Genomic DNA, 72,089 nt, shown 5'->3' with positions numbered 1-72,089 from the left:
ACTTTTGGCAGTATAGTGTATATTCCAAGGGCATGCTGCTTTCTGAAAATTTCTGGAGGACTAGAATAGAGAAAGGGGGTTGATTTACTAAAACTGGAGAGTGTAAAATCTGGTGCAGCTGTGCAGGGTATCCAGTTAGCTTCTAACTTCGGCTTGTCCAATTAAGCTTTGATAAGAAAACCTGGAAGCTGATTGGCTACCATGCAGAGCTGCACCAGATTTTTCATTTGTCAGTATATCAACTCCACAGTAATTATTTATAAAAAAAACCCGAAAAAAAATGTTTTTAAGCTGTGAATATGTAGGCACATTTTTTTACAAATGTGCTTTATGAAGGTGGAGAATAATATGTAATAAAAATCCAACTGTCCAGTACATCAGGAAATGGACAGTTGACTTTTTTTTATTTAACTTGATACACCAGGGGATGTTGGTGTTTTGTTCAGTTGCTGGGGGGTTGGCATTGGGAGAACTCGAGCGCTGATGCTACTGAATTGTAAACGTTTTCTATCAGATGATGCAGTTCATATTTGGCCCACAAGGCGGCATCAACATACATATCAAGACAAAGATAACTTCATAACATTTTTTAATGGCATCCAGTGAAAATCTGCTGTATCCTGTAGACCCCATTCACATCTGAGCGTTTTGTAGCTGAACAAGTAAAATCCCACTCACTTCACTGGCCCCTCTTCACATCCGAGCGTTTTGTAGCTGAACAAGTAAACTCCCACTCACTTCACTGGCCCCTCTTCACATCCGAGCGTTTTGTAGCTGAAGAAGTAAATTCCCACTCATTTCATTGGCCTCTGTTCCCTATTACGGATCTGATACTAAATCTTCAAAAATGTTACATGATTGAAAAAAATAGGATGTATTTTATAAATGAAATCCAAGGTGCCTTCACAATCATTTTGGTAATTGGGAGGATCAGAAAGAAGTAACCATACTAATGTTCCTCACTTATCATGAGAAAGGCTGCTTGCGCATGTGAGAAAAGGAGGTGGTCTGCCACATATCCAAGAAAGGGAATTCCCATTTTCATCTCTGCCTAGTTTACATTGGCAGTTGCCTAGTCTGGAAGGACATATTCACCATTTGTTCAACAGCTCCATCACTGCTCATACCAAAGGCATAGTAGCCAAAGTCAGTTGCAGGGCTACCCTGGAGCAGAACCTGTGACTCTCAGTTAATTACATATAATGAAAGCACAAATATTACACATTGCATTTTATTATGCCTTTATTTTCCTTGCATCCGTATAGTAGTTATCTCCAACAAAAAAGAGATGTAAAACAAGCATGATTAAAAAGAAGATTTTTGCTCTGCAATTAATCAAAAGTAAATATCAGAGACACTTCTGGGAATAAATCTTCAAAGTCCAGGACTGTAAGTCCAGGGGAACATAGCAGCTCAGTGGGAGTGATTCCCCCATCCACCTTGAATGTGTGGATGATGTAATTGGCACTTTTTTTTTCTTTCAACATGCTTGTTGAACAAAAAAAAATATGTAATGTATGGCCTGCCTACGTCAGGAACAATTACAAAAGATAAGGAATGATTAAGCTCAATGACATCTTATATTGCATGGTATGACAGAAGCAATACCCCCCTCGCTTTAATTTTGGGCTGCATGTACAGTCAGGTCCATAAATATTGGGACATTGACACAATTCTAACATTTTTGGCTCTATACACCACCACAATGGATTTGAAATGAAACGAACAAGATGTGCTTTAACTGCAGACTGTCAGCTTTAATTTGAGGGTATTTACATCCAAATCAGGTGAACGGTGTAGGAATTACAACAGTTTGCATATGTGCCTCCCACTTGTTAAGGGACCAAAAGTAATGGGACAATTGGCTTCTCAGCTGTTCCATGGCCAGGTGTGTGTTATTCCCTCATTATCCCAATTACAATGAGCAGATAAAAGGTCCAGAGTTAATTTCAAGTGTGCTATTTGCATTTGGAATCTGTTGCTGTCAACTCTCAAGATGAGATCCAAAGAGCTGTCACTATCAGTGAAGCAAGCCATCATTAGGCTGAAAAAACAAAACAAACCCATCAGAGAGATAGCAAAAACATTAGGCGTGGCCAAAACAACTGTTTGGAACATTCTTAAAAAGAAGGAACGCACCGGTGAGCTCAGCAACACCAAAAGACCCGGAAGACCACGGAAAACAACTGTGGTGGATGACCGAAGAATTCTTTCCCTGGTGAAGAAAACACCCTTCACAACAGTTGGCCAGATCAAGAACACTCTCCAGGAGGTAGGTGTATGTGTGTCAAAGTCAACAATCAAGAGAAGACTTCACCAGAGTGAATACAGAAGGTTCACCACAAGATGTAAACCATTGGTGAGCCTCAAAAACAGGAAGGCCAGATTAGAGTTTGCCAAACGACATCTAAAAAAGCCTTCACAGTTCTGGAACAACATCCTATGGACAGATGAGACCAAGATCAACTTGTACCAGAGTGATGGGAAGAGAAGAGTATGGAGAAGGAAAGGAACTGCTCATGATCCTAAGCATACCACCTCATCAGTGAAGCATGGTGGTGGTAGTGTCATGGCGTGGGCATGTATGGCTGCCAATGGAACTGCTTCTCTTGTATTTATTGATGATGTGACTGCTGACAGAAGCAGCAGGATGAATTGTGAAGTGTTTCGGGAATATTATCTGCTCATATTCAGCCAAATGCTTCAGAACTCATTGGACGCCGCTTCACAGTGCAGATGGACAATGACCCAAAGCAGACTGCAAAAGCAACCAAAGGGTTTTTTAAGGGAAAGAAGTGGAATGTTATGCAATGGCCAAGTCAGTCACCTGACCTGAATCTGATTGAGCATGCATTTCACTTGCTGAAGACAAAACTGAAGGGAAAATGCCCCAAGAACAAGCAGGAACTGAAGACAGTTGCAGTAGAGGCCTGGCAGAGCATCACCAGGGATGAAACCCAGCGTCTGGTGATGTCTATGCGTTCCAGACTTCAGGCTGTAATTGACTGCAAAGGATTTGCAACCAAGTATTAAAAAGTGAAAGTTTGATTTATGATTATTATTCTGTCCCATTACTTTTGGTTCCTTAATAAGTGAGAGGCACATATGCAAACTGTTGTAATTCCTACACCGTTCACCTGATTTGGATGCAAATACCCTCAAATTAAAGCTGACAGTCTGCAGTTAAAGCACATCTTGTTCGTTTCATTTCAAATCCATTGTGGTGGTGTATAGAGCCAAAAATGTTAGAATTGTGTCGATGTTCCAATATTTATGGACCTGACTGTATATGTGAGAAAAATATAATGTGAAATATTGGTATTATGTGTATTAAAGCAAATAACCAAAATGTTTCTGTTGTTTGTTTTTATTTTAGATAGAGTTTTTTAAGTCCACGGTCAAACCAGTGCGAATTGTCAAGCAATTTGATAGTTTCAAATCGCATGAAAAGTCGCACCCTGTTTTCTGCAATGGAAGAGGTCAAATCAGTTCAATCAATTTTGATAGTAGTTCATGCACTACTTTTTGAAAGTTCAGGTGCGACTTGCATAGACATCTGTGCATGAAGTCACACAGATGTCTTCCATCTGTAAGGTTTTACTTACTTTTGTAAGGTTTTATTGTTGTTTGTTTCTCTGCTGGGGTGATTCGCCTTTTATATTTGTCTTGGATATCAAAGTCATGGGGACAAAAAAATATGGAACATACGTTTATTACAGTGTTCACTGGAACAGAACATGAGGGAAGATCTATCAGTATAAGAGCAGAATTCCCAATTCCTGTTGTGTTTGTTGGACGGGGAGTAGAGGAAAATCTCCCCAACAGACAGAGACAGCAAAAAAAAATGTTGTGTTTTAACTATGCCCTAATATCGGTTCTTCAACCATCGTATATAGTAATATGATGGACACAAGGTGGTTCTCTCGTTCTGGGAGGACGTCATATGACGTCCTCCCATTCTAACCGCGCATGCGCGGCTCAGGGAGCGATCAGCACGGCGATCGGTGGTGCCCAGTGTCCCTCGGACACAGTGGATCACCGATCCACAGAAAGAGCTGAAGATGTAGGCTCAGTCATGTGATCAGCTGTGTCCAATCACAGCTGATCACATGTAAACAGGGAAATGCCGGTTATCGGCATTTCTCTCCTCACAAGCTGTCACACTGACAGCTCGCGAGGAGAGCAGGTAATCAGCATTCCGCGGAGGGGCCATGTACACTGATCATCAGAGCACTGATGATCAGTGTGCCCTGATGATCTGTGTAGCCCCAGCAGTGCCACCTGTCAGTGTCCATCAGTGCCCATCAGTGCCACATGCCAGTGCCCATCAGTGCCACATCAATGCCACATATCACTGCCTACCAGTGCACATCAATGCCACATATCAGTGCCCATCTGAGCAGCCTTTCAGTGTCACCCATCAGTGCCAGTCAGTGCCACCTATCAATGCCAATCAGTGCCACCTATCAGTGCTGCCAATCAGTGCCACCTAACAGTGCCGCCTATCAGTGCCATATATGAGTGTTGCCTTTCAGTGCCCATCGGTGATGCCTGTCAATGCCCATCAGTGCCACCTACCAGTGCCTCCTCATCAGTGTCCATCAGTGCCACCTATCAGTGTCCATCAGTGCAGCCTATCAGTGCCCATCACTGCAGCCTCATTAGCGCACATCATTGAAGGAGAAAAATCACTTATTTACAAAATTTTATAACAAAAACTAAGAAAAAACTTTTTTTTCTTTCAACATTTTCAGTGGTTTTTGGTTTGTTTAAGAAAAAATAAAAAACCCAGAGTTGATTAAATACCACCAAAAGAAAGCTCTATCTGTCACAAAAAAAATTATAAAAATTTCATATGGGTACAGTGTTGCATGACCGCGCAATTGTCATTCAAAGTGCGACAGTGCTGAAAGCTGGAAATTGTCCTGGGCAGGAAGGGGGTATAAGTGCCCTGTAGGCAAGTGGTTAAACCTTTCACCTCTCAAAATGATCTTAAAATGACTCTAGCAATAAAATGCAGATATTTCCATTTTTAAAGTTTGACACTCTGCTATACCATTGAGAGCTGCTCTTTCTGCTCATGCATTCACAACCAGGGCTTTTTTCAGCTGGAACGCAGGGGAACGCACCTCCAGCACTGAATGTACGTAATGGCAAGGGGTGCTGGGGTGTGCTAGAGAGTCTATTGCTGCTGGCTAAAGGTGGGTCTATTGTTGCTGGAAGGAGATTTATTGTTGCTGGGGGCACTTATATTTCTTGGGGGTTAATTGTTGCTGGTAGGAATCTACTTTTGAGGAAGGAGTCTATTGTTGCTGGCTGCTGGGTTGGATCTATTGTTGCCACGGTTTTTTTTGCGAAGGGGTCTGTTGTAGCTGGGGGGTTGTTTTGGGGGGATCTATTGTTACTGGGGGATTTATTGCTGCTGGCTGCAAGAGATCCATTTTACTGCATTTCTTGTTATTAACAAATTCCAAAAAAATGACTTATCACAAAATTATACTTGGTTCTGTATTCTCTAAAAGGGGCAGTACTGGGAGTTGGGTAGGGGGTGAAACCAAGGAACGGTGCTCCAAGGTGGGGAAGGGATGAAGACAAAGGGTGACTTAGAAGGGGGGAGTATCTACATCTAATCTCTGAGAAAAAAAAGCCTTGTTCACAACAAAACCTCCCTTTTGGCCCACCACTATGATGGGTAGCCTAACTTACCAATAGGAAGGTGGATGAGGCAGGAGGGAAAAAGGTAGCCCTTAATGCTGCAGGGAAGGGTTGCCCTTTCATTTGACAGCTGAATGTAGTATGTACTAGTACTGCTTTGTACCAGCATTTTGTTGCTATGGGCATTTTAGACAGTTTATAAAAATGACATGTTCTTTACTACATAACTGCTCTACTGAAATAACTCATGGATAGATACTGTCAAGCCAGCTCAGGCAAATTCCAACTTTGCTACTCACAATAACTATAAAATACATTTTCCGTTCGTCATTGTGTACGTAATTTAACTAAATGTAGATTACTTGAACTGTGGACTAGACCTGATTATTAGTGCAATTCAGACCATGAACTTTCCAGCATGCATATGTTTTAGTCACCAGTTTACTTCCTATGGATACATTTCTTGGTATCATACAGGTCCTTGTATATCTAAATCAACCAGCTACTTCAGGTGTTGCTTGGTGTTGAGCAGGGCTACCATTAGAAACTGCGGAGCTCCATACACCCTGACTGACAAAACAAGTAATTATGTGTGTGAGGGTCTATAAGGGCACCAACAATTAACAAACAATAACGTAATAAAGAGTTTGTTAATTTTAATTGTAATAACAATTAAAGAATAAGTTCACCTTTGGAACATGTTACATGTTCCACCCATTTTTAGGGTGGAACATGTAACGTGTTCCCATAGCCACCCCTTCCCTCTGACAGATAGTACAGGGAGACTTCTCCCCGTACTATCTGTCAGATTTAAAAACAGCGTGGCCATGCAGGGCTCCACCCACACTGCCGCGTCATTCATTCACAGAGTTCTGTGAATGAGTGCCTACAAGTCCTGGAAACCTTAGCGGCTGTCAGCTTCTAGTTTTCAATGAACTACCATGGCACTGTGGAGCGCTGTGGTAGTTCATTGAAGCTTCCTGTACAGCTAGCAGATATTCTGACAGGTCTGCAGGAGACCTGCATGGCATCAGTGATCTACTTATCGCTGCTGCAATGCTTTCCAGGCTTCTTTGGACCTGCAAAAAATTGTGCATTTATTATTTTTGTCCAAAAGGTGAATTTATCCTTTAAAAAAGAAAACCTATTGTCAATAATTCTTATACACTCCTGACAGGCCCGGACTGGCCATAGGGCACAGCAGGCATTTGCCTGGAGGGCCGAGGCCGCCTGGATAGGAGGGGCAGCTGGGTGGCACATAGAGGAACCGGACCATGCATTTCTCAGTTCCTCTATGTACCACCTGGCTGCCCAACCTATCCATCTCCTGCACGCCCTGGGTTCCTGTATGCTCTCCCCGTGGCAGCACCCCCCTCATCTCCTGCAGCGCTGCTGCCAGGTTCCCCCCTCCCTGCAGCTGCTGCGGGGGATCTGTCAGCATATTCCATCCCCAGTGCTGACAGTTTCCCGCCCACCACAGACAGGAGAGGAGAGAGAAAGCTGGTTCTGCCCCTCCTCCTTCTTCTACCCTCTCCTCCTGTGTCTGCCCTGACCACACTCCCAGGCTGTCTTGCGTCTTCTCTCCCCCTTTCTTCTTTCTTTCTCTACTTTCTTTCTTTCTCCTGTTTCTTACCTTTCTCCTTTCTCTCTCTCTCTCGTTTCTCTCCTCTCTTTCTTTCTTTCTCTCTTTCCCTGCTTCCTTCTTTCCCTGCTTCCTTCTTTCCCGCTTTCCTTTTTTCCCTCCTTCCTTATTTCCCTCTTTCACTCCTTCATTCTTTCCCTCCTTCAATCTTCTCCTCCTTCTTTCCCTGTTTCCTTTGTTCCCTCCTTCCTTCCTTCTTTCCCTTTTTCTTTCCCTCCTTCCTTCATTCCCTCCTTCCTTCTTTCCCTCCCTCTTTCTTTCCCTCCTTCCTTCTTTCCCTCTTTCCCTCCCTACTTCTTTTCCTCCTTCTTTCCCTCTTTCTTTCCCTCCTGCTTTCTTTCTCTATTTACTTCCTCCCTTCGTTCCCTCCTTCCTTCTTTCCCTCCCTCTTGTAGGATATTGTAATTTGATATATATATATATATATATATATGTGTGTATATATATATATATATATGTGTATATACTGTATGACTCAGGGCTTTAAATTTCAAGTCCTGAGCTACTAGCCAGTGTAGCAATCGTGAACACAGAGATGGACGCGGTTCAACCATTTTGCTCCAACCTCCATCTTGGCAAAGGATCGTCCATCTTGTACAAATATATCTTTCCTCATCCTCCTCCCTCTCTGCTCATCCACCTTGACAAATACGGCCTGAGTGATGAGAAGGGTCACAGGCGGCCAAAGCATAGCAGGCAGCTCCGAGCTATAAAACCCCCCAAGGGAGCTGGGGCCGCGCTGTCTAAGAAACTGTGCAATCTGGCACATTGTAAAAGTATAAGCCGAGTCCCTCACTGAACTTCAAAAGACCCTCCAAGGGCCCATAAAAACAGACTTACTTTTAAAAACTCACTTTTCATATAAGTTGATATCTTCAGGTAGGACATAACTACTTAAACATGGAGCCTATATTCAGAAGGCTCAGTTTGAAGCCATTCTCCTGGTATGTGACACCCCTTAGCTGGCATACCTAGAAAAGCAGAAAAGTATATCTCTTGAACCATTCAAGTGCATGTTTCATATCTATCCGTTCCGCAGATGCGTCTGCATATTAATCTGCCCACGGGTGGAATGTCAAATGTACCTAGGAAAAGTTATGAGCCAAAATATAAGCGAAGAGAGATTCTGGTTGTACTTAGGTCTCCTCCCAACACCCCCTCCCCAAAAAGAGATGATTGGTTATTACTCCAAACAGACACCCTGCTGGGATTTGCTAGAAAAAGGGCTGTTAAGCTTGGTGTGTGTGAGAGAGAAAGCAGAGTCTCCCTGTAACATGGAAACTGAGGGAAAGACCAGAAATCCTTTTTGGCTCATGAGACTTGAAGCTGCTTAACCCAAGGCTTTTTGGCAAGTACTTATCTACCTAAACTTCTTTCTGTTACCTTCTTGCTGTGTTATTGCTCTCTGTATATTTATATATATATTGGTTACATCTTTTTTCTGTAAATATTTTTTATTGCACCCTTTTGACCTTTTAGTAATAAATCTTTTCTTGCTGAAAGTGTTGAACTGTTTCTATAGCTCTTTAATGCAACTTACGAATTCCTGCCGCTGAAGAGTGCTACTATGTGTGTTTAACCCTCTGTATAACCTGTCTGCGGCGACAGTGGTATACAGACGATTAATCCAATCATCCTAGTGTTATTGCAGATATTGCCGAGTTTCCTCTCTGTACAAAAAGGAGGTGGTGGCAGTGTGAAGGGTTAATTGCGTAATTAACCTGACCCAGTAACAATTGCGCTCAGGCTGCCAGTACATCGATTTGTGGTCCAGTGAGCTGGAAAATCGTTGTGCAGGGTGCAGCTGGGCGTGGCATTGTTACGCATGTGACATCGTGGTTTTAGATTGGCTAGTCCTTCGGTCACGAGTTTGGTGAGAAGGTCTGGGGTCCGACGTTAAAATCGTTAGAGTTACTCGCCACCAACAAACACACACAAACAGAGACACCTGTACACACACACACAGACATGTACATGCAACACAGACATGTACATGCAACACAGAGACGTGTGGACTAACATAGGGAACACCAGGCTTCAGGAGTAATGAAAATACCATTTATTGTGAGACACAGTAACAACGCACAGTGCAAACAACAACTCAATACAAACCCCACACCCAATACAAACACAAACAGCAACAAGAGTAGTCAGGCCAGCCGGGTTCATACACGGGAGATCAACCATGGGAAGCAGGGAAAGCCGGAACACAGAGCAGGTAGCAGGTAACAAGGGCACAAGGAAAACATCAAGGCACTGATTGCAGGCCTGGTTGCTGTTTAAATACACCTCCTGCAATCAGCCTCAGGTGATAGCTTGATTGCAGGAGGTGAGATCCTGGCTGCTGAACGGCACTCTCTGGTAGGAGCTGGTACTGCAGCCCACAGAGCAAGTGAGCCACAGCACCACCAGTGGTGAGCCCTTTCCTGACACCTTCTTTCTCTCCCTCCTTCCTTCTCTCCCTCCTTCCTTTCTCCTTCTTTCCTCCTTCCTTCTTTCTTTCCTTCCTTCTTTCCCTCTTTCTTTCCCTCCTTTCTTTCTCTCCTCTCTTTCGCTTCTTCTTTCTTTCTTTCTCTCTCTCTCTTTCTTTCCTTCTCTCTTTCCTTCTTTCTTTTCTTCTTCTTTCTATTCTACATAAAATGTAAAAAAAATTAAACAAAATTTGTAAAAAATTAAACAAAAATTAAAAAACCTACTGACACTAGTGGCGGAACTATCAGGGTCACAAAGGTCACTCTTGTCACCGGGTCCTGGTGTTCCACCACTGGGGTCTGAGGAAAGGGTCCCCGGGTCTAGGGCTGCTCAGTACAAAATGCCCAGGCCTTTTTTGTGTCCCAGTCCGGGCCTGACTCCTGAACATTAGTAAACTGATCTAAATATTTAATTTTGATCATCAACATTTCATTGCCATTTCCCAACATTCCTTGAGTATTCTCTTCCCGAGGGGCACGGATTGAATGATGTCAGTGAGAAGTACAGCACTATGACATTGGGAAAAGCCACAGCACTGTGAAGGAAAGACAAAATGTGCTGTTGGGGAGAGGTGGGGGTGTTAATCTGAACCTGTTGTAGCTGGCCAGCTAAGACCAGTCCTAGGTTGTTAATATGGTTCACATATATGTGTATACCAAACCTGCCAATAACCTCAGCACAGTATATATGTGCATATGTTAAAGCCAAAAGCAGAATCATTGCTGTGATTTATGTCTTTGATTGTTATATGACATTTATATATTCATTGTGTTAGCAGAAGCAGAAAAGGAAAATATGCCTTTAAGAGTTAGTATAAGGTGAGCCAATCACAGACAGCCTCACACTGAACAGAGCCTTAACCAATCCCAGCCAGTTTCACATTTGTGCCTGTGTAAAACTCCCTGCTAGGATTTTCTAGAGACACATGCTCAGCAGACAGAAGAGGAAAAAGACAAGGTTCCAATCAGAAAAGCTCCATGGAAGTAGAGAAGGCCAAATAGGTATTTAATGCACTTGTGTGTTCCTCTATTGTTTAACAGTGCAGGTAGATCTGTGTGTAAAAACTGTTGTATGTGTTTACTTGTAGTTCCACCGAACTTACGAATCAAGTCACTGTAGAGTAATCTAACGAATTTATAAATCCAAGTGAATTTATCAATCTATCAAAATATACAGAACGAATTTATCAAATCTATTGAATCTATCGAGATAAGCTATCCAATCAACCCAATGTAATACGAATTAAACCATTGTAATATGAAAGAAATAAGCCATTGTAAGCAGTTATATGAAGAAGATTGAAGTTATTAAAGAAGTTAACTAAAGTATTCGGTGTGCTCTTTAAACCTACTGCATCCATAGAGCGGCATTGGAGGAATTACAGAGTAAAGTCAGTCTAATCAAACAAAGAAACAGCAATTGCATAATTTTTCTAATGCCACAGCGCACTAGGCACCAAAGGGTGCTGCGCCTGCCACACCTGTCATTTTGCACTACATGGACTTTGCTTTGCAGAAAAAAATTAAACAGCATATCACATTCATCAGGGTGATCAGGGACACTGTAACTGGTGTAGCGGTGATCAAAGACAGCGGGGTTTATTTACTACAGCTGGAGAGTGCAAAATCAGGCTCACCAATCAGAAACCAATCAGCTTCTATCCTCAGCTTGTTCAATTAAGCTTTGGCAATAAAAGCTGGAAACTGATTGGTTTCTATGCAGTCATCCTGATTTTGCACTCTCCAGCTTTAGTAAATGAGCCCCACTGTGATTGGTGTGGCAGCGATCAGAGACATGGTGACTGGTATGGGGATCAGGGACACTGTAACTGGTGTGGCTGTGACCAGGGACAATGTGGCTTGCGTGCCTGTGACCAGAGACAATATGGCTGGCGTGGCTGTGACCAGGGACAATATGGCTGGCGTGGCTGTGACCAGGGACAATATGGCTGGCGTGGCTGTGATCAGGGACAATATGGCTGGTGTGACGGTGATTAGGGACAATATGACTGGTGTGGCAGTGATCAATGACATTCTGAGTGGCGGTGATCAGGGGCACTTTCTGGTGTGGCGATGATTATGGATAATGACTGGCAGCACTGGTCCAGTGACACTGTACTGCTGTGGTTGTGATCAGGCGTAATAGCTGGTGTCATTGACATACAACGATATCAGAGCAGCTAGCCACGATCATCACAGCAGTACATTTCACCATAGTAACAATGCAGTTGATCTGGTGATAGTGTGTAAAAATATATATATATTTTACAATTTTTTATTTATATACTCTCACCAGAGCAGAGCACTGCAGTATTACCATAGTGACACTGTACTACTGCGGGTGATTGGAATTTTTTTTGCAGTTTGCTTGCCTATCACAGCTGATCACATGTAAACAGACTTGGCAATTATTGGCAGTCCTTTCCTCCCACACTGTGTCTGTGTCAGGAAAGGAGAGCCGATGACCAGCAAGGCTGTCAACACATGGTTTACACTGATCATCAGTGCACTGATGATCAGTGTAGGCCAATCAGTGGAGCCTCATCACTGCCCATCAGTGCAGCTTATCAATGCCCATCAGTGTCACCTCCTCAGTGCTGCCTCACCAGTCCCCATGAGTGCAGCCTATCAGCGCCCATCAGTGCTGCCTATCAGTACCCATCAGTACAGCTTACCAGTGCCCATCAGTGCAGCCTCATAAGCTCACATCAGTGAAGAAGGAAAATTACTTATTTGCAAAATTTTACAACAGAAGACATTTTTTTTTCAAGATTTTCTTTTTTTTCATTTAGCAAAAATAAAAAAAAACAGTGGTGATTAAATATCACAGAAGTTCTTTCTTAAAAGAAAAAGGATACATTAATATGGGTACAGTGTTGCATGACCGTGCAATAGTCATTGAAAGTGCGACAGTGCTGAAAGATGAAAATTGACCTGGGCAGGAAGGGGGTGAAAGTACCTGGAGTTGAAGTGGTTAATGAAAGCTGGAGATTTAAAAAAAATATTACAGATGACTTTTCATATTGTCACGGTAACTATTAGATGAGAAGTGATTGGTGTTCCATACACCTAGTGGAATTATTGTAAAAGTAAGGCATGAATAAACCATCCATTGAGCGCAGCAGCTCTTGTGACTTCAGGATCGCATCCCTGCGGTATATGGTATTCTTTTATAACAGCACACACAGAGCATTACACCTACACCTCTATACGCATGCCCAATACTCCGTTTGCATTCCTCCTCAGTGCGCATGCGCTTGTACACTGCCTCTATGGCGCTTGTTAATGACGTGTGAAAGAAGATGGCGGCGCTCAGGTTGGAAGCGGCATGTCGGCTTGTATGGGGTCAAAGAGTACGAGGAGTGTGGAAGCTGACTGAAGCGAAGGAGAGACATGTGAGAATAGTATTTACATATGGTTCTAGAAATAGAAATGGTGTGAATTGCAGCTCGCTGGGGTAGATGATGGTTCCCTGTCTGCAGACACATTCTATGTACGGAGGTCACATAGATCAGCTGCTTGTCATGTTATCAATAGTACCTCAAGTTTACCAGCATGAGCTCAGGTTATAAAAGAGGATTTACCTGAATTGAGCAGAATCATTGTATTCCTGGCCCCCATTGTATCTCCTTGTATATGGAGATGGCTTTATAATGGTACCAAGAAATATGGAGGCAGGCTGCCATTCCTGGGGACGTACTAAACTGTATATTGGGATATACAACTGTGTGTATATATATAACTGTATATTAGGTGTCAGTATATTTGGACACATATAAATGGTACTGATTTTGTTGTTGCTCAAAATATGTTTTTCTTTTTTGCAGTGCTTGATACTATGTTGCAAGGAGTAGTGGCTAATGTTTAACTCTTCACTTACTGATACATGTGCAGCTGTATAATGGCATCATATTAAATGGAAGCATTACTCAATATATTAATAGGAACAGATTTACTGATTTCATACAGTACACGTATGTGTAAAGCACTACATTATTGAACTGTTTTATTGGGAACTTGGAAAATGATGTTCAAAAAATGAAGATTAAAAATTATGAACGCCAAGGAAGCAATTGTTGCATTTCTGATAACAATGTGGTTATTATTGATCTGCATGGGGTATTATGGATGGAATATAATGGTTACACATCCCATCCAAAATACATTTCACCTTTTTAGATAAAAATGTGTAAAATTACCTTTATAGTTGGGGATGTTGGGGGGAATACCATGCTTGCACTTAACCTGTTTAAGCAAATACATATAATTATTTTGCTACATGGGCATTATGGGTGCATAACGATCATATTTGATCTATTTCTGAAAATAATATGGGTATAGTTATTTTTCTACATGGGGATTATGAGTGGAATATCATGGTTAAACATGCCTAGGAACTTGTTGTTTCTGATAAGAATGTGAAAATATCTATTTTTCTGCATGGGGATTATGGGTGTATTATTGTGGATACACATGCCAAAAACCATATTTGACCTATTTCTAAAAAGATTATAGACATCAATATTTTTCTAAATGGGGATTATGGGTGGAATATCATGGTTAAACTTGTCTAAGAACACATTTGACCAGTTTCTGAAAAGAAAATGAGAATAGTTTTTTTTCTACGTGGGGATTATGGGTGGATGATTGCAGATATCCATGCTAAGGACCTTCTTTGACCTGTTTCTCCTAAGAATATGAGTCTAGTTATTTTTCTGTATGGGAATTATGGGTGCAATATCATGGTTAAACATGCCTAGGAACATATTTGACTTGTTTCGGATAAGAATGTGCAAATATCTATTTTTCTTTACGGGAATTATGGGTGGAATATTGTTTTTTAACATCAAAAAGTGAACATTTGTGAGCTGCTATGTAAGTGAAAAACCTGTTTAAGTGCTAATTATGAATTGCCTGCACGTAACACATAGTCATGCTAGTGTGCTAAATCAATATATACCACAATGTGCCGCGCTTCACTTAAAATTATACATTCAATTGCTATTACTTTTGTTGTATATCACAATAAAATCAAACAATTATATGAACTATGAAAAAATGGAGAAAAATGAGTAAAAATTAATAATAAACCAGTGTCAATTTCCAATAGCAGTGTCCATATAATTAACAAAAAAGTCCATATATGAAATTTCTTGAAACTTGCATAGTTCACTTTAAAATACAGTAACCCGTGCTTCTAAAATAAAATATTTTGTGCGGAAAACTTGCATGGACGTACTCCCCCACTGGTTGTGCTCTCACCTCAGGTATATGACCAAACCGTTAAGTAAGGTCATATAACGCTAGTGTCCTTTTAAATGGGCCAGATTATGGATGAGATGATATCCTGCTGTTTGGGGTCCTTCTGTATACTCTGTATATAAAACCACTTTGTTCACAAAATGTGTCCTCCAGATCTTTTCTTAAGGTGAAAAACCTAAAATTGCCAGCTGGTGTCAGTATGGTACCATCGAGCGTCGTGACCTCAAAGGATAATACACTATGATTTGATGCATTCCTCTATATTAACCACCGTGGTAGGGAAGATTATCGTTTGAGTGGAGAATGTTTCAAACACCTTGTTGAATCTATGCCATGAAGAATTAAGGCAGTTCTGAAGGCAAAACGGGTTCAAACTCGGTACTAGCAAGGTGGCCCTAATAAGGTGGCCGGTGAGTGTACACACACACGCGTGCGCTATATATACAGTATCTCACAGAAATGAATACACCCCTCACATTTTTGTAAATATTTTATATCTTTTCATGTGACAACACTGAAGAAATGACACTTTGCTACAATGTAAAGTAGTGAGTGTACAGCTTGTATAACAGCGTAAATTTGCTGTCCCCTCAAAATAACTCAACACACAGCCATTAATGTCTAAACCGCTGGCAACAAAAGTGAGTACATCCCTAAGGCTACGTTCACACTAGCCTTGTGTGCAGGCGGCAGAGAGGCATTTGGGAAGCGTTTTTACCGCTTCCCAAACGCCTCTGCCAACTCTGCACATTACAGCACATGGTGCTGTTCTAACGGGAGCGTTTGCGTCGCGTTGCGTCGCGGCAAAACGGACGCCTCTGGACGAGTCAGGAGGCTTTGAAGCCTCCTATTCTCGTCTATGGTGCTGCTCCGCAAACGCCCGGCCGGCGTTTGCGGTGCGGTTGCGGGGCGTTTGCGGGGCGTTTGCGGAGCGGTAACACCACTCAAACTGCATTATAGGCGTTTGTGGGGCGTTATTAACGCTCGGCAAACGCCTAGCAACCGCCGCTAAACCGCGCATGCGGCGTTTGCGGAGCGTTAAAAACGCTCCGCAAACGCCGGACCAACGCTTGCCAAACGCTATAGGGGCGTTTGGCAAGCGTTGGCAAAACAGCCTAGTGTGAACGAGCCCTAAGTGAAAATGTCCAAATTGGGCCCAATTAGCCATTTTCTCTCCCCGGTATTATGTGACTCGTTAGTTTTACAAGGTCTCAGGTGTGAAAGGGGAGCAGGTGTGTTCAATTTGGTGTTATTGCTTTCTCTCATACTGGTCACTGGAAGTTCCACATGACACCTCATGGCAAAGAACTCTCTGAGGATCTGAAAAAAAGAATTGTTGCTCTACATAAAGATGGCCTAGGCTATAAGAAGATTGCCAAGACCCTGAAACTGAGCTGCAGCACGGTGGCCAAGACCATACAGCGGTTTAACAGGACAGGTTCCACTCGCAACAGGCCTCGCCATGGTCGACCAAAGAAGTTGAGCGCACTCACTCAGCATCATATCCAGAGGTTGTCTTTGGGGAATAGACGTATGAGTGCTGGCAGCATTGCTGCAGAGGTTGAAGGGGAGGGGGGCAGCCTGTCAGTGCTCAGACCATATGCCACACACTGCATCGAATTGGTCTGCATGGCTGTCATTCCAGAAGGAAGCTTCTTCTTAAGATGATGTACAAGAAAGCCCGCAAACAGTTTGCTGAAGACAAGCAGACTAAAGACATGAATTACTGGAACCATGTCTTGTGGTCTGATGAGACCAAGATAAACTGATTTGGTTCAGATGGTGTCAAGCGTGTGTGGCGGCAACCAGGTGAGGATTACAAAGACAAGTGTATCTTGCCTACAGTCAAGCATGGTGGTGGGAGTGTCATGGTCTGGGGCTGCATGAGTGCTGCAGGCACTGGGGAGCTACAGTTCATTGAGTTCATTGAATCATGAATACCAACATGTACTGTGACATACTGAAGCAGAGCATGATCCCCTCCCTTCGGAGACTGGGCCGCAGGGCAGTATTCCAACATAACGACCCCAAACACTCCTCCAAGATGACCACTGCCTTGCTAAAGAAGCTGAGGGTAAAGGTGATGGACTGGCCAAGCATGTCTCCAGATCTAAACCCTATTGAGCATCTGTGGGGAATCCTCAAACGGAAGGTGGAAGAATGCAAGGTCTCTAACATCCACCAGCTCCATGATGTCGTAGTGGAGGACTGGAAGAGGACTCCAGTGGCAACTTGTGAAACTCTGGTGAACTCCATGCCCAAGAGGGTTAAGGCAGTGCTGGAAAATAATGGTGGCCACACAAAATATTGACACTTTGGGCCCAATTTGATCATTTTCACTTAGGGGTGTACTCACTTTTGTTGCCAGTGGTTTAGACATTAATGGCTGTGTGTTGAGTTATTTTGAGGGGACAGCAAATTTACACTGTTATACAAGCTGTACACTCACTACTTTTACATTGTAGCAAAGTGTCATTTCTTTAGTGTTGTCACATGAAAAGATATAATAAAATATTTACAACAATTTGAGGGGTATACTGACTTGTGTGAGATACTGTAGGTTAATCACATATAGTTGAACTACTCAAATTCCTTTCTTTCATGTTTTTTTTTCATGGTTTCTGTGAAATTGTGTGAATGCATCAATGCAGTGCATGTTATCTCTGCAGAGCTTGGATTCATTGAATGAGTTTACCAAAAATATAAATATTGCAGAATATACAGCCTCATGCTACATAACTAAGCTCCATTTCATGCTGAATAAACAAAATGTATCTTAAATAGAAAACTATCTTTAGATAGACTTTTACTCCAAAAGCATTTTGCTAAAATACATTTGATTAAAAAAAAAACCAAAACGATTTAAATAAATAAATTTGATTGAAATAAAAAAAATTACATTTTTAATTTTGTATTTATTTATTTCACATCGATTTTTATCCACCCTTATAGGCTTAGGGCTCGTTCACACTTGACTGTTTTATCAACGCTTGCCAACGCCCCTATAGCGTTTGGCAAGCATTGGTCCGGCGTTTGTGGAGCGGTTTTTTAACGCTCCGCAAACGTCGAATGCGCAGTTTAGTGGCAGTTGCTAGGCATTTGCCGAGCGTTAAAAACACCCCACAAACGCCTAGAATGAAGTTTGAATGGTGTTACCGCTCCGCAAACTCTGGCCGGGCATTTGCGGAGCGACACCATAGACTAGAATAGGAGGCTTCAACGCCTCCTGACTCGACCATAGGTGTCCGTTTGGCCGCGACGCTAACGCTCCCGTTAGAACAGCAGCATGTGCTGCAATGTGCGGAATTGTCTGAAGCGGTAAAAACGCTTCCCAAACACCTCTCTGCCGCCTGCACACTACGCTAGTGTGAACGTATCCTAACAGAGATTAAAGGAATTCTAAAAGTTCATTTTCTCAAATGCTATACTTACCTGCTGTGTGCAGAGGTTTTGAGCAGCCTGGATCCTCCTGTTCTCGGGTCCCCCGCAGGCTCTCCTGGCTCCTTCTGTCTGTTGGGTGCCCTTACAGCAAGCATTCTTGCTATGGGGGCACCCGCTGCTCCATGGCCCGCCCCTTCTCTCTCTTCATTGGTTGACTGGCTTTTACAGCAGCGGGAGGCGGAAGGCTTCCACTTGCTTACTCAACCATTGAGGAGACTGAGACCTTGGACAGCCTAGGCTTTTGTTCACATCGCTGAATCATGATGAGGCTTAGGTAAGTATTGAGGAGGCTGAGGGGGCTGCTGCACACAGGTTTTTCACATTCATGCAGAGAATGCATGAAGATAAAAAACCTTGAGCCTTTACAACCACTTTAACAAAGAGTGGTGCACACCAAACAAAAGCTCCAGTGTCCATGTGCCTGATGAATTAGTACTTCCTTGGACAAATAAATAAGGGCTCATTCAAACAGGTGGCCAGGGGTTGGTAAAAGCAGGTGGTTGAGCTGCAGCTTTATTCCTCATTTACACCTATGCGAGGGCTGTGTTTACCTACACAGGGATGTACAGGTGTTTTCCAAAGAAGTGCAGGGACTTCTACGCTGCGTGTCCTGGGGCACGGAAGTCCATTCAAATGAATAGGCTCTCGTGCCTGTGCAAAATGCAGCCCGCAGGAACACGGAGATGTGAACCTAGCCTGAATGCGCACTGTCTGTGTTCGGGGGCCATACACCCACGCAGATGTCTAATTGGGAGCAGCGGCTGTGTCATTATTATTATTATTATACAGTATTTATAAAGCACCAACAGTTCGCTCAGCGCTGTACATTACAAAGGGGGACAGAAAATGCGACAGTACAGTAACAATACAATGCAAAAAACGTCCCTGCTCTTTCGAGGTTACAGTCTAGGAGGGAGGGGATAGTGGTACAGGAGGAGATAGCTGTGGGGGATGGAGTGGTAGGAAGAGTGGAGGAGGTCGGCAAATTAGTAGGGGGTGGGGTAGGCTTCCCTGAAGAGGTGGGTTTTCAGGGTGCGCCGAGAGGAGAATAGGTGATAGTCTGATGGGTTGGGGCAGGGAGTTCCATAGGATGGGTGACACCCTGGAGAAATACTGGAGGCGGGTATGGGAGGAGGAGACCAGGGAACTAGATAGGAGGTCTTGTGAGGAGCAGAGTGTGCGTGTTGGGTGGTATTTGGATATTAGGTCGGTGATGTAATTTGGGGCAGTATGGTGGACAGCTTTGTACGTCAGTGTTAGGATTTTGAATTTGATCCATTGCGCAATCGGAAGCCAGTGGAGGGATTGGCAGAGGTGGGGGTGGCGGAAACAAAGCGGTTGGTAAGGTGAATGAGTCTGGCTGCCGTATTCAGGACGACTGAAGCAGGGATAGCCTGTGGCGAGGCAGTCCAGTGAGGAGGGAGTTGCAGTAGTCGAGTCGTGATATGATGAGGGAGTGGATGGGCTGTTTAGTGGTTTCTGGGGTTAGGAACGTGCGGATTTTGGCGATGTTGCGGAGGTGGAGTCTGCATGAGTTTGTTAATGATTGGACTTGGGGCTGGAAGGATAGGTTGGAGTCCAGAATGACACCAAGTACTCTGGCCTGCAGGGCGGGTCTGATAGTGGCATTGTTGGACGTGATGGAGAAGTCAATCGGGGGTGGTGTGCGGGCTAGGGGGAAGACTAGGAGCTCGGTTTTGGAGAGGTTCAGTTTAAGGAAGTGGAGCGACATCCAGTCTGTCGTTCAGTAGGTTTGTGATTCGGGCGGAGACTGAAGGGGTGAGGTGGGGGGTTGAGAGATAGATTTGTGTGTTGTCAGCGTAGAGGTGGTAGTTGAAGCCGTGAGAGTGTATGAGTTGGCCAAGGGAGGAGGTGTAGATGGAGAAGAGAAGGGGCCCGAGGACGGAGCCTTGAGGGACCCCAACAGAGAGGGGGAGTGAGGGGGTGGTGGTAGCGTTATAGGTAACGCTGAAAGAGCGTTGTGACAGGTAGGATGAGAGCCAGGAGAGAGCGGAATCTCTGAGGCCGAAGGAGTGTAGTTTTTTGAGGAGGAGGGGGTGGTCGACTGTGTCGAAGGCCGCAGAGAGGTCAAGGAGTAGGAGCACTGAATAGTGGCCATTAGCTTTGGCGGTTAGAAGGTCGTTGGAGAGTTTAAATAAGGCAGTTTCGATGGAGTGTAGGCGATCGAGGAGGTTATTGTCGTTGAGGTGAGAGCTTAGGCAAGTGTAGACTGTTATTTGAAAAACTGTTTAATAAAAATTATTGGAAGTCAAAATGGGGTCATTTTGTGGGAAGTTTAATTGCTTCAAGGCCTACAAAAGTGTAATAGGTAGTCAAGATGCTAGGTGTGTAACTTTATGTCCCTAGAACACCTGGTGGTGCTCCTTGCATGTTGGGACTCTCTATGTGGTCAGGCTGTGGAAAAGTCTCACACATTTGGTATCATATTCAAGAGGAGTAGCAGAAAGTATTTTGGGGTGTAGTTGCAAGTATGCCTGTGCTGTGTGTGAGAAATAACGTGTTAATATGACAATTTTGTGGGGGGAAAAAATATCTTTTCCAAAATATTGTAGGGAAAAAAATTACAACTTCAAAAAACTCACCATGCCTTTTACTAAATACTTTGGAATGTCTACTTTCCAACAAGGGGTCATTTTATTATTATTATACAGGATTTATATAGCGCCAACAGTTTTCTCAGCACTTTACAATATGTAATTTGGGGGTATTTGTACTGTCCTGGCTTTTTAGGGCCTCAAGAAGTTAGATAGGCCATTGATACATCAGGTGTCATAAATTTTCAATGATTTGGTACCATAGCTTGTAGACTCTATAGCTTTCGCACAGACCAAATAATATGATTTGTGTTATTTTTATGTTTCAATAATTTTTATTGAAAGTTCAAAAAAAAAAAAATGTTCACAGAAACATTTGCTTCAGTATAAATTGTATGCATACAATACAACTTTATTAGAATATTACCCCACCTTTTGGCTGGGGTTAGAACTAGAGTTGCGGCATAAGCATCAGAGGTATGCTTGGGGTGGACTGAACCATGAGGAGGAGTAGTAAGGGGGATTAAACAGGGGGGGTAGTTGGGGGAGGGGGGGGGGATAAGTTGTGAAAGGATGGGCAAGGAGTACCAGTCTGACGTAGATAGATTGTACGATTGTTTGTAAAGTATCGGTTTTTACGGAGCAATTAGGATTTTGTAACCAGTTAGACCATAAAGAGTTAAACTTATGTTGGGTGGAGTTATAAGTGGCCAGTCTTTTCCATTTCACATTGGAAGTTAAGATCTGATATTAGCGATTGAAGGGAAGGGGCTGCGGTGGTATTCCAGAGTCGGGTTATATTTAGTTTAGCTGCAAAAAGGATGTTTACCATGATGGTACAGGAGGTATATGGGAATTTCTGAATACCGATGTATAAGAGTGCAAGTGCCGGATTTTGGGTTATCATTATTTTGGAAATTTCGGCTATTAGTTGGAATACATTATTCCAAAAGGATTTAATAGATTTGCAAGACCATAGTATGTGAAGAGTGGCGCCTACGTCCCCGCACTGTCTCCAACAGGAAGGGGAATGTTTTGGGTAGAAAATGGCAAGTCTGGCAGGGGTTAGGTACCACTGATGAAGTATTTTCAAGTAGGATTCCCAATGTGAGCTGCAGTGAGAGGATTTGTAAGTGTAGGTAAATGCCGTAGTCCATGTGTGGGTTGGGATGGTTTCTGCTAGGATTTTTTCACAATTGGATAAGGAGGTAGATTTTAAGGAAAATTGTAGGTCCGTTAAATATTAAAGGTAGAGATGTCTTTACTTGGGTACTGCGGTTTGGAGAAGGTGTAGGCCATATCCAGGATCATTATGGTATGGAGTATGTTGTGCGTTTGAATGCAGTGGATGATTCGTAAGTAGGTGAAGTATTCAGTGGCAGGGAGGTTTAATTTGGTTTGAAGATATTGAAATGAATGTAGGATGTTATTTTTGTAAAGATCTGCTATGTGATGTATGTTTCGTTTTTCCCACTGGGTTAAATCTAGGGAGGGTGTAATGGAATGTAATATGTTGAGTGGGGTATTGAGTTGTTTGGAGTCTGTGTAATCTGTGGATAAAAGATCTTTCGAGGCTTGAAGAGTGGCTTGGATACATGGGTGCTTGAAGTGATATGTCGTTTGTGAGAATATTGTGGTTAAGAGTAGATGTTGCGATTTAAGTGGAAGGAAGGGTGAGGTTTCCATTGTAGACCAGGATTTTTCTCTGGTTGGGTGCCCCCAAGAATATATTTGGTCCAGGAGAGTGGCGTTATCGTAAGATTTGAGATGTGGAAGGCTAGCGCCTCCTTTGGAGGGTGGTCTGATTAAAAGATTGGTGGTACATCAAGGTTTTTTGGAATTCCATAGGAATCTGGTAAAGTTTGGAGAAGAAAGTATTGGGGACCGGTATAGGGTGTGTGCGCGAAAAATATAAAGAATTTTTGGTAGGATGAGCATTTTTAATGTCGCTACTCTGCCTATTTTAGATAGTTCTGAGGTACGAAGGTTGGCAATTTCTTGGGGTATAGTTTCAAGTAATTTTTTGTGGTTTGAATTAAATAGTTGGTCTGTTGTGGCAGATAGTTTGATTCCTAGATATGGGATGGTATTTTTTTCCTAGGTGAAGGGGAATTGTTTAGCAAGGGTTAGTTGAGTGAAATATGGTGTGTGGAGATTTAAAATTGAGGATTTGGGCTCATTTACTTTATAATAGGAGACGATTGTGTATTGCTGGAGATGGGTACATATTGTTTGGAGGGATTTGACTGGGTTGGAAATCATCAATATGATGTCGTCTGCGAATCGGCTAATTTTGTGGTCAGTGTTAAGGTGTCGTATGCCAGTGAACATCGGGTTGTCTCGAAGTTTAGATGCTAGGGGCTCAATGAGTAATGCGAATATGACAGGAGATAGAGGGCAGCCTTGTCCGGTGCCATTGGTAATTTCAAAGGGATCTGATTGTGTTCCGTCTGTTAATACTCTGGCTGAGGGGAGTGAGTATAGTGCGAAAATGGCTGTTAGGATCCAATCTGTGATGCCAAATTTCTGTAAGGTCATTTGCAAAAATAGCCAGTGTATGCGGTCGAATGCTTTTTCAGCGTCCAACAATAAAAGCAATGAGGGTTGTTTGGTGTGTTCTAAGTGATTGATGAGGGATATGAGTCTTCTAGTAGCATCAGGTGTTTGGTGGCCTGGTATGAATCCTACTTGGTCTTGGTGTATCAAAGTGGGAAGATAGGGGAGTAGTCTGCGCGCTATAATTTTTGCATAGAGCTTGACGTCTGTGTTAAGTAGGGGAATTGGTCTATAATTTTGGACATACTGCGGATCTTTGCCAGGTTTTGGTATTGTGGTTATTGTTGATTGTAGCATGTCTGTGGGGAATGTGCCATTGGTGGCCGCGTGGTTAAAGAGTTTGGTCAGATATGGTGAAAGGTTAGGGGCAAATTGTTTGTAGTACTCATTTATATAGCCATCGTTTCCTGGTGACTTGTTAAGGGGAAGTGTTTTAATAGTGGATTCTATTTCAGTTGGAGTGATCGATTTTGTGTTATTTTTACCGAAGAAATGTAGCAGTATAAATTTTGGTCAAAATTTATGAAGAAAAATTACTTATTTGCAAAATTTTATAACAAACTAAGAAAAGCGCATTTTGTTTGTCAAAATTTTCGGTCTTTTTTCATTTATAGTGCAAAAAATAAAAAAAACCCAGAGGTGATTAAATACCACCAAAAGAAAGCTCTATTTGTGTAAAAACAAAAATGATGAAAATTTTATATGGTACAGTGTTGCATGACTGAGTAATTGTCATTCAAAGCGTGAGAGCACTGAAAGCTGAAAATTGGCCTGGGAAGGAAGGGGATATAAGTGCCCAATAGGCAAGTGATTAAATATTATAAAACAGATATCTATGCAAATTGCACCAAAGTAGTGCATGTACTACTTCTGAAATCAGTGCGGCTCCAACGAAGTTAGAACTGCACCAATATGACTGCTGTAATTGTGGACAATAGGGTGCGACTTGGCATGTGATTTGCAAGTCACAGGGCTTGCAAATCGCATGATAAGTCACACCCAGTGCGACCGGGTCTAAAGGAAGAAAGAGAGAGTAGAGTTGTTAACCCTGCAGGCTCTGCTGGTCCTGGCAGTAAGCAGTCATGTGAGCTGTCTGCTGACAGTATGCCAGGTCCAATCTGGCAGGGATCTATGGCAGTTTTCTATTAAAACTTCTGAAATCCATTTGACAAGTAGGAGCAGAAATCAGTTTCTGTTTTTCATTTTTATAGTAGAATCAGGCATAGGTGGTGAGACATGGAGGTCTATATGCCAATTAATGTGGCACATAACACAAATTTAGTTTAGGAATAGTACTGTATATTCATAAAATAGCCTGAAATTCTGCAGTTATGTGAATTATAAACATGCAGGATCCTTGTTAATTTCCCCCATAGGCATTAAATCTTATGGTGTTGAGTAAAAATGATTGAAGCTGTTAAATCAGGTTGACAGCCAGCATTGGCAGCCTATACATTCCCTTGATATAGGATCTTAGGGGTGACCTCTAAAGACAATGATGTAAGTTGAAATGTCAGGGAATTTTAATGTGGATGTCTTTAGGGCAACAGCATTTGTTGTGCTAGATGTATGAATAAATATTGTCAGTGTGTTTGGGACATTTTAATATCCAATTTGTCTTAAAGGTCTTCATTAAGCACTTCCGAAATAAATGATGACATATACTGTATTGGAAAAATATACATTCAACCTAATTTTTGTTTTCTTTTAGTATCACAGATGTCTAGGTTCATTCCATTTCCACAGGGCTTTTGCCCCAGGGACGCGCCAGTTTCTGGCCTTAAATGTTCGCTGCCAGAGTACAGTGACTGCAGTTGCCAATCAGGTGAGCTTTTTATGGTGTCCATAGTGAAAAATATATCATCCAGGTGTTCTGAGAAATTTGTGAAAAAGTTATATCATCTAGGTCAGCCTTTTTCAAACAGGGTGCCTTCAGGCTTCTTCAGAGATGCCTTGGCAAAATGCATAAATATTGCCCAAAAAGCCAGTCAGCAGGTGTATCAAGCCTACCTTTTTAGTACACGAAGCCACAGGTTTTCATTGTGCACCTTAACGACCTTCTAGCTGCTGGCATCCTAACAATCAATGACCTCATCAGTTGATAAGGAGGATGTTTAATGCCTGCACAGCATCCTTATTTGCACCTCCCCTGCCCCTCTCTGTTACAACTGGGGTCATATTAGCCAAGTGAAGAAGAGAAACACTGGAATACTAAGTCAGTACTAGTGTGCAAAGGTATATTTGCTTTGGAAGAATAAATCATCATAGCGTTGGATGTACTATGAGTGTTGATATTGCTGCATTATGTAAAGCTATCAGAATAGTTTTTTACATTGTAGAAAGGCATGCCTCGAGATTGTGCAGAATTTTAAAGGGTACCTTGACTGAAAAAAGGTTGAGAAACACTGACCTAGGTATATGAGCAGCTGTTATTTATGCTCACAGTGAAACAAGTGTCTTCCAGCAAAACTTTGTGCATGGTTGCTGAGATTATGTGAAGGTATGTTAGAGTCGCTGTCGCCTTGCCAGTGCAAGCTGCAGAGCCCTGTACACTTTAATAACAGGTTGACAGTGGCTGCAGCTATTCGTGGCTGTTCACAAAGTCAGCAATTACCTGCAGTGGTTGCTGCTGGGCGCACAAAGAGTGAATCCTGCCACTGTCGTTAGCATCAAGGCTAGTCGCCCGTACAAATGAAAGCTAAACCTACAGATGTTTACACTTGATGTTTAGAATACTTATTTTATTCTGTGTTGTTATAAAGTATTCAACCTGTTGCCTGTTAATACTTTGCCCATGCCCATTGCTACTTTGTTGTTCTAGGTTCCAAGTGCTCCACCTTTCCCAGAGGCACCATTATCACTTTCCGCTTCTATCCCTGAGGATGTGCTGCCTCCCCCGGTCTCAGAATTTGCCCCCACAGTTGTAGAGACAATTGGTCAGGTTGAACAGAGTTTGACTGAATTAGGACTTGGAGGTTACAGTCCAGTTGGCCTTGTACAAAACTTCCTAGCATTTTTACATATGGATATTGGTGTCCCCTGGTGGGGAGCTATTGTGACAGGTAAGACCTTTATTATATTCCCCTAACAGTTACATGGGAATGGTTTCTTTTATATTTTTAAAATATTTATCTCCTACAGGAACAATACTTGCACGAATTATGATTTTTCCACTAATAGTCAAAGGCCAGAAAGAAGCTGCCAAACTTAATAATCATATGCCCCATATGAACAAATTGACAACTCGGATGAATGAAGCCAAGCATTCGGGGAATAAATTTGAAAGTAAGTTTGTACCATTTGCTGTTGATGATCCTGTATTCTTGCTAAAAAATATAAACATCAGCTTGTGGCAGAAATTTTAATTTTTGGATCTTATTTGCTGTCATCTGTCACTGTGCATTTATGTTTTGGTGGAACATTATTCAGGGTGTAACATGTTACTGTTATATCCCCTATGGCAGTGGTTCTCAACCTTCCTAATGTCGCGACCCTTTTATACAGTTCCTCATGTTGTGGTGACCCCCCAACCATAAAATTATTTACCCAGTAATTATAATTCATGATGTGTCGTTCTACCTCCAATACTGCTGCTTTCAACACAGTAGCTGCTTTCAACACAGTAGCTGCTTTCAACACAGTAGCTGCTTTCAACACAGTGGCTGCTTTCTACACAGTGGCTGCTTTCTACACAGTGGCTGCTTTCTACACAGTGGCTGCTTTCTACACAGTGGCTGCTTTCTACAGAGCGGCTGCTTTCTACAGAGCGGCTGTTTCTACACAGCAGCTGCTCTTTACACATCGGAAATATGTGTTTTCCGATGGTCTTAGGCGACCCCTGTGAAAGGGTCATTCGACCCCCAAAGGGGTCACGACCCACAGGTTGAGAACCACTGCCCTATGGGATGTAACATTTTTAAGACCGGTTCTCTTTAATGAGACACTAGGGGTATTTTAGATCACTATTCGAAGACGTTTTACATATATCTTCTGGGTTCATTCTAGCTAGGGAAGATCAGCGAACGGATGCTTGCTGGTCTCACTCCCCTCAAACAGTGACACCTGCCGTGCGGGTCTCAGGCATTCATGTGGGACAGCAGAGCACCAGAAGCATGGCAGTGGGGGGGTGAGGAACACTCCTGGAGTCACGGAAAGCAGCCATTAGAAAGCCAACAGCAAGCTTGTGGAGTGTACAGCTGCCAGAAATGTATGTAAACAAAAAAAGAACCCTGCTGCCACCTCCATATTACATACGGCAGTAGAAGAAAAAGGGTTACAGTTAACAATTTAAAAAAAAAAAAAAGGGAAAAACACACATGAATTCAGTTACTGTCCAATATAAAAAACAGCTGCACTAATGGTAGTAAATCTATTTTTGCTAATAATGGTCCCATATGACTTTTATTTTTTATTTTGGCCAGGCTCACACAAAGATGGACACTGAAAACCTGTGTTTTAATAGATATTACACTTTCAGTGAGCTGTTTCCCTTGTGCTGTTGTGTTCTCCTTTCACAGCAATCTTTCTCCTCTGATAGCTTTTTGCCCAGCTGCTCCATTCATAAAAGCTGATACTTCAGCTTTTGTAAATGAAACAGGATCTATGAATGGAGGACAGGCAGACAATGTGGTAGGTTTGCCCCCTCCATTCATAGAAGCCGCAGGTTTCATTCATAGAAGCCGTAATAATGCCCTAAAATATATAGTCTCCTTAACCAACAGAGTTTGAAAGAATTCTTCTTGCTTTCTGTTGCAACCAACATCTCTAAGTTTAGTATGTAAAAATATATTACTAATAATGACAAAATTAAGTTTTAGTAAAGGTTAAAAAAAAAAAAAATTAAGTTACACCCAAACCAAAAACATTTGAGCCCTCCCCACCCCTACGTGCACGCACACATAAATATAAACACACACAAAAATGTTGATTGCTATACACTTACATATTGCTATGCATATGTGAGAGCAATCATTTTAGGTCCACTATTCGTGGTTAACTCTAAACTGATTATCTGTAGAGCTCTTTAAAGCATCACCTATGATAAACCTAGTACCAAATTTCATTGTCATTTCCTGGCTATGCATAAATTTAAATCTTGGCATGTTAGGTATCTATTTAGTTGGTGCTGCCTCATCTTTTATAGTTTACCAAAAACATGGGTAATTGCTTTTTTGTGGTCTAAAATTAGCTTTAACCACTTGCCCTCCTGAGGATTTACCCCCCCTTAATGACCGAGCCTCTTTTTGCTACTTGGCGCTGCACTAATTCAACTGATAATTCCGCGGTCATGCAATGCTGCACCCAAACAAAATTTACGTCCTTTTTTTTCACACAAATGGTGCTTTCTTTTGGTGGTATTTGATCACCTGTGCACTTTTTATATTTTGCGCTATAAACAAAAAAACAAACATTTTGAATAAATATATTTTTTACTTTCAGCTATAAAAAATATATAGTAAGCTCAAAGTTAGTTATAAATTTAGGCCAAAATGTATTCTGCTACATGTTTGTGGTAGAAAAAAAACCCCAATAAGTGTATATTGATTGCTTTGTGTGAAAATTATAGCGTCTACAAACTATGGTATAGATATTAGATATTACAGTTTACGCCATTTTTTTCCTATATAGCACTGCACTAGTTTAACTGACAATTGCGCGGTCATGCAATACGGTACATAAATGAAATTTGTCCATTTTTTCTCACAAATAGAGCTTTAATTTGGTGGTATTTTATCACCTGTGCGCTTTTTTTTTTTTTTTTTTTTCCAAAAAAACGTTTTATTGAAGTATGAAAGGTAAACAAATGATAGACAGATACGGATCGCAGTCCGTGCAAAATTTCTTGTACGTTCTCCCGTAACGCAGACGGGATCAAGACAATATATTAATTTGTAGAACATCAGAGGACGGAGTTCCACAGTAAGGCAAAAGTGATAGACGTAACCATAGTAATACTGACAGCAGCAAGTACTTTAGATAATTATGTTATACACTAGGCTCTATGTAAGGAGAGTACACATAAGCGGATTCTGAAGTGATCGACAAAAGTATCCTCACAAGGCATCTATGACATATATTTCCATCTCTAAAAAATGTGGGCTACTGTTGTAGAATATTGTTACATCTGTATAGCTATGAGTGTTCCGTACCGAATGAGAATAATAGCTAATTAGATTATGAGAAAAGCGGGTGTAAATGTGAGAAGGAAAAGAAAAGAAAGAGAGGAGCGTGGGGATGGAGGAAGAATATGAGATGAGATATCAAAATGAGGTGGGAGGAGACCCACATGACAAATAGAAGGGGGGAATGGGGAGAGAGAGAGGGAGAGAAGAGGGAGAAAAGAAAAAAAAAAAAAAAAAAAAAAAAACAGGGGGGGGGGGGGGGGGTGGGGGGAAGTGGTTGGATGATGAGGTTCATATTTAAATAAGCATAACCAAACCAGTTACATCTATGAGTAACAGTTTGGCTGTATCTAATTCCATCTTTTTAATTAGCGATATAATTCAGTGAATGACCGTTAATGGAGTTATTGCCGAGGTGAAAGTTCTAGAGGCCTTCTGTGTCTCCAAGTCTTTCTCGTTCAATCCTTCAGCAAGCCAAGGTAAGTATCAGTAGATTGGAAATGGGTCCAACAAGCCCAAGTCTTCCTGAATCGCTCGGGGTGATCTTTTGCCACTGAGATCAGTTCCTCCATTTCAGCAATCCTCTGGATCCTAAGAATCCACTCTCGTACGGTGGGAATATAGGCTGATCGCCAATGAACAGGGATACACTGCTTTGCCGCATTTAACATGTGTAATGCAAGGGACTTACGGTAAATCCTCACCGGAAGGGAGGAGTGATGGAGTAGACATTGTGCTGGTGTAAAGTCTAGGGTGTAAGTGGTTACTTGTCTAATGATGTCCAAAACTTTTCTCCAGAAGGGCTGTAGCAGCGGGCATTCCCACCATATATGGAGAAGAGTACCTTTTGCCTGGGAGCATCGCCAGCATAAATCTGGCACTTTAGGATCAAATTTATGAATCACAGATGGAACTCTGTACCATCTGGAAAAAACTTTGTAGTTGCTTTCTTGTGTAGAAACACATATGGAACCTTTATGCATGTGATCGTAAATGTGGTTCCATTCCTCAGGTGAGATGGAAATATCTAGATCATGCTGCCAGGCTGCACAGGCCTTCAGTGAGTGAGATGTATTGGAACTTTCCAATAGGGAATATAATTTGGATATTACATGCCTCTGTGGGAGATCTGTAAAGCAGAGTTTTTCGAAAGCTGTAAGTGGTCTTGAATAATCCTTTAGATGTGGGGAGTTACGTAGAAAATGGTGGATTTGTCTATACATCCAAGGCGTTAAGGTAAGGGCTGGCCACGCCTTTGTAATGTCTTCTCTAGATCGGAGCTTAGAATCTTTGAGAAATTGACGTACTGTTAGGTTATCTTCCCGTTTATACCCAGCGAGAAAGGTCGTAGACATCCCTGGAATAAAGTCCGGGTTCAATTTGATCGGAGTGAAAGGGCTCGGAGAGGAAGAAAGTACTTTTTCCTGAAATACTTGCGCGCTACATCGTAAAGTGGGACCTATAAGTGGGTGCATCCGAAATTCAGAAGGGACATGGGCGGTTTTCAGCCATGGGGAGGTGGAAAGTGGTATCTTTGAAAAATCAGCCTCCAAACCGACCCAGATCTTACGAATGTGATTCGTGGTCCAGTCTACTAATCTGGCTAGGTGGCAAGACCTGTAGTAACGAGAAATATCCGGTAATCCAATCCCTCCATTCTTCTTGGGCATAGTGAGTTGGGTGAAGCTGATTCTTGGGCGTTTATTATACCAAAGAAAAGAGGAGCAGAGCGTTTTATATGATTGAAAGAATGAATTTGGTAATTGAATGGGTATTGTTTGTAGTAAATATAATATTCTGGGGAGCACGTTCATCTTAAGTATGGCTGCTCTACCAAACCAAGAGAACCAAGGTTTATTCCACGTCTGAAGGTCTTTGGAAATGTTACGCAAGAGGGGTAGAAAATTTGTTGCATATAGTTCGGTAAGATGGGAGGGTAGTTGGATACCTAAATAAGTGATAGTTTCTCGTTGCCAGGTAAAGGGAAAATTCGATGTCGCTTGTTTAACCACCTCCGGTTTTAATGATACATTAAGCGCTTGGGATTTAGAAAAGTTAATTTTGAAGTTAGCCAAATACTGAAATAATTTGAAATCCTGTAACAAATTAGGTATCGTGATATGAGGATCTCTCAGGAAAAGCAGTATGTCGTCAGCAAAGGCTGCCACTTTATGCGTTTTGCCATTGATCACAATCCCTTTAATGTTGGCATTATCTTTAATGCAATTCAATAAGGGTTCCAGTGTAAGAATGAATAAGAGAGGTGACAGTGGGCATCCCTGTCTGGTCCCGTTGCTGATCAGAAAAGAGTCTGATAGGTGTCCGTTCACTCGCACTCGCGCTGTGGGGGCTTTATATAGAGACATAATATAGGTCAAAAAGCGCAAAGGCAGTCCAATGCCAATCAAAACTGCCTCTAGGTAATCCCAAGCTAGTCTGTCAAATGCCTTCTCGGCATCTAAAGAGAGAAAGAATCCGGACTGTTGATTTTGGGTTAACCAATGATGTATATTTATGGCCCTTATTGTGTTATCTCTGGCTTCTCTTCCCGGAACAAAACCCACCTGATCCGGAGATACGATGGAGTCTATAACATGTAGCAGACGATTAGCCAGAATCTTGGCAAAGATCTTCAGGTCAACATTCAATAGGGAAATAGGTCGGTAGTTCGCTGGGGACGTGTGATCCTTATTCTCTTTGGGTATAACTGTAATGTGAGCCTCGGAAAGATTGCGCATGGACTGCCCCGGAGTGTTTAATGAATTGAAAGCCTGGAGAAATGGGAGTGCTAATACGTCAAGAAAAGATTTGTAATAAGAATTAATAAAACCGTCAGGTCCTGGACTTTTACCAGGTTTCAACTGCGTAATAGCTTGTTGTAGTTCCGCTAACGTCAGAGCACTCTCTAATTCTTTTGCTTGCGATCTAGAGATCGGTTTAGGAAGATATTGTGTGAGGAATGACTGTATAATGACCTCACGTGGCCTAGTATCCGCTGCTGGTTTGGACGGTAGGGATAAATTATATAAATTAAAGTAGTACTCCTCAAATTCCGCCGCAATATCCGACGGTGTTTTCAGTATGCGTCTATTTTTGGAATGGAGCTGATATACGTGCCGAGCAGCCTTTTTGGATTGTAAAGCCCGAGCAAGAAATTTGCCACTCTTATTTCCATGTTCGTAGAAAAGTTTTTGTTGAAGAATAAAATTACGTTTAGATTTCTTTTCCACTACCTCGCTGAGTTGTTTACGTGCTTGCTCCAGCTCATTAAAAGATCTTATTGCCATAGATCGTTTATGGGAGCACTCAAGTGTGCGGACTTTGTGCAATAATGCGTTGAATGATGCTTGCGCCATACGTTTTCGCTCAGACGAGATAGATATTAGAATTCCACGTATCACACATTTGTGCGCCTCCCACCGTACGAGAGGGGATGTGTCTGAGGATGCATTTTCTTGAAAGTAGTTCGTCAAAGAACTACGGATCTGAGGAATAACTGATGCGTCCGTTAGGAGAAATGGGTCCAGTCTCCATATTTTGGAAGTACTTGGTGTATCCAGGAATTGCAAAGTGATCATAATCGGGTGATGGTCTGAAAGGATCTTTGGTTCGATCGAGGCTGACTTCAAGGCGTATAAATCTTGTTGCGAAAGAAAGAAATAATCAATTCTGGAATGGCGTTTGTGAGGCGCAGAGTAAAAGGTGTAATCTTTGTCCGAAGGGTGCAAAGTACGCCAAGCATCATGTAGGAGAAGGTCTTTCAATTCAATTTTAATTTGCTTAAGTGCTTGGAACGGGGTGGATGAGACCCCCGAAGATGTATCTTCCAATGGGTTCAATGCTACATTAAAGTCGCCGCCTAGAATCACAATACCCGATTGAAATGTAGCAAGTAACTTAGCTATGTTACGAAAAAATCCTACTTGTGCTGTATTGGGACTATAAATGTTGACCAAGGTAAGTGGTTTATTAAAGAGGGTGCCTTTAAGAAAAAGGAATCTTCCCTCAGGATCCTCGAGCGATTCAGAAAGTTCAAACGGAAGAGTCTTGGAAAGTAAAATGGATACCCCCTTGGCTTTCACCTCCGCATTAACCGAATGGTATGCCGTGGGATAATGAACATTGGAGAATCTAGGGACTTGGTCTGCTCGGAAATGAGTTTCTTGGATAAAGAGCACATCAGCACGAAGGCTTTTCATGTAGGTAAGAAGTTGCGAGCGTTTTTCAGGTACGTTTAGGCCCCTCGCGTTAAGAGAGGCCACGGAAAGTGTGCGAATTGACCGATTCGATGTGTGGTTGTTCGTCATTGTGTAATCTACCCAAAAGGGTTGCTTAAGGGCAATATGTGTACCAGAAGAGTATCACGCGGGTAGGGAAAGAAGAGAAAGAAAAAAAAAAAAAAAAAAAGGGGGGGGGGAGGGGTAGAGGGGGGGGGGCAGAGGGGGGCAGGGGTGATGAAAAGGGGAGTAAAGAATAGTATAAAGACTGGAAAGAGACTAATATGAAGTAACAGAAAAGTTAAAATAGAGACGGAATCATACAGGAAAGATTCAAGAGATTTGAAGCAGAAGAAGGGGAGTGTTAGGTGTATGCCCCATAAACCCAAAAGTATGTATGAGGCTATTTCCCTTCCACTTCCTTTAAAGATTATATTCCAGAGGTAGAATAGACCAGCTACTCTATCTCATAGTACAGCTCCCAAGAATTGGTTATTTGCAAAATGTTATCTGGGAGTCTGAAATTAGAGTCGGAGGGTATTCAAACCCAGAGACGGCCGATTTTGATAAAATACAGAATAATCTGAAAGAGGCCTAACTCTCCTGAGTAAAAGGTGTAGAGGGGAAGTAATCTAACATGAGGTGTCCTTGACACATAAACGTAGGTGGGAAAGGCTCATTGAAGACGAGAGATAAATAATGTGTAGCAGGGGGTGGATAAAGGCTAGAGTATTATATGCCAAAGCATATTGAGCAAAATGGTGTATGCATCCACTTGGACCATATCGAAGCTCAAGAACAGTGAAGTGTAACTATAGGAGTGGTATTGAATGTGTACCAGAGAGAGAAAAAAAAAAAAAAAAAAAACCATAAGTTATGAGTGTACTACCTGTGAATTTGGACAGATACTGAGAAAGTACAAATCACTTGCGCATAGCTTAAATTAACTGTAAAGATGTTATGTTATCACAGGTAAAACATAATGCAATCTATAATCTGTCTTTTCCGTGAAGATGTTGTAAACCAAGCCAAAAAAAACAATCAAGTCAACTAACGAGAGATTTCCATAAGCCATCTCAATTGCGAATAAAGATATCTACTTCACATGAAACATTACATGACAGTAGCAACAATATCACTTATGAGTAAACTTGCGTGTAGGCTTCAGAGCAAACCTCTATTTAAACCGTATGCTAGAGACAATAGAAATATGAGACCCAATCCGGGGATGTAATATATCGCTGAACACCCCGTTGCTTACCGAACAGATACAGGATGGTGGGGGGGATGTGTCCAAAAATCCGTGGCCCAAAATGATCCCTTTACTGATCAGAGCAGCGAAATTTTTGGGGCCAAACTAGACCTGACCACGGAATAGACTGTTAACGTAAATATCAAATATGACGGTCCCAACTCCCATAGCTGAGATACCACCCTAATCATATCTAAGTAGAAGGTATGTAATAAGCCAGGGCCCAAAATGCATATTGAGGCATTTCCAATTGCTATGCAGTACGCAAACCATTTAAGGAGAGCGATGGGGACGTGCGAGAATACTATTAAAATATTGTTTACAATGATCAAACTAAAAGATAAGGGTCAGAGAAATTTATGTATAACGGTACATGAAGGTGGTCCGGAGTCCCAGGAATCCAGATCACAGCATCATGTCTTAGTATACAGTAGGAGCGAAATACGCTTCTCCGTGCAATATTAAGCCATATGGGCTGCTATCCTTTGTCAATACAGTAACTATATGTGTAGAGGCTAGGCCCAAGGCAAATCAGTTTATAGAGAGATAGACATGACAGAGAACTCTCAAAGACCATAATATTAAGATGCAAATAGTAGGAACAGAAAGACTCTCCAACCACCTGTAACATGCTCTCAATATAGTGGGATCCAGAGAGGCAGGCCGCAGCCCAAACAAGGGCTTAGCCCGCGTCTCTGGATCCCAACCGCGTTTTCGCTCCTATATCCGACAGGGTTCATCATGTGTTATGTTGGGCCTTTTCTTACCACGTTAGTAAATTGTAGTACTGGTAGGGATATTCACAAGAATATCAGTAGGGTTGTCCTGACCTAGCTCAGCAATATCACAACCGAGGGTACAACAACAATTATATGCCAGCAAGACAAATATATATCACTGAGAAATAATATACGTAAAAGTTTTAACAACGTGATGCGATACACATACCCTTAAGTCCAGACTTCAGGTATACCAGAGAAGTTAGATAGGACATATAACAGAACCTAGAATACAAAGAGAGGCGCAGACTCGATCCACTAGGGGAGTAGTCTCGAAGTGCAGGGTTGCTTATCCCCCTTCGCCTTAGTAAATGGTAACGGGGAGAAGTTATTCATGGCGCGCCTTGCGGTGTGCAGGTGATGCTGGTAGACTGTCTCCAGTAATAAGCCTCCTACGAACCGGGGAAGTTGAGGCTTGATGTGTTAACTTGCGTCGTCTGTCTCCGCTCGAGGGGCCAGTAGATTGTGCTTCCATAGGGCCTTCATCTGGCTGCGATTGTAGAAAAGGTTCAGTGGACCAATTTGGAATATCAGGTAATGGGATACTCAAGATGTCACAGAATGGTGCAAGATCCTCCGGAAACCTCATGAGAGCTGATCTCCCCAAATGTGTTGCAGAGAGACCAAACGGGAACTTCCAACGGTAGGCGATACCTTTAGAGCGAAGTAGATCTAGTAAAGGGCGTAGGTCTTTCCTGCGTTGTAGAGTAAGATGGGAAAGATCTTGGAATAGTTTAATTTCGGAATCCTGATACAACAAGCGTTGTTTATCTCGAGCTCTGCGTAATATGTCCTCTTTAAGTCGGAAGTCGACTAGACAGCAAACTATATCTCTCGGTGGGTCAGAATCTCTGCCTTTAGGACGCAAAGCCCTGTGGAGGCGTTCAAACTCAATTGGAGATTCATGTGGTCTTTCTAATAGATCATTAAAGATGGAGAGAAGAGCTTGGGTAAGGTGGCTAGGCTCAATTGCTTCTGGTACACCGCGCACCCTTAAATTGTGTCTTCTTCCCCTATTATCCAAATCTTCGATGTGACGATCGAGTTCTCTTAGGTGCATGGTGTGTGTGTCAACCTGCTTACGCATATCATGGATAGCAAGGCCTTGCAAATTAACTTTATCTTCTACCAAGTCCAGCCTATAGGCTACTGCCTGTAAGTCAATGTGTAGCTCAGCTTTTGCCGCGGAAAGAGACTCTTTGATATCCGACGCAACTGCTTTCAAGTCCCCTATGGTGAGGTGAGCCGGTTCAGAACGACCCGCTGCGGCAGCTGCCGCCAAGCTCAAAGGCTGAGAAGAGGACTCCTTTGCAGGCGAATGCAATGGGGAGGCAAGGGCGGATGAATCTGCATGATCCGGAGTGTGAGATCGAAATAATTCCGGAATGCTGCGATTAGCCGGACCACCTGTACGGCGAGGGGATCTGGAGCGAGGAGTGACAGCCTTCTTAGCTGCTTTCCCCATGTCGGCGGCGAGTCTTGATTCTGATTGCGTAGCCCCACCTACGTGTGTCAAGGCTCAAGGAATTATATTACCATTTTCTCTGGGGTCAGACTGTGTCCCCCAAAACTGGAAAGTGAAAATAGGGATAGATAGTGGAAAACAAGCCCTAAGTTGTACTGTACGTCTCCGCGTGCTTGAGATTAAAGGCGAGACAAGGAAGACACTTATTTTGCTGTGGAAATGCAGTGACTATCGCTGCCTTCCCTGTATAAGAATCTGTGGGTGATGTAACAACCGTAGGCCTAATCTCAGCACAGCTTCCTTCTTTATGGGCTGTAGCAAGGTCTCCGCAATAAGCCTGTGTTCCCTGGGTTTGTGTGGGGGATGTCTCGATGGACCCTGGAATGCTGGTAGTTGTCTGAGGGATGAGGTATGTGAGCTTGGCAAGTGATCCTCTTTTGGGTGTGATTGCAGCCAGCCTGTGTAGGGTGGGAAAGGTCCTGGGCCCACTAGGCCGCACTAATCCTCGCCACCCCTGTATCCCATATGGGGGGGAGGGAAGGTGATCAGGATGCTCCTCCAGGACGTCCTGACAGGCACGGAGGGATGACAGGCAGCAGACCACAGAACGAGCGGGAGGGGGGGTTATCAGTCCTCCCCCTTCCTGATCCTGCACCCACCGTCACACCACCGCTGACCGGCCCGTCGCGCGCCAGAGGGCTCCGCGGCTCCACTCGGCCGCAACAGGCCGCACCAGATCGCCACCCCAGAACGGCTCGGAGGGATGACAGGCAGCAGACCACAGACCATAGAACGAGCGGGAAGAGGGGTTATCAGTCCTCCCCCTTCCAGATCCTGCACCCACCGTCACACCACCGCTGACCGGCCCGTCATGCGCCAGAGGGCTCCGCGGCTCCACTCGGCCGCAACAGGCCGCACCAAATCGCCACCCCAGGACGGCTCCAAAAGTGCCTCCGGCTGCCCGGCCGCAATGTAGCAGGGACGGGTGAGTAACCCGCTCGACCCTACCCTCTTATACGACCTGGATGCCAGTGGATTACAGAGCGAGCCGCCGGAGCTCCAGGTCATGCGACTTGTCCGGTCGCCATCTTGGACACGCCCCCCGCGCTTTTTATTTTTGGCACTATAAACAAAAGAAATTTTGAGAAAAAAAATGTTTTTGAAAAAAAATATTTTCTCATTTCTGTCATAAAAAATAACCAAAAAAACTAAAATTTCGTCATAGATTTAGGCCAAAATGTATTCTGCTACATGTTTTTGGTTATAAAAATCCCAAAAAGTGTATATTGATTGCTTTGTGTGAAAGGTATAGCGTCTACAAACTATGGTATAGATAATGGAATTTACACAGCTTTTCCTTTCTGACTGCTCATCGCATTTCTTGAGGTGCTGAAATACCAGGACAGTACAAACACCCCCAAAAGACCCCTTTTCGGAAAGTAGACACCCTAAGCTATCTGCTGAGAAGCATATTGAGTCCATGGAAGATTTTTTTTTTCCACAAGTTTCTGGAAAATGACCAAAACATTTTGTTTTCTTTTTTACACAAAGTTGTCATTTAAATTATATATTTCTCACACAAGCCATGGGTATATGTGGAATTACACGCCAAAATACATTCTGCTACTTCTATCAAGTATAGGGATACCACATGTGTGAGATTTTTGGGAGCCTAGCCACATACAGGAGCCTGAAATCCAATGGCCACTTTGAAAGCCTGAAGGTGCGTAACTTCCTCTTTTCACTTCCTCACTACCTATCACAGTTTCGGAGGCCCTGAAATGCTAGGATAGCACCAAACCCCCCAAATTACCCCTTTTTAGAAAGTAGACACCCCAAGGAATTTAAAAAGAGGCATGATAAGTATTTTTCAGATCTCATTTTTTTCTCACAAGGTTTTGAAATGTAAAAAAAAGAAAATGAAAAATGTGTTTTTGGTTTTTTTTCTTCAATGAGATCTGAAAAATACTCACCAAGCTTCTGATCAAATTCCTTGGGCGGTCTACTTTCCAAAAAGTGGTCATTTGGGGGGGTTTGGTGCTATCCTGGCATTTCAGGGCCTCCAAAACTGTAATAGGTAGTCAAAAAGTGTAATGAGGAAATAAAGCCCTTTAAAAGCCTGAAGATGCTTATTGGATTTTGGGGTCCTGTACTTAGCTAGACTGCCAAAACCTCTCTCACATGTGGTATCCCCATACTCGGGAGAAGTAGCAGAATGCATTTTGGGGAGTAATTCCACATATACCCATGGCATGTGTGAGCAATAAATAATTTTAAGTGACAATTTTGTGTAAAAAAAAAAAAAAAAAAATTGTCATTTTCCAAAAATTTGTAGTAAAAAAATAAATTCTATTGATTCAACATGCCTCTCAGCAAATAGTTTGGGGTGTCTCCTTTCCAAAAAGGGGTCGTTTTGGTGGGTGGGGGCATTTTGTGCCCAGCATTAGAAGTTTATGCCACACATCACTCACTCTTCTAACCATCTGAAGATCAAGCCTTTTCTGACACTTTGTTCACATGAAAAAAATCTGTATTTCTTGCTAGGAAATTAATTTAAACCCCAAACATTATATATTTTTTTAAAGCAGACACCCTAATGAATAAAATAGTGAGTGCTGAAATTTTTTATGGCACATAGTACTCGCGCAGCGAGTTTTTTCAAACGCAATTTAATGCACAAAAACACTAAATATTGGCCAATTATTTGGTAAAATGTAAAAGATGAGGGTATGCCGAGTAAATAGATACTGACATGCTTTAAAACTGCGCATGCCCCGTGCAGTGACGACAAACTGCATACCTTTTTAATATCCATAGGGAACGTTTTAAAAGCCTTTACAAGCTACCAGTTTAGATTTACAGAGGAGGTCTAGTGTTAGAATTACTGCCCTTGATCTGACGTTCTTGGCGATACCTCACATGCATGGTGCAACCGCTGTTTCCATACTGGCACAGAGTCAAAGCTCACGAATGCAGATGTGCGCAGGGGGGCGAGGGTGCTTTTTTTTTTTTTTTTTTTTTTTTTTTTTTTTTTTGGTTATTTTGATTTTTTTTATTTTTGATCACTTTTAATGCTATCACAGGGAATGCAAATATCCCCTATAACTTCAATGGACATTGTCATATATTCTTTTTTGAGAACTCTGGGGTCTTTCAGACTCTAGATATCTCCTCTGCCCTTACATTATCTAATCAAACCAAGATCGGTGTGATCAGATGCTTTCCCAATTTACAAATGGCGCTGTTTATATCCTGTGAAACTGAAGTGATGAAATGCTTGTAGCTTGCAATTTCTTAGACTATAGAGATGATTATATTATCTGGTCTCTATGATCAGATTATACACTCTGGTCTCTATGGTCACATGACAGAAACACTGGCTACATTCTCAGGTTGCCCTGATAGCACGGGACTGCCCAAGAAGGCCGTGGAAGGCAGTAGGGGAGGGGGGCATCATATTCCGCTGCTTGTAAAAGCAATCCTGCAGCTAATTAGCCACTAGGATTGCTTTTACATGAAAGCCAATTGCCAGCTGAAAAAAAATGATACCGGAGTGATGCCTGCAGCTGTAGGCATCATCCTGGTATAACAATTTAAATTCCAGTGATGTACCAGTATTTCGGTTTACGAATTTAATTCGTTCTGCAGGACATTTCATATAGCGAAAAATTTGTAAACCGAAACACTTTCCCATAGGAATGCATTGAAAAGCAATTAATCCGTTCAGAAGGTCAGAAAAACCGTAAACGCTACTAAAATACGGCATGAGTTATTTTATTAACTCATGTAGTATTTTAGTAGTGACAACCATGTGTTAATATTTCAGCTGTCAGTGGGGTTCCTGCTGGTAATTACAAAAAAAAAAAATTTTATTGCAGGTAATTCACTCAGCTGTCAGGTGCCAGTTTTTAAATGTAATTACCGTTTTTTTTTTTTTTTTTCCTTTACTATACAGTAGTTCAGAAATTCAGCAGTTACTTTCCCCCTCCAGCTGAAAGAGAGAGAGTTTCTTTTAGTTATTTCACAAAGTTAAAAGATACAATGTATCCTTTCAGTTTCTTAAAATATACAAAGTATCTTTTAGCTCTGGGAAACTGATAGCTAATGTTGTGAGCTATACTGAAGAAAAAAAAAAGATAGCAATTGCATTTAAAAATCAGCACTGACATACACTATTGTGAAAAAAATTTGTAAACCGAGGCATTATTTTCAATGGATTTTCATTCGTAAACCAAAATTTACATTAACAGAGGCATTCGTAAACCGAGGTATTACTGTATATGCTATTCTTTTTTTTTTTTTTTTTTTTTTTTTTTTTTTTTTTTTTTTTTTGTATGCAGCCTGTGGACCGAATGAAAAAAAGAGAGGAAATCTGTGCCAGAAAAAGTGTGTGGTATGCCCACCATTGGAATATACCACCTGCATCCACCCACTTCATATGGTGGGCACACATTAGGACACACTTTGCCACATGCGCCAGTTCCAAGATTGAACAAATGTGTAAATAGTGGCACGCTTGAATAAAAATTGACCTCTTATAAGTGGTACCCTATATGGAGAAGGATGACACCAAGTCCCAAACTATTTTGCCACTACTCCCCATGTAGTCTGGGCATCTGGGGGGCTCCACCTGACTATTTTTTTCCTCGTAAATCCGAACAATACTTCTGCTCGCCACCGCACCAGCTTGTACTACACTTATGGGACTCGCCACGTCCCAGGTCATACTGCAGTGCTGGTATTATTATTATTATTATTATACAGGATTTATATGGCGCCAACAGTTTGCGCAGCACTTTACAATATAACGGAGACAATACAGCAACAATACAGTTCAATACAAGAGCGTTAGGAGGGCAATATACTGGGAGATTACAATCTAAGAGGTATGTGAAAGACCAGGATGTACTAGATCGCTGGTGTCACCAGTTCACCAAAAGGTAGCATGGCACTAGTACTGGCACTCTGCTGCATATGGGAGTCAGCACAATTTGCAGCAAGTGCTAACAGAGATCAGGCCTGATTCTGCCAACACTGCAGTTTTGTGTGCAATGTATCAAGTGACAGTGACCTACTGACACTGCACTTGCTGGGGGAGAAGGGGGGGAAATAAGCGTAGGGGCTAAACGCAAGTGCTGGCAGGTGCTAGGGCTGATCCCGCTAATGCTGCGTTTTTGGAGACGCTATACTAATGTGAGCGCTGGTATAGTGCTGATCTGATCAAAGATATTGATCCGTTCAGACACTATACTAGCAATGGAGGTTTATTGTGTATGAGCGTCTTCCTGGTAATCAAGGGGTTAAATGTGATGACTGATGTATTGACGAGCAATCTGACGCCCTCTGGGAGGGGAGTGAAAACCACGGGAGCGCCATTCACCTATATATATGTGATTTTGCGCACCTGTGCCGCCCTGTAGCAGTATTTCTGTTATAGGGTGGTCAGGAAGCGGTTACATAAGCGGCTTGTGTTATGGCATTGCGCTACTTTAACTGACAATTGCGCGGTCATTCAACGCTGTACCAAAATGAAATTTACATCTTTTTTTCCCCACAAATTGAGCTTTCTTTCGGTGGTATTTAATCGCCTGTGTGTTTTTTGTTTTTTTTTGTTGTTTTTTTCGCGCTATAACAAAAAGCAACACTTTTTAGAAAAAAAAAATATTTTGGACTTGTCCAGTAAAAAAATTAAAAAATCAAATTTTGTCATAAATTTCAGCCAACATGTATTCTGCAACATGTCTTTGCTAAAAAAAAAAAAAAAATCCCAATACATGTAAATTAATTTGGTTTACGTGAAAGTTCCAGCGTTTACAAATGGCGGTATAGATACTGGATTGTTTTTTTGTTTTTTTTTATACTAATAATGGTGGCGATCAGCGACTTATGGCGGCACTGCGGCGGACATTCTGACACTGGGGGGATTTGACTTGGGGTTACTGACATCCCCAGTGACACCAATACAGTGATCAGTGCAAAAAAACACTGTACTAATGGCACTGGGGAGGAAGGGGTTAACTTTTTTAGGTAATCAAAGAGTTAATCGTGTGAGGGGAGTGCTTTACTAGTGGGCAGGGGGTGTGTACTTAACTGTTACACACTGTCCCGGAAAGCTAATCTCTGCTCTCCGTGACAGTGTGCTGGGAACTGACAGGGAGCAGAGCTGCATTGAAAACAATGCAGCTGTGCTCTTTATCGCACACCGGGATCCGGCGGGTAATGACCAGCCGGGACCCGGTGATTGAAACCCGTGGCCGCGACCGGTGGCGTGGGTAGGGTGGTCGCGCGCCCCCTACCTGTTTTGCAAAATGACGTTTATGAACGTGATTTTGCGTAGCGGTGCTGCCCTGCCACAGTGTATGTACTGTGGCTGGTCGGCAACCAGTTAATATAGTAGTATGTTTTTGGTTTTTTTTTTTTTTTTTTTTTAATCCTACTTACCTAGGTGGATGCAGCATCAGTGCCATGCTGCATGTGTTCCCCGCTGGCTCTATGGCTGAGAACTGATTGCTCGGTTCTCCCTGCCGCTCTGAGCGCTGGGCTGTGGAGGGGTAGGAAGCTGCTGGCTCTGGCTGTCTGCGGAGTGCTAAGAGGCTGAGCCAGGTGCCGGTCCACACATTTGGGTTGATCCTAAATGTAAAGTCAGGATCTTTTGCCAGCCTGGACCAGCTGAGTGACATCAGCCGAGAGTAGACTTTAGCCCGCTGTTGGCTGAAAGTGGGTCACAGAACAACCTGCATTTGTGATCCATAGAAGTACAGCCAAAAGAGCTTGGATTGTACTCCTTTAATTTTTACTGAGGTTTTGTGCTTGATAAACCGTTGTGCAAATATCATGTGACTTAATACATTGAAACTACTGCTATTTTATTCTCCAAGATGTCTGCTTTCAGAAAATATATAATGTATGAGATTTTAACTAATCTTCAGGCCTAAAATTATTTTTTAAACATGTGTAGGAAACACCAAAATGGCTAAGGGATAAACCCAATAACTAAAATCTCACAACAGCTTTAAAGCTTTACTAAAGGCTTACATTTTTTTTTCTAAAAATAACAAACATATCTATATTTACGTGCTATGTGCAGTGGTTTTGCACAGAGGAGCCCAGATCCTCCTCTTCTTGTGTCCCCCATAGGCTCCCTTCCTCCTGTCGGTTGCCCCCCCAGCAAGCAGCTTGCTATGGGGGCACCCACTGATCTATGTGTCCATTCACACAGAGATGTGGCTTGGCCCCACCCCCTCTCTCTCATTGGCTCACTGGCTGTGATTGACAGCAGTGGAAGCCAATGACTCCCACTGCTGTCTCAGCCAATGGGGAGAATGAGTCCCCGGATAGCCGAGACTCCAGTGCACATCGCTGGATCAAGAGGGTTCTTAGGTGTTAGGTGAGCATTGGGGGGGGGAATGTTTTTTTACCTTCATGCATAAAATGTAAGAAGGTAAAAAACCTTAAGCCTTTATAACCAATTTAATATGTTAATGTATTTTCATTTTTTTTTTTCGATGTTGACAAATATCCAATTTCCTGAAAGAATTCCTGAAGATCTATGAAGGTCCTTTTTGATGACACGGTTATGGAGTGACAACTGTCTCCCAATGGAGCTCCTGTTTTTTGTCATCCTCTGATGCACCCTTGTTCTAGACTTTAAGAAACTGTATCATTGTGCAGGAATAGTCCTTGGTTGTCACTAACAGGATGGCATGCAGTCATGGTAATATTAAGTATATGTGAACAGGAAGTGGTGGGAGGAGCTCCGCTGCACTGAGATGCGAAAAAAACTTGAAAAGAATCTATAATATTAAAAAAAACAAAACAGTTTGATACACAGTGCTTTAGAAAACTAAATGTCATCCAGTTAGGGTTTAGATCTACTTTGAGGCCTAATGTAACTTTTTTTTTCTTCTGCCACATAGTGTCCAAGGCATATTCAGACCTTACATTATATCAGAAGAAACATGACATCAATCCGCTCCGTGGCTTTCTGGTGCCCCTTGTGCAGGTGCGAGGACTGTATGGTAACCTTTTGCTAACTGTAGTGCAGTTTTTCAGCTATTTTGGTGTAATTGTTTGCTTTAACCTAAAGCCCCAGTACCAAAAACGGCACAATTTAGAGACCAAATGTTTTTCCAATGCATGTCAGTTGTGGGATATGGGACTTTTCTCTGGTTCAAGTCTTTCAAAAGAGGTATGCTGCCAGGGGCGTATTTACCACAAGGCAAACAAGGCATTTGCCTAGGGCGGCAATTTTCAGGGGGGGCAGCAGCATTTTTCAGGGGGCAGTGCTGCCCCCCAAAAGAAGGAATGGAAAAAAGAAACACGCAGCATGGGGACCAAGTGGGGTCTGAGAGAGGTTGCGGGCTTCTTGATGGTGTATGCAGAGCCTGACTCTTGTTCCTGAGGATGTCCGGAGCTGTGAAGGTGAGTGTCTATCTCTTGCCAGGGTGGGGGTGGGGTTGCCAGTGTATGGGGGGCGGTAGCAGTGGAAGGCTCACTTGGGGGGGGGGGGAGTCTAGGGTGTTGTTGGTCAATGTCAGGCTCTCTTCAACTTCATGGGGGAGGGGGGTGTTGGTTGGTGTCAGGGTCTCTCTTTGGTGGTGGTGGGGGGGAGACGAATTTTGTGTTGCCTAGGGCAGCACAAAACCTAAATACACCACTGTATGCTGCCCAATATAGCACTGACATTAGCAGGACCTTAATATTAAAATTAGTATTCGGATATATTTTTTTAACCACCTTTATGGCATGCTTCTCCCTGACCCCACTTCTTAGTGTTTTCCCATCCCATTTTGGTCAGGTGTGAAGTCAGGCCTGTAACTTATGGCTACCCCTGCCATCAGTCCCTAAGGCAAAAGCGACGTTCGTCTGGTGTCCACACTCTTCTATTCTTTCTATGCAATTACTGGACACATGTGAATTGAAAATCCAGTTACCGGGGAACACACCAGAATTTACACAGGCTCTCCAGAGGGATACATATAGGGGCTTGAAACGCACACTGGACAGCGACTAATATAATGTAAATTACCCATTTTATGATGATATCTATTCTTCGCTAATTGGTGAGTAACTGTCCTAAAAAGCAATACGTTGACCAAAAAGATGAAGATTTTTCAGTCTACAGAAGCTTCTTCAATACCTATTCAGTAGGCTAGAGGAATGTTCTTGACCAAACTGTGCTACTGTAGTGGAGATTTGGAGCCTGGCTATGCTGCTGACAAGGAACCACGGGTTGCAGGAAAAAAGCTTGCTTGATTCCCTCATCAACACAGTCAGTGTTCATAGGGGTATCCTTCCCACGGAACCATGGTGTTCTCCCGGTTGGGGGGGGGGGGGGAGCTGTCCCTGCCGGGAAAACACGATTACCGTTAGCTGCTATAATAGCTGCTAGCAATAATCACATGTACTTGCCGACATGCTGAATGTACCTAAGTCATACAACTATCAACTTGGGTGCAATCAGCCTGCCCATAGATGGTTCGAATCTGGGCCGGTCCTTGCTCAACCAGCCAAGATTTGAACCATCTATGGCCAGTTTAACCAAACAGAATTTTAAATCTTTAGGCAGCTATTTCAGCTAACATATATGTATATCAATTGTTCATTTAGCTGCTTGCCTGGAGTTCAGCTTTAGCATTAGTAGCAAATGTATGCCCATTTATGAAGAGGTTATTTAGATATTTTTTTCTTTGGTCAGGAGTGATCAATATCACAGTGGTATTCTTTACTGCCTATTAGAACATTATTTTACTAGACACATACAGTATGTAGAAAAGTGCACCATCTCACTAAAATGTATAATGGGGGAGGACACAAAGTGTAAATTGAGCTGGAAGGTAAGAAGAGAGCAGAATATAAACTACAGGGAGAAGCAGAGCAGAAGCTGGTCATGGATCATGAGGATATGGCGCATAAACATGAGTTTTGGGGTGGGGGAGTTGAATAGAGGAGATGGTGTGGTAAATGGCTGTGGGTAAATGGGGGTTTTCATAAAGGAAGCAGAGTGAAAACTGATTGTCAGAGTGGAGAACAGAGGGAAACAGTACCTGATCAGCGAAAGCAGAGAGAGCGAGAGCGGGAGATGATTGTGGGGGAGGGTATGAGCTGTCATTAGTGCCTTCTAAGGGAGTTGTGGCAATTCCTACCATTTCTTGCACTTGTTCTACAGTGCTTGCACCTTCTACCCTAGTACTACACAAAACAAAGGGGCAATCTGCTCTTCATTATACTCCATCAGGTTTCGCACACTGGCCTGTATTTTACAGCCCATTCATAAAAATTTGCCTGTGGTGTGTAGTCTCATTGCTCCATAAAACAGTGAGCAGCAGAGAGCTCCTTCCATTGCATGAGAGCCAGTGGTAACTTTGACAGGCCACATTACAGTCTAGTCTGGCTTTTTCAAACCACTTTCACTCAATGTATTACCTTCTGTGTGACTTTGCTGGCTTCAGACTCTGCAAGTGGTCACAACTCAATGCTCTTTGGAGAGCCCACCACTGTGCGTTTATGAATGTTTGGAGTTTTTATATATATATATATATATATAATGTATTTATGGAACAGGAAGTGAAGGGAAATCTCCACACCAGGACACAAAGAGCAAAAAAATAATCAGATGGATTTTAACCATCACTTTCTCTATTCAGAATGGGTTTCTTTTTTACTTTAAGGCAAATATTCTATAGACCATGCTTAAGAATATGTGGAAATCTCATTAGGCACTTTCACAGTAAAGCTTACAATATAAAGCAAGCTTTAATTGGTTGTTCATCTCTGTAAGTATTACAATGTCATTCTTTCTGATTACTACAGGTTAACATTTTCATAAACCATTAGATTTAAGTTATTTTTTTTTCTGTCTTTCCTAGGCTCCAGTGTTTATCTCATTCTTTGTGGCACTGAGACAGATGGCTTACCTTCCAGTGCCCAGCATGCAAACTGGTGGCCTTTGGTGGTTTACAGACTTGTCTATCGCTGACCCTTACTATGTACTGCCACTGGTTGTGACATGCAGCATGTGGGCTGTTCTAGAGGTATCTGCTCTGTTTTTTGCCCTCTCTGCATTCCTAGTCTCCAGTGTTCTTTGCTATAATCTATAGGTCTGCATATTTTGCATGCATGCTATCTAGGCCTCATGAATGTTTTTTTTTTTTTTTTCTAGCTGGGAGCAGAGACTGGTGTAAATAATCCCAACCTCAGGATCATGAAGACTGTTTTCCGTATAATGCCGCTGATAGTTTTGCCTCTGACCATTAATTTCCCTACAGTAAGTGTTGCTTTAAATTTATCATTCATATCAATTTATTATTTGGTATTATTATTATTTGTCATCAAGTTGGTGTCGACTTTTGGCAGCCTCATGGATAGTGTTATTCCAGAATGACCTATTTTATTTTTGGCTTTTAAAGTCTTGCTAAACCCACAACAGTAAAATCAGTCTCCATTTGCAGTTAAGCATGCTTGTTATACACACTGTGAAACCTAAGGAGTTAATTGTCCTCATTGTGCAAAAAGGCAGTTTGATCCTGTCTTCTCTGATCCTCCCCTTCTTCCACAGTTCCCAATCCTTCTGCTGATAGTACAGAGCCCTAGAAGGCACTCTGCATATGCTCAATTTAGTGTGTACTGCTAGAGAGTTTTTTGTTTTGTTTTTGGGAGGGTGCATGTGATCAGCACCGGGCCAATCAACACCATCTAGACAGAGGGTCAGGGGTTATGCAGTCTCATATGACAGAGCAGAATGAAAACTCTTAATACAAGATTACCCAGTACTCTGCTTGATACTGATAGAAGTCACAGGACTGCTATACACTGCTGATGAGAAAAGGCATTTAGCAGTTTATATTTACTAAAATAATTGCATCCCCATATTCTGTGTACTGTGGGAGACTGAATATAAAGAATGCAGGGTCTTGGGATTAGTAACACTTTAAATCTTTGCAATGGCAAGTTCAGATAATTGTTATTTGAAAACCAACACATTTCCATTTTCAAATTAACAGTTCTTGTACAAAAACACGTACAAAAGTAAAAACAATCAAAAACAAATAGAAAAATCACAGAAAAGGAACAAACAAGAATGACAGCCAAAACCACGTCTACAGATAAAACGTATACAAGGGCTGTAATATTAGAGTATATAATATGCTGACTATTTGTTTACCTGTGCAATTATGTCACATAGTGTTATTAATAGCGTTGAACCTTATAGACAAACAAGAAAAAAAAACCCCACTTAACTTGCTGTCTCTATGCTGATACACGTAACGCAGACCCATTTGAAGTTGGAGACAATATCAGCCGTTAGATGACGTTATTACATAGTGAAAATACCTCAGCCAAAGTAGGAGGGAACACGGGTAGCTTGTTCTTGATAATGTGAGCATTTCTAACAAGGGGACTTCTCGATTAAAAGGAAATTGGATGTAATACCAAACCAGAGGGCGATCTACTGCTCAATATCCTGGGGGGGGGGGGGGTCGGAGACAACAATGTTTGTGCTATTAGCTTCCTTAAGTTTATAAATTCTGACACTGTATCCATACAGCTTATTTCTGGTCATTCTCTTCAACTTAATTTTTTCTTTTTTTTTTTTTAATTATTGACCCCTGCTCCATTACAGGACAGATAAGTGCTCTCCTCTCTGAGCTCTGTGAGTGTAACTTCAGCTCTCTGCCCCTTTTTTTTTTTTTTTTTTTTTTTTTTAACTCTCAGACAAGTTTTATAAATTCAGCACTTTGAACAGATGTAGGCAGGTAAACAGTTACAACTGATGTAGGACAATTTTTCATCTCTGTGTATCACCTGAGGCCAATCACTTCACTGGGTATATGTAAGGGTTTACAACAACTTTAACCGCTTCCCGACCGCAATGCACTGCGGCTGGGCGGCAGCTACAGGCAAAGCGACGTACCGGTATGTTGCTCTGGCTGTACTAACACAAGGAGGCGCTGCAGCTACAGGTATCATCCTGGTATTGTTTTTTTCAGCTGGCGATCAGATTTCATTTAAAAGCAATCCTAGTGGTCAATTAGCTGCTAAATTGTTTTTAGGAGCAGCGGGAAGGGACATCCCCTCCCCTCCTGCTGTCTTCCACAGTTTTCTTGGGCTCTCCTGTCCCACAGAAGAATCCAAGAATGCAGTTGAAAGTTCCGCTGGCTGACTATAGAGCTGATCAGAGACCAGAATGACTTCAGTCATCTCTATAGTCTAAGAAATCGGAAGCTACGAGCATTTCATCACTTCAGTTTCGCAGGATATAAACAGTGCCATTTGTAAACTGGGAAAGCATCTGATTACACCGATCTTGGTGAGATCAGATAATGTAAGGGCAGAGGAGATATCTAGAGCCTAATAGACCCCAGATTTCTCAAAAAAGAATACCTGTCAATGCCTGTTGCAGTCAGAGGGTATAGTTACATTCCCTGTGATAGCAATAAAAATGATTAAAAAAAAAAGGGGGACAGTGTAAAAATAATTTTAAAAAATCAAAAAGCGTTGACACCGTGGCGGTATGTAATCAGCAGTTGCACCATGCATGTGAGGTATCACCATGAACGTCAGATCGAGGGCAGTAATGTTAGCACTAGACATCCTCTGTATATATAAATTGGTGACCTGTAAAGACTTTTAAAGCATCGCTTATCAATAATAAAAATGTATGTACGTTGTTGGCATTGCATCACTATTTTAAAGCATGTCATGTTTGGTATCTATTTACTTGACGTAACATCATCTTTTATAATATATCAAACAATTGGGCAATATATTGTGTTTTTGTGTATTAAAATTCTAAAAAGTGTATTTTTCCCAAAAGATTTGCATTTGAAAAATTGTTGTACAAATAATGTGTGACGTAAAAAATTTCAACACTCACCGTTTTATTTTCTATGGCCTCTGCTTTAAAAAATATATATAATGTTTGGAGGTTCAAAGTAATTTTCTAGCAAAAAAACTGTTTTTTTTCATGTGAACAAAAAGTGTCAGAAAAGGCTTGGTCTTCAAGAGTGGGTGATGTGTGGCATAAGCTTCTAATGATGGCCCTAAAATGGCAGGATAGTAGAAGCAACCCCTCCAAATTACCCCTTTTTGGAATGTAGACACTCCAAGGTATTTGCCAAGAGGCATGGTGAGTATTTTGCAGGTCGCATTTGTTGCCACATGTTTTTGGAAAACGAAAACAAAAATGTATTTTTTTCTTTTTCAAAACCCTGTGACAAAAATGATATCTGTAAAACACTCACCATACCTCTTATCAAATTCCTTGGGATGTCTGCTTTCCAAAAAGGGGTCATTTGGAGGGGTGTTTATTCTATACTGGCATTTTAGAGCCTCCGAAACTGATAGGTAGTGGGGAAGTGATATGAGAAAATATGCCCTTTGAAAGCCTGAAGGTGGTCATTGGATTTCAAGGGCCTGTATGTAGCTAGTCTGCTAAAAAGTCCCTCACATGTGGTATCTCCATACTCAGGAGAAGTAGAAGAATGTGTTTTTGGGTGTTATTCCACATATACCCATGGCATGCATGAGCAATCTACCATTAAAGTGACAACTTTTTGTAAAAAATAAATAAAAATTGTCATATTCCAAAAAATTTGTGTCAAAAAATAAAATGTTCTATGGACTCGACTGAAAAATCCTTGGGGTGTCTACTTTCCAAAAAGCAGTCATTTGGGGGGGGGGTGTGTTGTATTGCCCTGGCATTTTAGCACTTCAAGAAATGGCAGAATTAGGGCAGTCAGAAAGTAAGAGCTACGTAAATTCCAATAAATATACCATAGTTTTTAGATGCTATAACTTTTACACAAACCAAATAATGTACATGTATTGAGATTTTTTTTTTTACCAAAGACATGTAGCAGAATACATTTTGGCCTACCAAAATGTTGATCATTACCAGCAAAAGAAAGCTTTATTTGTAAAAAAAAGGACGTAAATTTAATTGGGGTACAGCATTGAAAGACCACGTAATTACCAGTTGAAATAGCGCAGTGCCTAACAGCAAAAAATGGCCTGGTCATGAAGGGGGGTAAATCTTTTGGAGGGCAAGTGGGTTAAGATTTACTTTGCTGTATTGATATGGCATGGTCATTTTTTTTCTAAACTTTTTGTTTCAGGCCGTGTTCACATATTGGGTGACTTCAAACTTCTGCTCAATAGCCCAAGTGGCTTTTTTGAGGATACCAGCTGTTCGTAAAAAACTGAAAATCCCAGAACATGTCAAGCATGATGGATCAGTACTACCAAACCAGGAGGGCTTCTTCAAGAGTTTGCAATCTGGTAATTTTGGCATTGTTTGTTTTGAATTTAAAAGGAATTAACATATTTTTTATATCTCATGATTGCTGTTTTTCACATACTCACAATTGTGCAAAATATGATGGAACCAGCCAGCCACATGGTTAAACACAAGGCCTTTTGTTTCAATGTCCTCATAGCAGTGGAAAACAACTGGAGCAAAAGTTTAGGTCTTAATGGTTACAACTGGGGCAGTATAGGCAGTTCTTACTTGTGTTAAAACCGTCTTTGCAGTCCTGAACATTATCATAATGAATAAATTATAGCTGATAATAGATTCCATAACAATGTGTTTCCTTTCTAGTCGACTTTATAATGATGTGAAAGATACATGTTTCAGGAAAGTTGCTGAATACCTTAGGGGACAAGAGTGATGAAAGATGTAATGAAATGCAGTGGCTTTAAAAGTTGACTGTGATGGAAACATGGCTATTGTGGCCTTTTGTGTTATTCAGTGATGCATGTGCAAGAGGGCATCCTATTCAACATGTTTACAAAATCCCTCATGCTTTTACACCCTACCTTGAATTTAGCCTGCCTGTTGTAAGGTGTTTGGCCAGTATAAGTGACAGCCCTCAACTGCCAAGCAGTAGCTAAAGTGGGCATAAAGTACACCTCTCAACTGCTTGTATAAATTCATGGTTGAGAAAAATAAGGCCTATATACAGGTATAAACACTGTGTTCATTTACTCCAGTGACAGGGTTGCAGGTGTGATGTATGGTAGCAAGTGTGGGCTATTGCTGGAGATGTACAATGTGTAATAGAAAAGTGAAACAAATTAAATATGGGTTACTGCTGACACTGGAGGGCAGACAGAGTGGAATATGTGAGATCAGCAACAACAGTACAGTAGAAGATTTAGTGGATATAGGGGAGAAAGTTGCAGTGGGAGGTATCTTTGTAAGATAGTAGGGCATAAGAGATGTGATTCAGAGGACATGAGGCAAAAACGAGCAGTTGTTTCAGGGCATATGCATGACCATGTCACTCATTGTTCTGGTAACACACTTCTATGGAGCATGTACTGTTAACCCCATACTAAGCCTCTAACACAGATCTACTTTAACACTTGGTTCAAAGCCGTCATTGACTGTAGCGATATTCTTTACAGACAGAGGAAAGCAGAAGAAACATACAGTGGCAAATACAAGTATGATAGTAAGGACAGGAACAGGATAGGGTCATTCAGACAATCGGGGAGCAAATACAAAGATTGGGGGGCTCTTTGTCCTCTTCGCCCCAGGAATAAAGCAGCCCCAAGTAACAGTGGCAGAGCACTGTGTCTGCATTGTTACAACCCAAAGCAGAAAACTAAGATCTCTCTTTATAAACTCGAAAGAATTAATTGGATATGTCCAGAGACTGCCATTGTTTTAAAGCGGAGTTCCAGCTGAACAAAAAAAATAAAAGTCAGCAGCTTAAAAAACTGTAGCTGCTGACTTTTAAAATACAGCCACTTACCTGTTTTTCGGTCCAGCGTTGTCATCACCACCACTGGTTTCACCGGCTGTCTTCTCTCCCTGGTACCGGCATCTTTAGTATAGCCACCTGGCTGTGATAGCTTGCGACTTCACAGCCAGATGCCCACTGTGCATGCACGAGAAGCGTTGCTCTTTAAGGCCCTGTGCATATTGGGATCACATGGGAAAGGGCACGATTCCGTGCAGTGCGTTTTGACTGTCCATGTATTTATAGGAGCTGCAAAACGCACTGGACTGTGCAGTACTTTCACTGCGCCAAACCGCATGGTACTGCAGTACCATGAAATTTGGTGCCTCCAAATGCAGTTTGTTTGCTATCTGTGTTGTGCTCAGTATTTTGTTGAAGGTAATAAGACTGCAATTAGTACTTCTTTTGCTATGTTACATTACTAAAGGATGCTTATAAATCCAATGCAGGTTGGGAAAATGCAAAACAAGCTCAGCAGTTGGAGGAGAGAGAGCACAGAATGAAACACCACCTGGAAATAGCAGCAAAAGGTTAGCAATTCTTAAGCAGTTCATATGTGTATCAAAAAAAGAAAAACAAATGTGTTTTGATCTTTTGTCTTGTTGTATACAGTGCATCCAGAAAGTATTCACAGCACTTAACTTTTGCTGTATTTTGTTATGTTACAGCCTTATTCCAAACTAGATTAAATTAATCTTTTCTCTCAACATTCTACAAACAATGCCTGATAATGACAACGTGAAAGAAGTTCTTTTTGAAATCTTTGCAATTTATTAAAAATAAAAAACATAAGTATTTACAGCCTTTGCTCAATACTTTGTTGAAGCCCCTTTAGCACCAATTACAGCTTCAAATCATTATGAGTATGATGCTACAAGCTTGGCTCACCTATTTTTTAGCAGTTTCTCCCATTCTTCTTTGCAGTACCTCTCAAATTCTATCAGGTTGCATGGGGAGCGTCAGTGCACAGCCATTTTCAGATCTCTCCTGAGATGTTCAAGTCTGGGCTCTGGCTAGGCCATTCCAGGATATTCACAGAGTTGCCCCGTAGCCACTCCTTTGTAATGTGGGCTGTGTGCTTTGGGTCGTTGTCCTGTTGAAAGATGAACTGTCGCCACAGTCTAAGGTCCAAGCGCTGTGGAGCAGGTTTTTTTTTTTTTATCAAGGATGTCTCTGTACATTTCTGCATTCATCTTTCCTTTGATCCTGACTAATATCCCAGTTCCTGCCACTGAAAAACATCCCCACCACATGATGCTGCCACCACCATGCTTCACTGTAGGGATTGTATTGGCCAGGTGGTGAGCGGTGCCTGGTTTCCTCCAGACATGACGCTTGGCATTTAGGCCAGAGAGTTCAATCTTTGTTTCATCAGACCAGAGGAGTTTTGTTTCTCATGGTCTGAGAATCCCTCAGGTGCCTTTTTGGCAAACTCCAGGTGGTCTGCCATTTGCCTTTTACTGAAGAGTGGCTTCCGTCTGGCCACTCTACCATACAGGCCTGATTGGTGGAGTGCTGCAGAGATGGTTATTCTTCTGGAAAGTTCTCCTGTCTCCACAGAGAAACACTGGAGCTCTTTCAGAGTGACCATCAGGTGCTTGGTTACCTCCCTGGCTAAGGCCCTTCTCCCTCGATCGCTCATTTTGGCTGGGCGGCCCATTCTAGGAAGATTCCTGGTGCTTCCAAACTTCTTCCATTTACGGATGATAGAGGCCACTGTGCTCATTGGGACCTTCAATCCTGCAGAAATTTTTCTATACACTTCCCCAGATCTGTGCCTTGATACAATCCTGTCTTGGAGGTCTACGGACAATTCCTTGGACTTCATGGCTTGGTTTGTGCTCTGACATGCACTGTTAACTGTGGGACCTTATATAGACAGGTTTATGCCTTTCCTAATCATGTCCAATCAACTGAATGTCCCACAGGTGGACTGCAATCAAGTTGTAGAAACATCTCAAGGATGATCAGTGGGAACAGGATGCACCAGAGCTTAATTTTGAGTGTCGTGGCAGAGGTTGTGAATACTTATCTACATGTGGTTTTTTTCGTTTATATTTAATAATTTGCAAAGATTTCAAAACAAACTTCTTTCACATTGTTTGTCATTATTGGGTATTGTTTGTAGAATGTTGAGGAAAAAAATAAATTTAATCCATTTTGGAATAAGGCTGTAACATAACAAAATGTGGCAAAAGTTGAGCACTGTGAATACTTTCTGGATGCACTGTAAAACGCATTTCAGTATTACCTATTGTTAAAGTTTTGTCCTCTGACTTGTGAAATCCTGTACTTTCGTTTGTATCATTCTTTCACAGGGTACAGTGTTTCAGTTTACTTTTCAGGTGCAGAAATATGTATAAAAAGCAAACCGATGCAATTGCTGGCATCTCCTAAAAATGCAAGTTGCCTGACTGTCATGCTTATTCAGTGGCCGCAGTACTTTACGGCACCAAACAAGTGTGCAGCTCTATAGTGCCAGCTTCACTCTAACTTCTTAATCTGCATGAGACCACTGACTGGTCCAGGTTAGTGAACAGAAAGTACTGAAGCCACAGACAGAGAGCTTGTATTTTTTAGATAGAAGATAGAAATGTCAGCTCTGCGTTTTTTCTTTAAAAGAGCATTATCACACATACTACTTTATTTTAATTGTTAGAGTCCATACTTGTTAATGCTCAACTCTTGGGTACCGTTATTTCAGTTACCTCCATTCCTCATTTGTCTAAAAGAATATAAATTAAATTTCTATACATCTTGTGCCAGTGTAAAGCCAGCAATTGCCTTGAAAAGGTAGTTGTGAGCACATTGCAGGCTGTCTGATATCCCTTGCATCAGTCATGATTATGTATTTAATTATTTTAAAGATTTAATTGGCTTTTTTTAGTGGGTTTGGGCGGTTTTTAATGGCTTATCCTTGTATGATCACTTAGTGGAGAACCCTTTATCTAAAACATACTACCATTGCCCCCACCTGCAGAGGCAGAAATGAACTCCTAATCCTCTTCCCATGTGTATCATTATGTTATCTTCACATAATACCAATGCTCCACCCCTTAAACAGAATCTCTGTTTTCTCCCCTAGCCTTTCAGGACAGCACCTGGAGAGAGCGTAGCTCTACCCATAAACACAGGAAACACCACCGCATTTAAAAGTCTGCCTCTTCCACCATGCCTTCAGTTATGATGTTTCCTCTGCCATGTTAGAAGCGCTGCAAGAACCTGGGTTACGGGAGGACTGCATTCTCTCCAGTGGGAGGGGCCAGGAGCAGTCCTTACCTTGCAGGAGGCATGTAGGTGGACCACCCCAGCTCCTTCCTCTGGCGGTTGAGGGGGGGTTCCAGTGCCTTCTGTTCCCCTTCCTGCTCAGTGGAGTGATGGCCAGCCGGTGAGTCCCTGCCGTGTCTGAGGGCTCGAAGAGGAGTGGGTCTCCTGGTCTCTGGGCCATGGGAAGCCATGAGCGGCTTCCTGTGGTGTCTTGCAGGTCCAGCCAGCAGGGGGCGCTGATCTGGTGGGTGGGACCTCCGGCGGGGTCGTGGAGGCTTTGGTTCCAGCCGCTGGAAGGCAGGGGGAAGAGGCAGGTCAGTGGGTGCTTCCGGTTCTGGAGGCTGGCGGGAACTTTAAAAAGACCGCAGGTCTCAGCAAAGCTGCACACTCTGTAACATGGAGGAGGCAGAGGGTCCAGCGGCAGAAGCAGATGCATCGTGTACCAGCTTAGCCCAGGTAAGGGGGGTACAGTGGTGCCTTTTATCCTTACGATGGGGCTTCTTGTTTTCTCTTTATGGTTATGGTTTTGGTATGCCTTCCCTGTTAGGGAAGCCTGCTGCTTTGGCACAGAGGTAACTCTGCTCTGCTGCATGGCTCGGTGGATTACTTGGTGGTATTGTGAGCTGAGTCTTCTCTACCTCTCCTTCCCCTGCTGGACAGAAGCCTCATGCAGGTTTTTTTTTCTTTTGTTCCTGTTCTCTTCCTATACTTGCAGGCCAAGGCCACTGTCAAGGTGAAGGAGGTCACTCCGATTAAAAGAAAGTGTCCATCTTGTAGAAATCCCCTGAGTGATGCATGGCCAAAACTGCTATGTAGAGCCGGTGTGGCGGATTTAGTGAAAGTGGAATCTTTGCAGCAATGCAGGGACATGTTTGTTTGCTTCTGTCAAAAAAAAATTGTCAGAGACTCTGGAGTCGGTTCAATCTTTGTTGGATAAGCTGCCGATGCTCCAGCCAGGCTTGCAGCAGAGCACCTTGTCCAGTCCTCTGCCGTCCACCTCAGGCCAGGTGGAAATCAGCAAATCAGAAGAGAGAGAGAGCGTCCTCCTCTCCCTCAGGGAACAAGAAACCGATGTTGGATGCGATCCTTTTGCAAGTTTCAAGGCGCACTGACTGCTTTTGAGGATATGGGCATCCTGAAGGATGCAGTGGATAAGATGGCAAACTTTCTCCTTAAAGCATGGGACTCTTCCCTCACCAACCTCAAGCCGGCAATGGCCTCCACAGTGGTGGTGAGAAATTTGGAGTGCTGGTTTGATCAGCTGAGGGATCATGTTGAGGTAGGGACCTCCAGGAGAGAGCTTTTGCAGTCTTTCCCGGTCTTCCTAAAAGCCGTAAAGTATATGGCTGATGCATCTGCAGAAACTATTAGAATGACGGCCAGGTCCTCGCTGTTGATCAGCTCTGCAAGGAGGGCCATATGGCTCAAGACCTGGTCAGGGGACTCGGCATCTAAAATGAGGTTATGCGGGATTCCCTTTTTGGGGGACCTGCTCTTCGGCCCAGATCTGTAATCAGAGTTGGATAGAACGGTGGATAAAAAGAAAGATTTCCCATCAAAAAAGAAACAGCCAGTCAGGAGAAATGTTCATCCTTTTTCACAAACCCTAAGAAATAAGGAGCAGACCCAGAAAAGAAACTGGAATTAAAAAAAAAAATAGGGGTAAAGGGGGGGGTTGCTCTTCAGACCCCCAGAGTGACTGGCCAAGAGCCAATGATATTTCTCTTCCAGTGGGAGGGAGACTTCGAGCCGCCTTCTCACAATGGGAAGAAACATCAAGTGCCTTTGTCAGAAACATCGTGGCCCAAGGGTATGGCCTGGAGTTCTCTCGGACCCCTCTGACCAGATTTTGTATAACCAATCTCCCAAGAGATCAGGAGATGGCCTCAGCAATGACATCCCTTTTGAAGGAACTGATGCAACAGGAAGTCAGCATTCAGGTTCCAAGGGAACAAGAGGGTTCTACTCGCACATCTTTTTAGTTCAAAAGCCCTTGGGGAATTTGCGTTTTAATTTTGGATCTAAAAATACTGAACAAGTCCATTCGGTACAAGCACTTTCGGATGGATACAATTTTTCAGTGAGGAAGCTGCTATCCCCGGGGTGCTTTATGGCGACCATCGACCTGCGGGACGCTTACCTGCACACTCCGATAGCGCAGCCTTCTCAAAAATTACTCCAACTGCTGGTCAATCTGGGAACGTCCATCTGGCACCTGCAGTTCAAGGCACTACCCTTTGGCCTGTCATCTTCTCCAAGGGTGTTCATCAAAGTCATGGCAGAAGCACTAGAGCCTCTGAGGTTGAGAGGTATTTCGGTGGTGCCATATTTGGACTACCTATTCATTTTTGCGGAAACCAAGGCGCAGGTGCTGTTAAATATTCAGGTGACTCAGGCTCATCTGAGAAGCTTAGGATGGTTGTTGAACCTGGAGAAGTCCAACTTGATTCCATCCCAGAGCGTAAGGTTCTTTAGATATGCCATAGATTCCGTACCACAAAGGATATTCCTTCCAGAGGAGAAAATAGAAAAAATTCAGTTGGCCCTGAGTCGGATTCAGTGCAACTGTCAGTGTCAGTCTGAGTGGCCATGTCAACTCTGGGACTGCTTACCGCCTCCATCCCGGCAATTCAGTGGGTCAGGTTTCATTCCGGCCCTCTCCAGGGGGACCTCCTACAAAAGTGGATATACCAAGATCCGCTGGACAGACCTATACAAATCGCTTCAAAGGTAAAGAGGGCGCTTTGGTGATGGCAAGATCCAACCAAGTTAAGGAGGAGTCTGTCAGGGTCATTTCCGAAGGCCGAACACCTAACAAGAGATGTAAGTGCATGGTGTTGGGGAGCCCACTTCAGAGATCAGATGGCACAGGACTCGTGGTCCAAATCGGAGGCCAGGAAATCTTCAAACTGGAGAGCGTTGAAGGCCATCCAACTGGGTGTTCTTTCCTTTCAGCTGTCAGTAAAGGGGCAACACATACAGGTCCTCTTGGACAATACAACAGCTGTTGCTTACATTTCAAGGCAGGGGACTGCTCGAGTTGGCACTAGAGATCCTGTCTTGGGCGGAAAAGAATTTGGCCTCCCTTTCGGCCATTCACCTAAAGAGCTCGCAGAATCTTCTGGTGGATTTTTTTTTATTATTATTTATATCTTTGATTAAATTTTAATTTCTTACAAAAAATGAATCACATTAACATCAACTCATAATCCATACATACTATCCCCTCCCACCCCTCTCCTTTGTCCATTATGATCTTTCTTATTTATTCTTTTAGGATTATCTACCTTGTTCTTTCAGAGATATAGATATATATATATAGATAGATATATAGATAGATAGATATATATATATATATATATATATATATATATATATATATATATATATATATATATACACACAGTGGGGATCGAAAGTTTGGGCACCCCAGCTAAACATTTGTATTAATGTGCATAAAGAAGCCAAGGAAAGATGGAAAAATCTCCAAAAGGCATCAAATTACAGATTAGACATTCTTATAATATGTCAACAAAAGTTAGATTTTATTTCCATCATTTACACTTTCAAAATAACAGAAAACAAAAAAATGGCGCCTGCAAATGTTTGGGCACCCTGCAGAATTTATAGCATGCACTGCCCCCTTTGCAAAGCTGAGACCTGCTAGTGTCATGGATTGTTCTCAATCATCGTCTGGGAAGACCATGATGTCAATCTCAAAGGTTTTAAATGCCCAGACTCATCTGACCTTGCCCCAACAATCAGCACCGTGGGTTCTTCTAAGCAGTTGTCTAGAAAACTGAAAATAGTTGACGCTCACAAAGCTGGAGAAGGCTATAAGAAGATAGCAAAGCATTTTCAGATGTCAATATCCTCTGTTCGGAATGTAATTAAGAAATGGCAGTCATCAGGAACAGTGGAAGTTCAAGCAAGATCTGGAAGACCAAGAAAAATATCAGACAGAACAGCTCGCAGGATTGTGAGAAAAACAATTCAAAACCCACGTTTGACTGCACGATCCCTCCAGAAAGATCTGGCAGACACTGGAGTTGTGGTACACTATTCCACTATAAAGAGATACTTGTACAAATATGGTCTTCATGGAAGAGTCATCAGAAGAAAACCTCTTCTACGTCCTCACCACAAAAATCATCATTTGAACTTTGCAAATGAACATATAGACAAGCCTGATGCATTTTGGAAACAAGTTCTGTGGACCGATGAGGTTAAAATTGAACTTTTTGGCCGGAATGAGCAAAGGTACGTTTGGAGATGAAGGGGCACAGAATTTAATGAAAAGAACCTCTGTCCAACTGTTAAGCATGGGGTTGGATCAATCATGCTTTGGGGTTGTGTTGCAGCCAGTGGCACAGGGAACATCTCACGAGTAGAAGGAAAAATGGATTCAATAAAATTTCAGCAAATTATGGATGGTAACTTGATGCCGTCTGTGAAAAAGCTGAAGTTAAAGAGAGGATGGCTTCTACAAATGGATAATGATCCTAAACACACCTCGAAATCCACGGGAAGGTTTTGCCATGGCCTTCACAATCTCCTGACCTCAACATAATTGAAAATCTATGGATAGACCTTAAAAGAGCAGTGCGTGACAGACAGCCCAGAAATCTCAAAGAACTGGAAGACTTTTATAAGGAAGAATGGGCAAAGATACCTCAAATAAGAATTGAAAGACTCTTGGCTGGCTACAAAAAGCGTTTCCAAGCTGTGATACTTGCCAAAGGGGGCAGTACAAGATATTAACTCTGCAGGGTGCCCAAACTTTTGCAGACGCCATTTTTTTGTTTTCTGTTATTTTGAAAGTGTAAATGATGGAAATAAAATCTAACTTTTGTTGACATATTATAAGAATGTCTAATCTGTAATTTGATGCCTTTTGGAGATTTTTCCATCTTTCCTTGGCTTCTTTATGCACATTAATACAAATTTTTAGCTGGGGTGCCCAAACTTTCGATCCCCACTGTGTATGTATATGTGTGTATGTATATGTGTGTGTGTGTGTATGTATGTATGTGTGTATATATATATATATATATATATATATATATATATGTATGTATGTGTGTGTGTATATATATATATATATATATATATATATATATATGTGTGTGTGTATATATATATATATATATATATATATATATATATATGTGTGTGTATGTGTATATATATATATATATATATGTGTGTGTATGTGTATATATATATATATATATATATATGTGTATATATATATATATATATATTATTTTTTTATTTTTTTTTTTTTTCCTTTTCCTCCTTACTATTTCCCCAACTAATTATTTTCTTTCTCCACCTCATCTTCCAGAGCTGCCATTAAACTTTTTCTCTGAAACTTCTGTGCAATAAAATAAACACACCCATGGATCCCCTTGAATACTAACTCCCGAAATCTCCTGTATATAAACCATTACTTCTTGACAATATTTCTGTATTTTTTTACATTCCCACCACACATGACATAGTCCCTCTTTCTCCACACCCCTCCAACAAAGTGGCGAAACCTCTTCCCTTAATTTATGTGCCTTTTCCGGTGTACAATACCATCTTGTCAAACATTTATAGTTCATTTCTGCTGTATTCACATTTACCACCCCGTGTACCAATTTATACACTTGGTAGCTGCGCTTCTTTAAGGTATTCCTCCCCCCTCCTTATCCTTTCTCTTCCTTCTCTTTCTGTATCTTTTGGATTCACTTCATAAAGCTTACTGTAAAACTTTTGGAACACATTTGTGATCTCCGTGGTGGAGTAGACCAAAGCTCCTTTCTCATTTTTCAATTTTTCTATATAATTTTTAGATTTCTTATCTTTTAACCTCTCCATCAGATGTTTCCCTGGTCTATTTCCCCACCTATATCTTTCTTTTGAAACTATTGAAAACTTTCGTAGTCTCTAGTTCCATTAACGGTTTTTAGTTCTTCTCGCCTACACATAATTTTCTGATATGTGTCCGTTTCCTGCTTCTTTTTATGAATCTGTTCTAAGTTGTGTAATCCTTTTAACACTTCCTTCATTTTCTCTTCTCGTTCTTTCTTTCTTTTGATCCCTTGGGCTATCAGTATCCCCCTAATATAAGCTTTATGGGTTTCCCAGATAGTGGCTATTGATATTTCCTCCGTTTCGTTCAAAATAAAAAATTGTTCAATTTCCTCCATTATCTTTTTCACTATTTCTATATCTTGTATAAGTGCCTCACTCAATCTCCATGTAGCCCTTTTCTTTTGCGTTCCCTTCACTCTTAAACTAGCTGTTACTGGAGCATGGTCTGAGATGGACATGACCTTAATATTTGTTCCAATCACTGATTCTAAATGTCTATGCTCAATTAAGATGTAATCCAAATGCTAGTATGATCTATGAACTGCTGAAAAAAAAGTATAGTCTTTCTTTAGGATGAATCACTCTCCATATATCTATCAGTTGGTTTTGATATAACTTTTTCTTTAGGATTCTCAAGCCTCTGCTCTCTTCTTTCTGCGCACTTGAAGATACATCCAACCAAGGGTCTAGCCACCACTAGAAAGCCTCTTTTAAAATTCATTATCTTTCCAAGCACCCCCTGGAGAAATTTTTCAGGCTTCCTGTTTGGACAGTAGACATTACCGTGTACTCTTGCCCCTTCATGACTCCCCTAATAGCTAAATATAGATGTTCTGGGTCGACCATTCTTTCTTCCACTTTGAAACTTGAATCTCTTGCAAACCCAATTGCCACACCCTTGGCCCTCTTTATCGGTGAATGTGCATAATACCAGTTTGGATAACTCTCTGAGTATAGCTTAACCCTGGAATCGTGTGTTAAATGTGTTTCCTGTAAAAAGGCGACATCTATGGAGTGGCGTTGTATTTCCCTCAATACCTTATGTCTTTTAGTTGGAGAATTTAACCCTCTCACATTATATGTCATTATCCTAACTGAACTCATATCTCTTTATTAATCCTTTTTCTTTCTCAGACTCCCTGTAAACCTACCCCTTTTTCTTATATAATGGACATCTATCCCCTCCCCCTTGACTCCCCCCCCCCCCCCCCTGAAATCTCCCTGGCCTACATAACGGCCTGGAATCTGACGTGAGCTCTCCCCACTACCGATTCCTGTTTTGGGGTATGGCTCTGAACGTAGAAATTTTCTCAAATCCCCTCTTCCCCCCCCCATTAGGGAATTACCTATTAGGTCCCCAGAGGTCGGGATAAAGAAGGGCAGGTGATAGGACGGCTAAGGAGCGAGGCTCGCTCAAGAATAAAAAAGATCACCAAATCCCTCACCTTTCCCGCCCTCGCCCCCTCCCCCCCATATTTCCTCCTTTTATTCACTTGCTGCCAATTATCATTCCTCAGTTCTAAATTTTCCCTTGACCTTTCTGCCCACCCCACAATATCTACCATCTGCAACTCTAATTTGTCACAAAAGTCTCTCATATCTTCTGGGAATCTTAGCCTAGCCGATTTTCCGTCCCTCCATCCGATCAGACATGCTGGGAATCCCCAATTATAGCAGATTTTTTTTCCCTCATTTGATCCAGAAGAGGTTTCAACATTATTCTCCTCGTTAAAGTCTCTGGGGCTACATCCGCAAATATTTGCAAATTAGTCTCTCCAAATTTAATTTCAGGTCTATCTTTCAATTTCTTCCAGATCTTCTCCCTATCCCTATAATGTTGTAAACATACAATCACATACAATCACATCTCTTGGTAATTCGTATGCAATTCCCATTGGTCTCCTTATTCTATATACGCTTCCTAATTTCTTGGGCTTTCAATCAATGAACTCAATACACTCTTGATTTTCTCTCTTAAGTCCCCTTCTTTAGGGACCTCAGGTAGACCTCGGATCCTCAGATTATTTATTTGGTTTTTATTCTCTTGATCTTCTAATCTATATGTTAATTCCTGCTGTTTTTTTTTTTTTCTTTTTCATTTTGTCTACCTGCAGCTACATGTTCATTAATTGCTCTGCCTGGGTGTCCATCTTCTTCTCTGCTTCCTCCACTCTTGTTAATATACGCCCTAAGTCATTATGGATCCCTGCTAATTCATTTTTCATACAGAGTTCCAACTTTGCAAACATTTCCGCCATCTCAGTTCTTGTAGGAATTTGAGATAAAGCGCTCTGCTGTTTTGTGGAGCTTTGTTCTATTGCACCTTCAATATTTATGGATTCATTAGTTGAATTTCCTTCCCGTTGTTGATATTTGTTAGTGGGAGGCACATATGCAAACTGTTGTAATTCCTACACCGTTCACCTGATTTGGATGTAAACACCCTCAAATTAAAGCTGACAGTCTGCAGTTAAAGCACATCTTGTTCGTTTCCTTTCAAATCCATTGTGGTGGTGTATAGAACTAAAAATGTTAGAATTGTGCCGATGTCCCAACATTTATGGACCTGACTGTATACTTTCATCCACTTAGCTCAGATTAGACACTCCTAATGATACTCTGGATTGCTCCCCAGTAATATGGCAGACTTTTAAATGCGGCAGTGTTTCTTGTGATTATGGGTGGTGCTGCGCTCTCTCCAGGTGCTGTCCTGAAAGGTTGTTAGAAATAACAGCAACGGTAAGTCTAGCTAAGGTGGTGGTGTTTTTTGGGGGGGTTTTTTTGTTTGTTTTTTTGTTCTTCCACACTTAGTATATGAGTAGTTTTGTGCTATAGCTCTATACAGCACAAGATTGCATACAGCAGTGCGTTGCAATTCTTTGTGAAACTTTTAGTTTACTATGTAATGCGTTCCTTATGTATTTAAATTGTACTTTTTCTATAGGAAAACTAAGCAGTAGTAAAAATAAAACAAATGTGATGTTTCAGTAAGCTTGTTAAAGTACCATCACATGCCCCATCGAGCCTATCTGCAGCTCACAGACTGTAACCGTGCCTGTGAGGATGGATCAGCAGTGTACAGCTCTGTAAAGACTAATTAGAATATGCTGTCAGTTACGTTTATAGGGGTGTTTGGGCACAGAGGTCCCTAGAGAATGATGACATATGTCTACTTACCACCTAAAATAAAGAGGTTGGCACTGGCTTTATAAAACTATGGGGGGTGGAAACCAGTCTCTTTGCAAAGTTGGCTTTAGGCATTTGTTTTCTAACCTGAGCACCGTTCCTCACCTATATATAAACCTCATTCACATGGGGGTACCAATCCATACACCCATGTGAATGGCTGTCTACCGCTGCCCGAAATGCACAGGTAGCCTGCTGAAACCAATGACAGGCACCTGCTGCACATATTTACAAAGATCTCCATGGACCACCCATACACATTCTGGCACTTCCATGCAAGTCAAGTGCAGTGCATGGATCAGAATGTATTCTGTCTGTGTCCTGATCTTTGCATCAGACCCACATGGATGTGCATCTCGGGCGGCTGAAGACAGCCTCTTGCGCCGGCATACGGAACAGTACGCCCATGTGAATGTGGCCTTACAGTGAATTTCTGGAGCCAGAATTGATATTTCTGACCTGAAGCTAGTGCTCACTATATATGTACTCTAAGGGGTTGATTTACTAAAGCTGGAAAGTGCAAAGTATGGTGCAGCTCTGCATAGAAATCAATCAGCTTCCAGGTTTTTTTTTTTTTTTTCATCAAAGCTTAATTGAACAAGCTGAAGTTAGAAGCTGAAGGGCTACCATACACAGCTGCACCACATTTGGCACTTTCCTGTTTTAGTAAATCTACCCCTAAGTGCTCAGTAAGTCAGTCTAACATAGAACAAATAATGAAATTTTTATGTGTTAGTTACAGGTATTTAGTGCTTTCTGTTTATCTTACAGGTCCTTTGAGACAGACATTTTCCCAGAATCCATTGCATCAGAGAGAGAAAACACCAAGTTCTCCAAAGAAACCAACAGACAAACCTTGGCAGGACACCATTGGATAGAAACTAAATCCTGCTTCCAGCTCATAAACTGATCAATCTCCAATAACCCCATCCATTACAATGCTCGCCAAAAAGGCCTAAATGGGATAAAATAACCAGGAAGAGGATGGATTGTTTAAGAGGTGGATTGTCTTTAGTACATATTGTATTTAAATGATAAAACTTATGTTACCTTTCAGAAATAGTGCGATAAATCTAGTTCATGGATCTAAAAAAAAAAAAAAAAGTAGTCTACCTTTTGTTTTCAGCGTGTGTTTCTTTTTCAAACCAGTACAAGTGAAGGATATGTGACCTGAAGCATATTCAGGCTCGTACTAGTCTCGATGGCAAAATCATTTAGAAAGTTGTTCTTTTTCTGCATTACCACTTTCACAAACTATAATGCAAAAACATTCTGTATAAAATAACACAACTCCAATTATTTTTTTGTTTTTACCTTGTGGCTCTTTCTGCTGTGTGTGTACATCTGAATGTGCATGCAAATTTGTGTGCATTGCCATCCCACTCCCATGCTTCCTCTGCAGAAAGCTAAACATGGCATGTCAAGGTGGTAGGAGGTAAGGGTTACTTAATGGTTATTGTACACCCCCAGCAAGCAGAGTCAGCAGGTTAACCACTTGCCTTCCGGAAGATTTACCCCCCTTCACGACCAGGCTGTTTACTTTAACTGACAATTGCACGGTCATGCAGTATTGCACCCAAATAAAATTTGTCAATTTTTCTTCACTCTATAAATGAAAAAAAGACAAAAAAAAAACAAACTTTTTAATTTCTGCTATAAAACATCCAATAAAAACATTTTAAACAAATTTCTTCATAGATTTGGGCCAATATGTATTGTGCTACATATTTTTAGTGAAAACAAAACCCTAATAAATGCTTATTGATTGGTTTGCACAGAAGTTATAGTGTCTACAAACTATGGTATATATATCCTGGAAATTTTTTGTCATGCTAGTAATGGCAGCGATCAGTGACTTATAGCAGGACTGCGTTATTGCGGCGGACAATCGGACACTGACACTTTGTGGGAACTAGTGACATGAATACAATGATCAGTGCTAAAACTAAGCACTGACGCTGTACTAATGATACTGTTAGAAAGGGGTTAAACATCTATGGCAATCAAAGGGTTAACTGTGTGCCTAGCTAGTGTTTTAGTGTAAACTGTGTGTTGCTTTTACTAACAGAAGTGGTGGATCTTATTCCCTGCTTTGCAGAGACACAATATCCATCATTTCCCCCCTGTCAGAGCACATCTCTGCCTTGTTGGATGCTGGTGGACATCCACTGCCTGGCACCCTCAGATTGGTTTCTGCTGTGAGTAATTGCAGCTGAAGTTTCCCACTGGTGGAGCACGTGCATGTCCCCTAAGCGGGTGTGCGGAACTACGTATATTTACTTGATTTTGCACAGGAGGGCCGCCCCGTAGCAGTATATGTGCTATAGGGTGGTCCTTTAAGTGGTTAAATCCAGCCTCACACCACTTAAGACAGAACTACACTGCACCTGACCACCACAAATCAAAAATGCTATTTAATTCATGTTTCGTTTTCAAAGCAAGACTCCATCCATCCATGTCTCCGTGCTTTATTTTGCTAAGAAATCACTTTAAAAAATACCCCCTAGTATTTATAGCTCTGGCCATCTTGAGTAAGGGCAGATGATTTATGTAGCATTTACTTCCTGCAATGCATCTGCCCTTAGCTCAGGCAGAAGGATGTCCTTAGCTGAGAAAAACCTTCTTTCCATTCTGAAGACTTCAGGGATGTGTGAGATTATTTGCCTAGGCCTAGAAACCAAGAAGTAACTGAAGAAATGTAAAAAAAATGTAAAACAAGTTTATATGATATACTTTCATGTATATTTACTAATGCTAGCATAAGGATTAAATATAGTCCATGTTGTCTGAAATAGAAGTTCTACATTAAAATGGAATTATACGTTTTGGAAGGATGGACACAAGGATCAACGTTTTCAGAAGATATGACACGTAACTAGATCAGCCTAAGGTGTATAGAGATGTCTTAGACATGAAATGATCTGTCTTTTTTTATGTTCACTGTGTTCTTTTAACTAGGTATCTATAACGTTTTCAACACGCTATAAATATATAGTAAAATCATTAATATATATATTTTTCTGCCTTTGTAAATATGTATTTGTAATAAAAGAAATAACACTGCTAATAGAGGATCTTCCAGCTTGTAGAGTGTATGTACTTTGTACTGTGAGATCATATCAGTAGGCACTCCTTCAGATAATGTCCTGAAGCTCAGGGCAAATTGCTGTGAACTGAGAGGGAAACAAGATAGAAGCACGGCAGATACTGCCGTGAATGCATCACGCTAAATGTTTTTATTGCTGTTCCACCTGTTAGATCTAAATACTTTCAACATGTTTACAGCTTTTGCTGCCCTAAAGTTTTGTTGTCATACTGTTTATCATTATTGTTATCACTTGACATATTTTGCCACTTGCTGATTGTCTTTTAGAAGGTAATGAAGTAAACCACAGCTCAGATAGAAGCATACTTTAAGTTGTTGTTTCCTATTCTTTGCACAGTGTCAAACATGATTGTAAAATGATACACTGACTAGGCTGATAAAAAACAAATACATATTCGTTTTTATTAACATTAGTACCCCAATAAACGGTTTCACTGCAGCCTGTAATTGCACTTTAACCGTTGTTACCATAAAGAAACCCTTCACATACTGTTGATAAAATCATATCTTTCCAACGAATATCTTTTTATTCTTGTGGTTCATGGAATAAAGGGTTAATAGGCTAGATGCCTATATTGACCTTGGATATGTGTAAATGTTTATCTCTAATATGTTTTTTTTTATTTTTTAACACTTTGCTTAAAGCCTAGTCCAACCTTCAGTTTAAATCAGCTGAATACTTTCCAAGTGCACTAAAACGAAAGGTGTTAAATGTCTTAAAGGGACGCTTTATGGACTGGTCCCCCCGCTCCCCATGAAGAATTGGCACACTTCCGCCTTGACCGCCTAGACATGGCGCTATCACAAGTCTATAAAAAGTCAGACCTGTCCTTTAAGGACTTGGGTAACATCAAGAATCAGGTGGACCGTAGGTCGGAGACACTGTTGCGTAGGTCCTGGGAGGCTAACGCAGCTACTATAACCCTGGCCTTGGCATTCGCTTGCATCGCTAGGAATATTGATGCATAGAGTTATTGAACATGTCTCTTGGGGCTCCAAGAAAAAGGGGGAAGTCCAGATGGAAGAAGTGTTAGAATCCCTGGAAGTGATCAGTAAGGCAGTCACCTATTTAGCAGACGCTGAAGCAGAGATGGTCAAGACATCAGCTAAGATGGCAGCTCTTATCAATTCAGCCCGGAGGACGGTGTGGGTTAAGGCCAGGGAGGGAGATCACACATCAAGAGCCCGGGTTGGAGCAGGTGTTATCAAGATCCACTGAAAAGGGAAAGAATTTGCTCGTCAAGACCAAGAAGGATAAGGGTAAGAAGTTTTTTTGAGCCCCCCCCCCCCCCTTAATCAGAGCCCAAAAAAACTTGGGAAGGATCCTCCCATTAAATGGGCCAGTAAGGGGAGACCGAAAGGGAGCTTCCTTTTTTCCGGCTCCAATCCCACCGGTAAGGATCCTCAATGACACAGATCTCAGGGTGGGCAAAAGGCTCTCCAGGTTCCTCCAGCAGTGGGGAAAAATTTCGGAGAGCCCGTACATCCTGCAACTGATAAAGGAGGGGTATCAGTTGGCGTTCTTTTCACTTTCCCCTCATGCCTTTGTGTTGACTTATCCCCCTAGTGACAGGGCAAAGACAGAGGGTCTCTTGGAAGGGATAATGGATCTAGCGGATTAGGAGGTAAGTGCCAATGTACCAGCTTTTCCGGGCATTTTATTCCCATGTCTTCGTGGTCCCGAAGCTTTCAGGGAAATTGATCATAAACCGAAAAAGTTTGAATGGGTTCCTGCGGTACAAAAAGTTTTGTATGGAGAATGTTTACAGTGTTCGCAAACTTCTACTCAAAAGGTTGTGTATATGGCCATGGTGGACCTCAGGGATGCCTACCTCCACTTTCCCATTGCCCTGGAATACCAAGCCTTCTTATGGTTCGCTATATTCAGAGAGAAAGGGGTCAGTCATTGGGAGTTCCGAGCCCTTCTATTTGGGCTGGTGGCCAGTCCGAGAATCTTTACCAAAGTCCTGGCCGAAGTAGTGGTGTATTTATACCTCCAGGGACTTCCCTCATCCCTTACCTAGACAACCTGTTGATCTACGGGTTCTCACAGCAACAAGTCCTGAGAGATCTGGAGAAAGTGATCCTCACCTTGGGGTTGCAAGCCTGGATTGGCAAGTGGGAAAAGTCCTTATTGACTCCCTCTCAGACCAAGCTGTTCTTTGGGTACATAGTGGACTCTAGGGTTCAGAGGCTCTTCTTACTCAAAAGATCGGTAAGGTAATGGGGGCCGCTTCTGGGTTGATAATGGCTCCAGATTGCTCCCAGAGGCACATCTTGAGAGTCATAGGGCTCATGAAAGCCTGTATACTGGATGTAGCATGGACGCAGCTACATTCCAGGGAGCTTTAGTTCTTCCTTCTATCCTCATTGGACAGGAAGACTGGTTTGCTGGATGAGAGGGTGTCACTCCCACAGGATGTCAAAGACTTACTAAGATGGTAGATCAAGCCCCAGAATCTGGGGGAAGGAAGATTGTCGGCGCAGTGGGACCCAGTGCGGG

General features: G+C 42.0%; 1 protein-coding gene and 1 pseudogene across 1 annotated transcript; both read left to right on the top strand.

Annotated features, from left to right (window-relative positions):
• Positions 1-13,022: 13,022 nt before the first annotated feature.
• On the top strand, positions 13,023-69,891 carry OXA1L (OXA1L mitochondrial inner membrane insertase). The gene is made up of 10 exons (XM_089678211.1): positions 13,023-13,163; positions 25,294-25,407; positions 26,404-26,644; positions 26,724-26,867; positions 45,334-45,419; positions 48,286-48,450; positions 48,579-48,683; positions 52,534-52,696; positions 54,615-54,695; positions 67,252-69,891. The coding sequence occupies exons 1-10, from the start codon at positions 13,071-13,073 to the stop codon at positions 67,356-67,358; spliced, it is 1,299 nt and encodes a 432-aa protein (XP_089534337.1). The 5' UTR covers positions 13,023-13,070; the 3' UTR covers positions 67,359-69,891.
• Positions 57,829-63,288, top strand: LOC149461521 (uncharacterized; annotated as a pseudogene).
• Positions 69,892-72,089: the final 2,198 nt, after the last annotated feature.

The sequence above is a fragment of the Staurois parvus genome, unplaced genomic scaffold, assembly GCF_062004578.1.
Source record: "Staurois parvus isolate SC_StPar_1 unplaced genomic scaffold, SC_StPar_1.0 ptg000199l, whole genome shotgun sequence".
Taxonomy (NCBI): domain Eukaryota; kingdom Metazoa; phylum Chordata; class Amphibia; order Anura; family Ranidae; genus Staurois; species Staurois parvus.
The sequence above is the reverse complement of the archived record's forward strand: the minus strand, read 5'-3'. Positions and strand labels throughout refer to the sequence as shown.

Excerpts from the sequence above, each read along its gene's own strand:
- OXA1L (XM_089678211.1), top strand. The coding sequence starts at position 13,071 with ATGGCGGCGCTCAGGTTGGAAGCGGCATGTCGGCTTGTATGGGGTCAA. Across the intron at positions 25,408-26,403 it reads TGACTGCAGTTGCCAATCAG|GTTCCAAGTGCTCCACCTTT; the intron begins GTGAGCTTTTTA and ends TTGTTGTTCTAG. Across the intron at positions 52,697-54,614 it reads CTTCAAGAGTTTGCAATCTG|GTTGGGAAAATGCAAAACAA; the intron begins GTAATTTTGGCA and ends AATCCAATGCAG.